Raw genomic sequence first — 72,089 nt, forward strand, 5'->3', positions numbered from 1 at the left:
GCCTTGGAGTCTGACTGAGCACTTTCTGTTAGGGGTTGCGCTATTTTGGTGTCAACTTCCATCCCTAGTTCGGTTGTGTCAGTTAGGTCGACTGGGCAAATATGATGACTTCCCGGAGTAAACTCTGCGACGAAGTCTGCCAAAGATTGGGCCTTTACTGCGGTTCTGGGTTGGAATCTGATGTCGAATTGTCCCAACTCTACTGCTCACTTCAAGATTCGCCCAGAAAAGTTCGCCCTCTCAAACAAAGCTTTTAGTGGGAAAGCTGTGAGGACGACTATGGTGTGGGCGTAAAAGTAATGTGCCAATTTCCTACAGGCCATCATTAAGGCCAATGCTAATTTTTCCAGTGGCAAGTACCTTGTTTCGGCTCCCAGCAATGTCTTGCTGACATAAAACATGGGTAGGTGTTGGATTCCATCTACACGAACCAATACTGCACTAATTGAGTGCTGAGAGACTGCCAGGTACAAGAAAAGTTGTTCTCCAGGTACTGGGGTAACAAGCAGTGGTGGGGAAGACATATACTCCTTCAAGCTTTCCAGAGCTTGGTCGCATTCTTCGTCCCACTCGAACGTGACTTTTAAAGCTTGAAAGAATGGTCGTAGTCTGTCTGATGACCGGCTTATGAACCGATTGAGCGCGGCTGCCATGCCGGTGAGATGCTGTACTTCTTTTACTGAGTTTGGTCTCTCCAAATCCTGGATTGCTTTGATCTGGGAGGGGTCTGCTTCTATACCCCGGTTGGTCACAAGGAAGCCCAGGAATTTGCCAGACCCTACCCCGAATGCACATTTGGATGCATTGAGGCGCAACTTGTGCTTCTTCAGGATCTCAAACATCTCGCCTAGGTCCTTGAGATGGTCATTCTCATCCTTGCTCTTGACCACCATGTCGTCGATGTAAGCCTCCATTGTTCTGCCAAACAATGGTTCAAACATCTTGGTGACCATCCGTTGGAATGTTGCCCCAGCGTTCTTTAGGCCAAAAGGCATGACCTTGTAACAGTATAGTCCTCTTGGAGTTGTAAAGGATGTAACCTCCTGGTCTGGTTCATGCATGACGATTTGGTGGTAGCCTCTGTATGCATCCAGAAAGCTAAGTCGGTTGTGCCCCGCCGTTAGGTCTACCAGTTGATCTATCCGTGGTAGAGGAAAGCTGTCTTTTGGGCACGCCTTGTTGACTGTTTTATAGTCGACGCAGACACGCCACTTGCCATTCTTCTTTGGCACTATGACTGTGTTGGAGATCCATCTTGGGTAGTGCACTTTTCTAATTGCTCCTGCTTCCAGCAGGTTACCTACTTCTTCTGCCACTATCTCGGCATGGTGGAGTGCCGAGCTGTGTGTGCGTTGGATGATTGGTCTGGCGGATGGGTGGACATTGAGTTGGTGACAGATGAAGTTTGGATCAATGCCTGGCATGTCGTAGGGCGTCTAGGCGAACACTTCGATGTTAGAGGTTAAGAATTCCAAGACCTCTAATCTCTCAGTGCTGGACAACGATGAATCGAGCAAAAAGAACTTATCTGGGTTCTTTTCATCTATTCTTACCTCTACCAAGTCCTCCACTGCTTTCTGATCAGCCGCTTTGTCGACATTTGCGAATAGCTCATTGCTCTCAGGTTCTTCCACCGAATGAACGTATCCTTTGGCAGCGCGGCTGCCATTCACCGTGACGAAGCATTGTTTTGACATGATCTGGTCGCCATAGACTTCTTCAATTACCCCGGTATCGTTGGGGAATCGCATTACTTGGTGATAGGATGACGCCACTGCTCGCATGGCATGCAGCCATGTTCTGCCCAAGATGATGTTGTAAGTGGAGGGGACTTTCAATACCCAGAACTCCACTTGTTTCGCCACGCTTCCTGCTCTAACTGGAAGAATTATTTTGCCGACGGGCCATTCTGGCATGGAGTTGAACCCAATTAGGGGAGATACGGCAGGCGCCAAGTCTTTGTCTTGCAGCTTCAATTGTTTAAATGTTTCGTAGTACATGATTTCACATGAACTACCCTGGTCAATCAGAATCTGCTTGACGTCAAAATCCTTGACTCGGAGAGTGACGACCAGGGCATCATTGTGAGGGCAATATATCCGTTCCAAGTCTTTATTCGAAAAAGACATAACGTTTGTGGCCTTTGTCTTCCCCTTCTTGAAGGCAGGTTGGGCACTTAGCACCCCTCTTAATTGTTCAGCCTTTTTGATTGATCCCCTGAGCTCGCATACACGCTCAGGTTCAAAGACTCCATGTATCACATTGATAACGCCTTGAGGTGGGGCGTCGATTGGCATTCCGTTGGGGTTGTTATGGTCCTGGGGGGCTGGTTGCGTCCCTCCTTCAATGTACTTATCCAAGTGTCCTGCTGCCACCAACTCCTCCAGATGCTGTCTCAATGGCATGCAATTCTCAATGCGGTGCCCCTTTTCTTTATGGAAGGTGCACCGTGATCTTTCGTCATAGTCCTTCTGCACTTCCCCTAGTTTGGTTGGCCATCTGAACGAAAGGCTCATCTCTTATTTCACTTAGAATTCGGTAGATCGGTTTCTTGAATACCGTGGTTATGGCCGTGCGGACCCTCAACCATATTTTATCTGGGTCCTCTCCGTTGTCTCGCCTGCCACGTCCGTTTCTGTTCTATCGATCTACTGCATTGACCTTCGCTGTGGTCTTTTTCTCTGGTACTGTGGTCGTGCCAGATTTTGTTTTGGCACGTGCGCTATCCTCTTCTACCCTAATGTGCTGATGCACTCTTTCCATCAAGGCTTCCATGGTTAGAGGTGGTGTCATGGTGATTGAGTCCCTTAGTCTATTCTCGACTGGAAGGCCTCTTTTGTACTGCGCAATGGCGAGATTGGTGGGGCAGTCGCCAATTTGGTTGAATGTCTCCCAGTAGCGACTATTGTAGGACCTTAGCGTCTCTTTTTCACCCATGTTGATGGAGAGTAACTGGTCAATCTCTACCGGGGTTTTAGTGTTTGTTCTGAACCTTGTGACAAACGCCTCTGCCAATTGCGCCCAAGAGTCTATGCTGCCTTCTGAAAGTTTTTCAAACCAAGTCAAGCCTAGATCGCCAAGGCTTGACGAGAAGAGGATGCACATTAGAGCCTCGTTTCACCGATATACCGCCATAACCTGGCGGAAGTGGCTTAGGTGAATGTAGGGGTCCGCCTTCCCCTCGTACGTAGTGAATTTGGGCTGAAGGAAGCCTGTAGGTAGGGGCGCGTTTTCGATTGCCGGAACGAACGGCGAGGTCTGCAGCCTTGCTAATGCCTTGTCCGTTGGTTCGTAGGCAGGGTGTGGTAATGGCATTCCAACCTCGACGCTTCCATGCGATCGAGGAGCCAATCGTTAAAGGGCAGAAACTCTGCGAGGGTCGCGCGCCCTGGTGTCCTCCTTCCATCGTGCCTTTTCTTCCAGCATGATCTGCAAATCGGATGATTTGGGCAACTCCGTCTATTTGGATGATGTTTGGTGCGAGTGTGAGGGTCGGTAGGTACTTCCTTCTGTGTAAGACCTCAATGATCTCGTTCTCTCAGACCTGGAGTAATGAGTTCTGGAGGTTCCAGACTGAGTATCGCCTGTCCTGAGGCTTCTACTTTCTGTTTGTGATGGCGTTGAATGCCTTCTATGGTCTTCTGAGCGGCGAAGGGGCGTCTTGTTTTTGCGCCCCTCTCCTGTCGCCACTCTTTTTTCCTTCATCTGGCGCTTCAAGGCTTCCATGTCGGCCACCATCTTCCTTATTAATTCATCTTGCTCCTTCACGCGGTCCTCCAGAACTTGAGGATCAATCCTCCGCCTTTGCCTGTCAGGACTTTGTGAATGGGAGTGACGGGGGCTGTGAGTCCGCCTCCCCCTAGTATCTCTCCTGGCGTTGTGTCGTTGGGGCTCCAAGTTTGCCATGGAAGGGATAGAAGGTAATCCTTCACGCCTTGCCCCCCCATCTGGTGTTTGCCCGTCGATGGCGGACTATGGTAATTCTTCAATGTGTGCCATTGTTCCTAAAGAGGTGAAGCTTGATCAAGAGGTTTTGTCCTGTCTGTTTTTCCCACAGACGGCGCCAATTGTACGGGAAAGAAATAAACCTTCTCGTATAATCCTGTTGATCAAGTTTGCACTCCTCCAAACGTCGTCGCTTTATTCCCTGAAAACACAAACGTGAGCTAGCCGGCGGGTGTGTACCGGAAACCCCTCCGATGCCTAAGTCAGAAAAATGAACAAAGACAAAAGCTGTGTATTCAAGAATCAAAGTTGTGTGTTACTTCTCCAAAGGTGATGTTTGTGAGCTTTTATAGGTTTCGTGTGGCACAATCCTTATAGGACTCCTACTCCTCCATGCAGAGTCCTCCTAGGGTTCATACTCCTGAAAGATAATGCTTATCCTTCAACACCCCCCTCACTGCTTAAACCAAGTGAGATGGTTTTTACCATGGCCGAACTCCAACATGACCGAAGTAATCATGGCTATGCTGAGCCGCAGAGTAGGCCGAACTATCCTCAGTTCGGTGCTTCCTTTCATTACACCTTATCTCGATTCTCTCATGCACAAACCATGGTGTGATCAGACCGAGCTTCCGAATAGTAAGGTTCTGACCGTTCTAACCACAATACGCCATGACCGGGCTAACTCTGAGACCGGACTAACTTCAAAGTGTCTTTAGACCGGACTAACTTCAAGTCTCCTCCAGGCCGGACTAGCTTCGGGGCTCTTAGACCGGACTAACTTTAAAGCCTTTTTACTCAGCCCTTTGTATTGCGGCCCATGACGGCCCATTACCTAGCTCGGCCTAATTTTTATACAAATTACCCTCTCAATGTGTAGTGCAAATTTTTTTAGACTATGCAACTGCCCCGATAATATATTACATTATATATATATATATATCAACTATAAAGCCACATCGAGCCAAGCTATTACCGAACCCAATTATCTTTTCCATACATGTTTTTGTTCCTCTCAACACTAGAAGTTTAAACAAAATTGACAAACCACAAAGTTAAATTGACAATCTGTCATCCAAAAGATCACTGCTGCCAAGTATAGCACACACAATTGTTTTGAAAGGTTTCTATCCCACAAGAGGTGGCACTTAAATTGTCCTCAGTTTCGGATACGTTCATAATAACATCTTCTGTTGGTTGTACAATTTAACGAAAATCAAGTAATCAACAACATTATGACAATAAATATTCCCCGAAAGGTTAATTTGAAGTGGAAATGACCTGGTTTTGCTTGCTTATAAAAGCAAGGCAGGATAGTGAACTTGGGAAAGGCTAGTAGGTCTCCAAGGCACTCTCCCTTCAATAGTTCCTCACTATTCAAGCCATGTTATCTCTTTCAGTTACCTACTATGTTCCCTTCATCTCTTTGAAAGAATTCAAGTATACTGGAGGAGGAAGACTTCAAGCTTTAAGAACAATTTGTCTAACTATTTCATTCTTGCTTGAAGGATTTTTAAGGTAGGGGACTTAAATACTTAGTAGAGTGTGCTCATGATATATGGGTAGAATTTAAGGTTTTCAAAAGTTATAAAAGTGTTTTCCAAAGTTTACCTTGTATAACTCTTGTTATCATTTTCAAAGCATGATGATATTTTCATGAACTTACTTCAAGATTTGAAGTGTGATTTGCTTCTTTGAAACCCTCAACAAGCATGTTTTAAATGTTACTTCATTTTTTTCATATATTGTACGCTCTCTTGAAAGTATGATAAAAATGTGATTTATGAATGAGGAAATGGGGTTAAAACTTGGGAATCCTTAAAAAAATGCCAAACCCTCACACTAGCCCCAAAAAGGCCTTGCTCTTGGAGGATTGACAAAAACTTATAAAACTCACAAGGGTGACCAATGTGTAAGAGGCACCAAGTTTCTCCCTACTATCATAAGGTAAAATAATACACAATCACGCTTGTGCAAAGAAATCCAAACCCACTCACCACCTCCAAAACCACATGTATTGACTTAGTTCTTGATACATCACAAGAAGTAAGAATTTCAACCTTATTGAAAGATGAGTATGAAGACATGTGATAGAGGATATAAAAATACCATTGTTGAAGAAATCCATGAAATTACAATCACTTTGTTTGGTTGTTATTTTTCAAACTTAGCTTTTTAAAAATTTTACAATACTTGTTTGATTATTCAGAAAACTAAACACACTTTTCAAAAATACATTATTGCAAATTGAAATTTTTCTCCAATTTAAGGAGAAAGACAATTTTGAAAAAAAAAAATTGTCACATCAAAAAATACTGTCATCTTAGTTTTATATATATATATATATATATATGTACATGCTATATATGTATGAAAATATAATTTAGTATGTAACCATTTATAGGTACATATCCTACCATTAAATGTGTGATTTTATCATAAAATTTGCACTCATTTCAACCACAAAAAATGTAATTTTTTTTACAAATTAGCATTAAAAAAAAAATCGTAACTAACTTACAAACTTTTGCAACATGAAATACAAAAAATTTGGACATTTTGTTATGCCAATTTTAGACAATGTTACACATGTTTGTGTTAATGTTACAATATTGTGTGATAAAATAAATTTTCTACATAACATTTATGAAAATTTAATTCTACGTATATTTAATATATGAAATATTTTTAGTTTTAAATTTTTTAATATAATAGATTAGTTTAATAATGATATCAAAGTTGTCCCAATGTTTGACTTTTGAAAACATATAAACTAATTTAACAAAAATAAATATCAAAAAAAATATTTTAAAAAATTATTTCTACCCTCCCAAAATATGAAATTATTTTTGACTTTTGAAAAAATATAAACTAATTTCACAAAAAAAAATATCAAAAAAAATTATTTTAAAAAATAATTTATATCCTCCCAAAAGATAAAATTACATAAAAATAATGTGTTTTTAATTATTTTTTTTCACCAATTTAATTATTAATTTCTTAAATTTTTTTTTTGAAAATAGATTCTAAAAACAAAATCAAGCATAACTTTATAATCAATAAAATTTCAATATTATTCATTTAAAAAAAAAGACCATTATATCTATATATTATATAAGGAAACTGGTCTTTTTAACCCACAAATCTTGTGGGAGCTCCAATATTCCAATCTTAATTTCTTAATTTTCTAATTTAAAAAAAAGAACTCTCCCACCCAGGCTACCTATAACCCTAAACCCTATTACCCATTACTACCTACTAACCTAAAGCCTACCACAACAGCCTTTCTATCACAGTAACCTAAAGAAAAAAATTGGGAGAGAGAGAGAGAGTTCACATAAAGTAAGACAGAATCTTGGAGCCTTTCTATTACAGCGACAACAGCTTTGGGACAGAGTTTTGGAAGAAAAACATTTCAAAATTTGTGAGTGAATCATTTATTTTTTAATATAGTGATTATATATTTAAATTGATTAAGAATTATTGTATTTATTAGGTAACATAAAATATTAATTATTGATGATGATTGGATTGTATTTTGTGATTGTAGTTAAAACTTTGTTAATTATTGATGATGATTGTATTGTATTTTGTGATTGTGATTGGACTAAGTTTATTTTTCAATATTTTATTTTTAATCTATGTTTTTTGACAAAAAAAGAAAAATAGATTGTATTCATTAGGTTCACATAAAGTACGCACTATTGATGATGATGATTAAATTATATTTTGTAATTGAGTTTTTTATCTCAATGTATTTTTAAATAAAAAAAAAAGGTTGTGCTTTTTAACTATTAATTAACTTAATTTGTGATTGGGTTTTTAACTCACTATGCTTTTGAAAAAAAACATAATTGTAATTTTTAATTATCAATTAACTTCATTACTTTTTTTAATGAGGAAAAATGTGATTGTGTTTTTTTACACTCCATTTTGATCACATGGTGATTTTTTTTTAAATGATTGTTTTTTTTACACTCTATTTAATCTGTGTTTTTTGAAAAAAAATAGATTGTATTCATATTTTTTGAATACAATCACACGATGATTGTATTTTTAATCTATATTTTTTGAAAAAAAAAATTAGATTGTATCTATTAGGTCACAGAAAGTACTCACTATATATATATATATATATATATTTTTAAAGGTGTGCTTTTTAACTATCAATTAACTTAATTTGTATTTTTTAAAAAAATTATTTTTTAATTACCAATTGGCTTCATTGTTTTTTTTTTTTTATCAGCAAAACACGATTGTGTTTTTTTACAGCCTGTTTGATTGATGATGATTGGATTGTATTTTGAGATTGTCATTGGACTTAATTTATTTTTTAATACGATGATTGTATTTTTAATTTATGATTTTTGGGGGAAAAAAATTAGATTGTATTCATTAGGCTCACATAAACTACGCACTATTGATGATGATAATTAGATTATATTTTGTAATTAGGTTTTTTAACTCACTGTGTTTTTTTTAAAAAAAAACGGTTGTGTTTTTTAACTATTAATTAGCTTAATTTGTGATTGGATTTTTAACTCACTATATATCTTTTGAAAAAAAAAATAATTGTATTTTTTAATTATCAATTGACTTCATTGATTTTTATTTTTTTTGGACATTTACATACAAGTCCTGATTTGTGAACTTATACTCCATTAGTCCTAACTAAAACTTTTTAAACTTTCAAGTCCCATTCAATTTTTATCAAGCTTACTTGTATCCTTGTCATTTTTTTCTCCTTCGCTGCATTCATTCCCACCCTCTCTGCTAATGACGTTTTGCAAAACCAATCTGAAGAATCCAAGGCCGTAGAAGTCGCCAACGAATGGTACCGACACAAATAAATCACTGAACCAATCACCAATACTTGCGTAAAAATTGAAAAAATGAATTATTTTTTTGGCAAAATTGAAAATTTTATGTATATAAAAGAGCATGATGTTGGAACATTAATGTGAAAAATTAGAAGAAAAAAAAAACTTTAAAAAAAATTGATAATATTCTCAATTTTAAAACTGGAAAAAATTGATAATGTTCTCGATTTTTTTAGATAGATGAATCGAACCAATAAATAAAAAGGTAAAAACGTTTAATCTCATGCTCTGTTTTTTTATCAGTTAGTAAAACAATTATATGGAATATTATTATGTAAAATTGATAATATTCTTAATTTTGAAAATTGAAAAAAATGATAATAAATAGGATTTATTGGTTCAAAAACTCTTAAATAGGACCTAAGCTACTGCAACATTCCCAAATAGGAATATTATTATGCAAAATTGATAACGTTCTTAATTTTAAAAATTAAAAAAAAAACTGATAATATTCTTAGTTTTACTAAATAAAACTTATTGGTTCAAAAACTCTTCAATGGGACCTGAGCTACCATAACATTCCTAAATAGGACTTTTAGGTAATTAACTCTATTTTTTTTATGAGGAAAAATGTGATTGTGCTTTTTACACTCCATTTTGATCACATAGTGATTTTATATTTTTTTAATGATTGCGTTTTTCTATACTCCATTTAATCTGTGTTTTTTGATAGAGAAAAAAAAAGAAAGATTGTATTCATGTTTTTTTAATACAATCACACAGTGATTGTATTTTTAATTTATGTTTTTTGAAAAAAAAAACAGATTGTATTTATTAGGTTCACATAAAATACCCACTATTAATGATAATTAGATTGTATTTTGTGATTGTGATTTGACTTAATTTAATTTTTAATATGGTGACTTCATTGCTTCTTTTTTTTTATGAGAAAAAATGTAATTGTGTTTTTTTACATTCCATTTTGATCACACGGTGATTTTATTTTTTTTACTAATTGTGTTTTTTTGCACTCCATTTAATTTGTGTTTTTTGAAAAAAAATAGATTGTATTCATGTTTTTTGAATACAATCACACGGTGATTGTATTTTTAATTTGTGATTTTTGAAATAAAAAATTAAATTGTATTTATTTGGTTCACATAAAATACCCATTATTAATAATGATTAGATTGTATCTTGTGATTGTGATTGGACGTAATTTAATTTCTAATACGGTGATTGTATTTTTAAACTGTCTTTTTTGAAGGAAAAAAAATTGGATTGTATTCATTAGGTTCGCATAAACTACCCACTATTGATGATGATTAGATTGTATTTTGTAATTTGATTTTTTAACTCATTGTATTTTTTGAAAAACATTGTTGTGCTTTTTAGCTATCAATTAACTTAATTCGTGATTAGGTTTTTAACTCACTATGTTTTTTGAAAAAAAAAATAATTGTATTTTTTAATTACCAATTGACTTCGTTGCTTTGTTTGGGTTGTGACGATTTCTATGTTTTTTTGATGATTAGGTTATATGTTGTCTTGCAAAAAATTGTAATTGGGTCTTTAATTAACTATGTTTTTTTAACAAAAAAAATTATTGTATTTTTTAAATATCAATTGACTTAACTTGTGATTGAGTTTTTGGACACTCCGTTTTGATCACATGATGAGAAATTTTTTTTGTGTGAATTGTGACAATCTCTACGTTTTTAAAAAACTTATTTAGTCAAGTAATAGATGGGTACCAATACAAATATTTGTGAGTTTTTATTTTTCTGTTTTTATTTTTTACTTTATAATTTATTAAATATTCATTCCTGATTTGTTACAAAATCTTTTTTTTAGTTTTTGGCGTATACCTTTCTAATCCAGTATTCTCCTACGGTCAGTTATATATTATAGCGACCCCAGTCTTTTCCCATTTGATTATTGTATCCGGACTTAGGTTCCGTAGATTCTGTCATTGTATAATTGTTGTTGTTGTCCTTTATTTTCTCATTTGGAATTATAGGATGTGTTGGGCAGGTTTGTTTCAGGTTGGTTGGGTTTAGAAACCAAGTGTTGCTGTCCAGGTTTTTGGTTTTTCGCTCGAGCGAGGAGTTGGTCGCTCGAGCGAGATGTCGTTTTGGTTCTTCGCTCGAGCTGGGGTTTGGTCGCTCGAGCGAGAGATGGCGTCCAGTATGGACCTGTAGCTTTGCATTCTTGGCTCGAGCGAGCTTTTCTTCGCTCGAGCGAGTTAGTTCATCCTTCGCTCGAGCTATAGTTCCTTCGCTCGAGCGTGTGTCTGGTTTCAGACCTGAGGGTTTGAGTTCTTCGCTCGATCGAGTTTTCTTTCGCTCGAGCGAGCTTTTGGGTTGCTGGCTCGAGCAAGGCTTCCTTGGCTCGAGCGTAGCTTCTTGTGTCTGGTCGCTCGAGCGACCAAATCTTCGCTCGAGCGAGCCTGTCCAGTTTATATACACAGCAGCGGGTTTTGATCAGTCTTTTTCATCTTCTTTTGATTCCAAACCCTAGGTCCGACTTTTCTCTCTCCCTACTCACCTTCTTTCTTAGATTTGATCTATTTAGAGGGTGTTTCTACCCTAGTTGCTTTATTAAAAATATAGAGGGAGTCGAGGGCTTTCATTTAATCTGAACATTTGGCGATTTGGAGCACATTGGTATTTGGGCACTCATCTCTGTCTTCACCATTTGGGTTGTTTTCTTTGAGGTAGGGATTTCCTACTCCATTTTATAGGTTTTGTTCTAAGTTTTGGTATTTTGATATGTTGGGGATACTTTGTAAATTTTGGGAAAAACCCTAGTTGTATTATTAAATTAATTTGTATAATTAATTCATGGAATTGGGGAAATCATTGATTAAATGGCGTAGTTGGATAATTTGAATCATTTGTCTATTGAATTGTTGACATGGTTATTTTCAGTTTAGAAATAACTGTTTTGGGCTATCGGTGGAGGATAGTCGTGATTGTTGTAGACATTGCATGTGGATTAGGAATAACTGAAACTAATCACATTGGTTAAGTCATTAATTTTGACTATTGCATTGATACAGAAAATACGTGTATTGATTGAGCATTGCATTTGCATACATTGTTTTTGTGTGTGGGAGGAGATAGGGGATGTACTCCACGGTTTAGGGGAAGATAGGGGATGGACCTCTAAACCGGATTTTGTTTGGGAGGAGATAGGGGATGGACTCCATTAGCATCACTTTTATGTGTGCTTATTTATATAGAAGTGTTTTATTGATACAGCACTAAAATGTGTATCAATCTGGAAGTATGAAGTGTTTTGAATTGAGCTTGAGCCTCATTTGTTTGTTGATATTGGGAGAATGTGAAGATGATATATATAATTCACTGTTGTAAGTTTGGCCAGGTTCTGAGCCATGTTGATAAAATTGGAAAGTAAAACGTGTCTTAGACAATAGTGTCATGAGACTGTTAAATGAAGTAATTAATTATCTTGGTTAACCATCTGTTGAATGCTATTGCTTTATTCATTGCTTATATGTGGTTTAGTATATTTCTACTGGGCTGTGGCTCACCCTATATGGGAACATCATTTTCAGGTTCAGGTGATAAGCTACCTCCAAGGACTTAGCTTGGAAGGGATTTGGATTTCGAAGACTATCTTTAGTTAATTGTCTTTATTTATTAGTACATGTAAACATCCAAGCCTAGGGCTTTTCTTGTATTGAGTTAGAACTCATCTTTTTGTATCCAAGTGTTGGCTTGGAAAGATGTAAGCCTGTAGGGCATTTTATTCGATGTTATATGTAATGCTTTTATTTAGTAATACTCTGATGAATGAATTAATGAATTGTTTTCTTTAAATAGTGCATGTCAATGACATATATATATTGGGTTTATTTTGAGGGCGTTACATATATTGCCTTATCGTATGTTTCTACACCATCAGTCTTGAAGATATTGATTGTTGATAAGGTTAACCAACCATCAAATTACACAAAAAATGTTGTGTATCGTGATGTCCTAGATGACATTTAAAGATTGATATAAAAAAAGTCTTTTAAAAACTTCAATAACTATTTTTTTTATTCACTTTGTTTAATTATACAATACTTACTATTCTAAATTCTAAATCTTATACAAAATATTGCATTTACTATACAAAAATTTGGATGATGATCTCTTTTTTCATTTTCATTTAATAAAGATAATTAAAAACTTACCCTTACAAAATATGTTTGTATAATATTTGTTGTACAATAATTGCTTACTTATTTTTTCTATTGTACCATAATGTAAACTTAAAATTTTTCTATTTTTCTATTAAAAATTCTTAGGGTAAATCACAAATACATTCCTTGAGGTTTGCTTAAAATACAGATTGTCCTCTATGATTTGAAAAATTACAAATACCCCCTTGTTAGAAATTTTTATTTAACATAATTAACTAAAAAAATAAAATTCATAATTATTTTTCTATATAATAATAAAATTACTTAAATTATTAATTGAAACATATTTCTAACATCATTAAAAACTGTTAATTGATTTGATAATTTATTAATAAAAAAGGTGATTTGTTATGAAATTAGAAATCTCAGGGAGTGTAATGTAATTTTTAAAACCACAAGGAGCGATTCATATTTTAATCAAACCTCAAGGGGTGTATTTGTAATTTACCCAAATTCTTAATATTTTCATTTTCAAATTTATTGAGCTCTATAGATATGTCGTATAAAAATTATAAATTCATATTTTTCTCATATGCATCTGCATTGTTAGTAGGTGATAGAATTATCAGATATCCCTATTTTGCTAATTTACATCCATATGCAAGTAATTGGAACGTTAAAGCTCAGTTAGTCAGGTTGTTATCTGTGACTAATTGTCTTGGCAGAAACATGACATTCAAAATAATTTTTATTGATAGATAAGTATTTACAACTCTTATCATGAGATAATAGTTAAATATTTTATTTTATATTATGTTAAAAATTTGTACTTATTACCTTTTTTTAAATGGTGATGCCATAGAAGGAACTATATGCTCTGAGGAATATGATTACTTTAAAGAACATTTTAATTGAAAGAAAAATATATTATTTTAGAGGAGTTCATATTACATTGGCTGATGAGAAATTCAAGTTGGTACCACATCATTATAAGATGTCTTTTACTGATGATACGATAATTGTGCACATACTTGATCATGATGATAATATACCATTTCAGTGTTATTTTATCAAAAAATTATCAGACATTGGCCAATTTCTTCATCAATATGTTCAATTAATAGGTACGTTATTTTTACTAAATAATACTTATCTAGATTACATACTTACATAGTTTATTACTAATAGAAAAAATTTAAATTATCAAAATAATAAATATGTCAATGCTAAATTATGTAGATATGATTTGCTTGGTTGTTAGTGTAACTGAATGTCAAGGTATTGCAAATCGTGATAATTACAAAAGAGAGATTTTACTACTTGATACAAGGTATGATACTATAACATATTTATGTGTTTTTACTAACTTGGAAATACTCCACGAATGATATTGTGCGTGTTTGGTTTGAGTTTTTTGGATTAAGTTTTTTGAAAATTGAGTTTTTTGTTTCGTGATTTTTTGTTTTTAGTAAATATTTTTAAAATTTTAATCATTTTTTTTTACTTTTTTAGATGCACCTTACTTAGATGTATCTAAAAAGTAAAAAAATTGTGAAAAAAATATTTTAAAAAATTAATAAATACACAAAAATATGAAAAATATACTAAATTATCATATATATATATATATATATATACTAGCGTATGCCCGTGCCTAAAGGCACGGTGTAAATAATATTAAGATTAAAATGCAGTTATAAAAATATATTTAACAGACTGTACTCTACAATTCCAAACAAATCAAATATAAAAAAAATTAAAATATTAAATAATGCACACCAGCCAGTGCTCTGCAATTTAAAAGAAATTAAAACTTAAATGCACACCAGTTAGTGCTACTGCTGGTAATAAAATTATAACTACATAAGAACCAAGTTTGACTGACAAAAAATAAAAATAAATAAATAAAATAAAATCTCAATCAACAAATCCAATTGTATAATTGCATTGTGTCATGATTTAGAACCAAGTTTGACTCAAAGGCAACACCGCACCTCATTACCAAACTCTGAATACTAATCTTAAAATGCAAGCTCCCATAGAGAGAGAGAGAGAGAATATTTTACAAACATCAGGGGCATATTTATAATTGACCCTTTTTTAAGATTTTGTGAAAATTTGATAATGGTGATTTAGAGAGCTGCAATCCATCACATTCTTATAGTATATTGGCATAGTTTTTAAATTTATTTTGTCTGAAACTGACCAATAACAATAGACGAAAAGATAATCAAGTGGTTTACTATTAAATCTAGGATTACATTTCTTTTTAACACAGGTCCCTAGGTAATCAATGAATTTCAATCAAAGAAAATAGAGAAACAATTGTTGGATATGAGTATCCTAACAATTGTTAAATGCAAAGCAAAGCACTAACCAACAAACTCAACTTCAGAGAAAGTTTCGGATGTGTAATGACTTCACATCAACCATCTTCTCATCCTTAAATTCCTCCCTGAAATATATTGAAAGCATTCCATCAATTAACCATAAAATAATAATAATAATAATAAAAATAAATAAATAAAAACTGTATACAATAAATGTTAATGGTGTAGACAAATGCATAGTAATTGAAGGGGAACACTAACACACTGTGTATAAATAATATTGGTACACATATTTTAAAAAAATCAATTAACATAAATTATTAATATTGGTATCACATCCTTTACAAAAAAATCAATTCAAAATGATAATAATTTCACTGTTATAGAAATCAATTATAATAAATCAGTTTAAATTTAATCCCAACACGGATTAAATTTAAATTTAATCCCAACACTATTTAAATTTAAATTTAACCCCAACACTATTTAAATTTAATCCCAACACTATTTTAATTTATTATAAATTTAACCCCAACACGGATTAAATTTAAATTTAATCCCAACACTATTTAACTTTTATTTTTTAATTTGATAAAATTAAATTTAATCCCAACACTATTTAATCCCAATACTATTTAAATTTAATATGAATTTAATCCCAACACTATTTAAATTTATTATAAATTTAATCCCAACACTATTTAAATTTAAATTTAAATTTAACCCCAACACTATTTAAATTTAAATTTAATCCCAACACTATTTAAAGCAGTTAGTGCTTTTTAAGATGCATTTTAGAGGCTCTCTTGAAAAGTCTAATTTTTTCATAATTTTTTTTTCTTTTAAAGCTTTTAGAACATATTTACTATAAGTCTCAAGTTTAACTGTCATTAAGTGTTATTATTTTTTTGGAGCCATGCCCATAGACTTTGCTCGAGATGTGTTCGATCTATGTGGAGTGGACACTTTACCTGGGTCTCAGGATTAGTCGAAGTATGCATAAACTAACTTAGACATCCGATCATTCAAAAAAAAAAAAAAAAAAAAAGTTACTGTTAGAAAAATGGAGAGAAAGTGCTCACACTTTGAAAATGAGTGTGGAAGGGAAATTCAAATGAAAATTAGAGAACCAAACTACTATTTTATCAAATGCAAATTAATCACATTCTCTTTTCCTATATTTTTCTCCTGCCCATCCAAAATAGTACCAAACTAATAATTAATCACATTTTCTTTTCCTATATTTTTCTCCCTCCCATCCAAAACAGTACCAAACTAATATTTTACATAACAAAAGCAAGCCACTGGTCAAATAAAGGCAATAAACGCCACACACACACAGACACATGTATCCATATATATAATATATTCACACAAATCGAATCTACCTCAGATGTCTGCGTCAATGAGTAATGTTTGCAACGGAGAACACACAGTTTTTACTTACAACGACTTTGATAAAATGCTCAGACTCAAGAATCAGAGTTTCTCTGTATATATCCTACCTCTGATATTCTTGCTTAGTACATATATATTGCAGTGCCATCAAAATCTCCTCCATTCAATTCTACTTCGACATCATCACTCAGGTATGTCATTCAGCATCAGACCTTAGAAGATTTAGACTATAATTGGGTCTCCACTAAAAAACAGGGAAGAAAAATTATAATTCCAACACTATTTTATTAATTTTTTCATTTGTGTTTATTTTTTTATGACTACTTTAATCACAAAAAATAATCAACCCAACCCAACCCAATTATCAAAAAATCAACCCACCAAAACTGCCACCTCCTCTCTCTCTCTCTCTCACTACCACCATCCTCTCCATCCTCTGATATATTGTTTCAACATATGTACTGATATATATACATATTTGGATTGTTGTAGATCAAGGGGAAAAAAATGATTCAAGAGCTATTAAGAGGTGGTGCTGGACTAATAGGAGGAGTGAGAAAAATCTCCATTACCGGTGTTCTAGAGGGTTCCTCCCCTTCTCCATCTCCTTCCTTCTTCACCGCCACTACTCCGGCGAGCTCTTCAGCCTCTGCGGAGAACCAAAACCTTCAGTGTCTGCATGATGGAGATGAACAGTTAATTTCTAAACCCATTTCAAGAGATGAATAGTGTCTGTAAACAATATATTCATGAGAAATCAAAACCCATTTCATATGTTAGAAACAATTTATTCAATAGAGATAGAAACCCATTTGAAGAGTGAAATAGAAACCCATTTGTTGGAGGTTGTACAACAAAAACTATCTAGAACCGAAACCAGAGAGCTGGACAGAGATGGAGAAGGTTTGTATGACTATGTAAGGAAGAGAGTTTAAAATCAAGGATGAGGAGAGAGAGAGAGGGGGAGTGGGTAGCCTTTAAAAGACGTGGGAGAGTGGGGGTGAGACGTGGAGGAGCGTCAGTTGTGATAGAGAGGGTAGGTTTTTTGCTTCTGTTGAAGAACAAAGAGTGAGAGAGCAAAAGAAAGAGATAGAGAGGAAAGGTGTTGTAGACACCCCATTTTTGACCGACCTTAAGACTCAGACGTCACTAATTGAGCGCTTGGTGATGTTGCATAATGTGCTCGTTCGGAAATTTCAGAGTCTTGGCTGCGAGCCGTGCCTCCGGACTTCCGAACCCTCTTCTGTGCCTTGCCTCGGTTTGCGAACCAGACTCGGTTTTCTCTGTTTCTTTTCCTGAGGGGAGGGAGAGGTCCAGTAGACCATCTCTCAGTGGCCGCAGGCCATTTTGCCCATTTCGGAGTCCGGTTTTCGGTTTTTCGGGACCGTTGGCCGTGTGCCTCGGTTCGGGACCGCCTAACCATCTCCGTTTGCTCTAATTTTTGGCATACATCTTATTTACTCCCTTTTGAGGGACACTGGGGTCTGAGAAACCCACTTCGTGGCTGAATGCCACTTTCGGTGCTTAACAGCCCATTTTCGGGACCCCGAACTGCGCGTTTTGGCCCCCGAACATTCGTTTTGCAACGGTTCTCGTTCATTTTTGGCAGGTACCTCTGTTTTATCACTGGGAAGGCCGTAGAAGGGTGGGAGGCCAGTAATTGTTGCAGCAACCAGTTATATATCCCCTGACGCCCTCCGATGCCCGTTTTTCACACTTCCGGGCTAATGTTGAACACCTTGGGGCCACTTTCTTGAACTTTGAACCACATATTTGTGATGTACACACATGGGAGGACCCTAAAAGTTGGTGGCCGGCCACTAATGTTACTTGACCCTTTTGAACCCCTCCTTCCGGGCTAATGTTGAACACCTTGGGGCCACTTTCTTGAACTTTGAACCACATATTTGTGATGTACACACATGGGAGGACCCTAAAAGTTGGTGGCCGGCCACTAATGTTGCTGGACCCTTTTGAACCCCTCCTTCCGAGCTAATGTTGAACACCTTGGGGCCACTTTCTTGGACTTTTAACCACAGGGTTGTGTTGAGGGCACATGGGAGGACACCATTATGTGGTGGTCGGCCACTAAACCAACTTGACCCTTTTGACCCCTAGCCGGCCGGCTAGGGGATGTGGCCGGCCGGCCACCTGAAACAAAAATACCTGGCCGGCCATGATCCTCACACTGTTCACTTTACAGCTGTATAGCTTTATCCCCCAGAAAATATCCCAATCCAGGGGATATTTTGTGGGGGAAAACTTGCCTATTTTTCCCCACCTTTTGCCCCTCCTTTACTCCCCCTTTTTTGTCCATATAATCAGCTGGCAACATTGCATACAAGGGTTAGAAAATTTACTCCTCAAGCTTGAATACAAAACTCCCTCTCCATCTCCCTCATTTCCTTGAAAACCTTCAAGTTCTACACTACCATTTCTTCTACACCACCAAGCTCTACCACCACCACTCCAATCCAGAAGCAAGGGGAGGAATTTCAGAAGCTAAGAGGCAACAAATTTGGTCCAAGAAGCAACAAAAGAATTGGTCTTCAAGGGTGAGTTGCAATTTCCCCTTTTTTGGCCCATTTCTTGTATCTTTTGCAAGCCATACATGCTTATTGTTTTGAGCTCCGACCAAAACTGAAAAGGTCATTTTTTTGAGCTCATTTTCATGTCTCATTAAGGGCTCAACCCTGTTTGAGCCCTCCATCTTGCACTTGCTTCAATACCCTCTTTGAATGTCAATATTTTGCATGCTTTTTCTAACCTACGTGTGATCTGTTTTGGAGTTTCTCATGAACTGTAAGTAGGCTTATTTTGAGCCTCTCTTCAATATTGAAGAAGGGCTCATCTTTGTTTGGGACCTCCATATACCACTTGTCTTTGTATCCATCTTTGGTCCCCTATTCTTGTATGACTTGGCAGCCTATCTTGGTTCCATTTTTGGTCATTTTACAGAGCTAGAAAAGTTCTTATTTTGGCCCATTATTCATGTTTCATTAAGGGCCTTTCATGGTTTGAGGCATATTTTATACACTTCATGTTATATCCCTCTTTTAATCCCCATTTTTGCATGATTTTTTAGCCTATCTTGCTTCGGTTTTTGGCCTTTTTACAGTACTAAAAATAGTCTTATTTTAGCCCATTCTTCATGTTTAATCAAGGGTCTCTGGCTGTTTGATGAATATTTTGCATACTTTGTGTTATAGCCACTTTTGAGCCTCATTTTGCATTGCATTTCTAGCATGTTTGTATACTGTTTTGGAGTTTTTACAGTTCTGTAAATAGTCATATTTTTTGTCCCTCTTCAATGTTGTAGAAGGGAATTTTTCAGTTTGGGCTTTGCATATACCACTTGCCTCTTTGGCCACCTTTTGGCCCTTTTTCTTGCATGGGAGTGCAGCCATACCTGTGTTTGTTTTTGGGGTTTTTACAGTTCTGGAAAACATCATATTTTGGGCCCCTCTTCAACTTTGTTGAAGGGCCCTAACCTATTTGAGGACAGCAGCTGTGAGTTGCTTCTTAATCCCATGTTTAGGGCCATTTTTGCATGCCATTGTTGCCCTATCTTTGCTTGCTGTTTGGCCATGTTTTGAAGTGGAAAAGTGCTTATTTAGGGGCTGCCTTGCTTCTTTCTATTCATTACATGTGCCAATTTTGTATGTTTGGTATAGCTATAGGCCATTTCGGGTGCCAAAATTCATGTTTCGGGACCATTCCGTGCATCGGGTGTATTTTCGCCTCGTTTCGGGGCTGTTTTCCCCCACATTTCAGTGCTGAAATCTCATTAGCATGTTTATATGCCATTTCCATGTCATTTGCATTGCGTATGCCATTGCCTCGGTTTGCGTGCCCGTGTGCACGCGTTTCGAGACACTTCATTTTCATCCACCGGCCTCTTATGTGAGTGTGGCTGAGGCTCTCTCATGTTAGTATAAGTCCATGTTGCATTCTATATGCCATTTTCATGCCATTGCATTGCATATACCATTGCCTCGGTTTGCGTGCCCGTGTGCACGCATTTCGAGGCACTTCATTTTCATCCATCGACCTCTTATGTGAGTGCGGCTGAGGCTCTCTCATGTTAGTATAAGTCCATGTTGCATTCTATATGCCATTTTAGCCCTATTGCATTGCGTATGCCATTGCCTTGGTTTGCGTGCCCGTGTGCACGCATTTCGAGGCATCTCATTTTTACAGCATAGTGCATACTAGGTTGTATCTTAGATCGCATTCTGTCATTTTCTCGGTTTACGTGCCCGTGTGCACACATTTCGAGGCATGTCATTCCATAGCATTGTGTATATTAGGATTGTATCTTAGTTGCATTTCATGCATGTCATGCATATTGCATCGTGTTCGGAATAGGAGTTAGCCCGGGCACGGGAAACGAGGTGCGTTTCGTACTCCGAGTGACGGAATGTGTCTCAATTCCCCAGTCACCGACACTCCGGATCATCCATGATGGAGTTAGGTCTTGTTGTGTTGTCATGTGCATTCATTCTATATTGAGTTGCGCAATTCGACTCCTCGGCCATCATGCCTCGGTATGCGTGATTGGTGGTACGAGGATCGAGGCATGCATATATTTGTGAAATACATTGCTATGCCCCTTTCCTGCTCTCTGATGCAGCAAATGAAGAATCAGCAAACTTCCTGAGTTTGGCGCGCTTCCCAAGAAAAATCACAAAACAGAGGCTAATTGGGGCATCCCAGTGGATTTCCGCGCAAGGCAGCCCAAACATACAGCATTCATCAGAAGCAAGGCAGTCCCTGGCTTGCATGCCAGTTTTATTTATTTTCTTAGTTGATTTGTTAATTAATTAGGAATTTGTATATTATTTGGACTGTAACATTTGGACTGTAATATTCTTTTATTCGGGACTGTATTATTTATTCGGACCCTCTGCACGAGGGCACAACTGTAATAAGTGTGGGTGAGTGTGATGTATGTCTTCCAACCCCACGTCTTTCTCCCTTTTATTTATCCGCTTATGATGGTTAGATTAGGGCATGTTTCAATTAGCATACAGTATGATAGCATGATTGCATTCATTCATCTGTTTTGCATGCACCGGGCTCGGCGCATCATACTAACTGCATTATATTTTCAATTCCAAATTGAATACATGTTAGCTGTAGCATTTCATATGCCATGTTTAGAATAGCCGAGCCTACTATAATTACATTTTGCATGTGTTGCATTAGGCATTTCTGTATACTTAGGATCATGCATGATTTCTAATGTAAATTCTGTTTTGGCTTGGAGTACCCGGTGAGTTTTATGCTTTAGCATCCTTGCATGCGTGTGAGTGACTGCTATGATAGCATGCTTACCATGAGGCTATTTGCTTATGTGATATAACTGCCTGAATGCCTGTGGGTGAAGGTTGGGTTATTTGGATTGGAATAAATCATCAACTATTTGTTTTAAGCCCACTAGATAGTGGCAAAACCATCTTTTCTAAGCCCACCCGAGGGTGGCAAAATCTGCATTTTAAGCCTACTTGCGAGTAGCAAACCATCTTTCAAAAAAACAAACATGAAATGTTTTGTTCCAATTCAGGCGACCTAGTCTATACTTGTATGCTGTGCGCATCACATAGTAACCTAGGCTAATAACTGGAATAAGAACACACAATGTTTTCAAAAATAGATATCATGGTTAGTAGAGGCCGATCTTTGATCGGGCGAGCGGGGGTGCTCACGAAGTGACCTTCCCCAATCGTACCCAAGTTCCCGAGCCGAGGCAACTTTGGTGATGACGGACACGTGGCCTTTTGGCACCGAGTCAGGGTTTCCTAAATTTCCCAAAATAAAATATTTAGGTGGCGACTCTGTATCTGGCAAAGCAGTCCATGTTTGGCACTTCTTTCAAAAATCTGTTTTCTCAAAACGATTTGCCGGATTTGGACTCTTTGGTTCAGACTTAGAACCGTGACTACAAATCGAGTCGGAGCTGTAGCGAGGTCCCCCCGCGGGCTTGTTACAGGTGTGGGTGTGGGTGTGGGGATGGGTCAGACGTGGGTAGATAGGTATATAGGCGGCAATCATCACTCATTTGAACTAATTTGAACCATGGATGTATAATTCAGATTCATCTCAGCCGTTAATGTTAAATGTATCTCTGATACATTTTGGTATATTTTCAAAAACAGTCTTGTCTTATTATATAGATATATATATATATATATATTTTTTATATTTTTGGTACTTAGTGAATTTTTAAAAGATTGTTTTCACAAAAATTATACTTTTTATGTGTATTTATGTTAGGTGTGCCTAAACATTAAAAGCATTTGCTTAAAATACTAAAAAAAATTCAGTAAAAAAAAAAAAAAAAAAACCGAAAAACAAGAAAGTAAAATTTTCTAAAAGTGTTTTTGGAAAACCAAAAACAAGCTTCCTAATCTTAACCCTTTTTTTTTTTTAATTGTAAAAACAATTTCACATTAGTAAGACTAACTCTATGGGACGTGTTTTCAACAACTAATGGCATGCAACTATATCATGCTTTAGAAAATGATAATATTTTATTTGCCACTGGATTAACAGTTAAAAATTATTATGTTAAGATTATTTTTCATTGACTTTTATATTATATAGATGCATATACAAATATTGATATTGATAAATTATCTTTTCTCAACTTCTTGATCCATGTCTAAGCTACATGCAAATACAGCAAGTCATATACTATTCATTCATTCCGTTATAAAAATCATATTTGAGTGTAGTATGTTATGATTGTATAATATTAACCAAGTATATATGACAATATAATTTTCACAATTATATATGTGATGATCGGGTACGTAAGCCATCCCATTCTTCTTTGTTTTGTATTGAAATCACCCTTGTTAGAGTGTCGGGTTTGACTTGAGGCCTTGCCAACCGTTTGGGTTTGTCGTTTTTGAAAACTTTCCTCACAATTCTCATTCTTAATTTATTTCGGTGTTGAATTTCACATGCTTCTGGGGTGCATGAGGTTGGATCTGGGAATTTTAGTTCAATTGGCAAAATTTTATGTCTGGAAGCCAGGGCCGCATGTATGGAATAGGGGCTGCACGTGCGGGAGATGAGGCCGCACGTGCGGAAAACAGGGGAGGTTTGGGTGCTATACTGAAATAAAAGCCTGTGAAGCAGCAGGTGCAGGGAGAGGAGGGCCACACGTGTAGAGGTGGAGGCCGCACATGTAGTGAAGGCATGCCGCACGTGTGGGACGACGCTGAGTCCGAAATCTGCCTTTTTCTTTCTTCTTGGGCTGAGTGTACATCACTTTTGCACACCTCTCTCTCACTCTAAAAACTATCTTTTGCTCCTCCTTCTCTCTAAAAACCCCCACCAAACACCATAAACTCTTGATTTCTTCCAATCCATTGGAGTTTTGACCCAACATCATTCATTAATTTTGGAGAGCTAATCGAGAGCTTCGTTTTGTGCGGTGGAGATTGGATTTTCAATACCGTCAAATTTGGGGATTTCTCATCTTTTCTTCTCCAAAACTTGAGGTAGGGATTTTTTTAAGAGTTGTATATATATTTTTGCAAGAATGTGTTGGTTTGGAAAGTATAGGAACTTGATTTTGGTTCGTATGTAGTGATGATTTTGAAAGTGGGTTTACACCTTGTTTTTTCTTAAATATCTTGAGAGTTTGACTACATTGTAACAAAGGATGCTTTGGAGAGATTTTCTTTTTGTAAGATGAAGAAATGCCTAGCTTTGGCAAAAACCTAGAAACTTGAGATTTTTTGTGAGAGATGTTGAGAATTTATGGGTGTTTACCTATTATCATGCTAAAATGAATGAATGATTGAAAAATCTCTTATTTTATATAACAAATGGCAAATTTCATGGAATATGAGAATTGTTGATTTTGGGAAGTTGTTGCTCAAAATGTTGATGTGGTTATGGAATGATTAAATCGTTAAGAATGCATGAAAGTTGAGATTGTTGATTATTCATTAAAGGATTTAAATGAGCATATGGCTATCATGAGGAATGTCATTGAAAAGACAAATGAGTGTTGTGATTACTATGGGAACATTGCATGGAATAATTGCAAATGGAAAGGGTGTTTCATGGCATTGATAATTGTTGCATTGGCATTTCAATACTTTTGCTTGTTACAAATATTGACTTGGGATTTGAAACTTTGCATTGAGAAGGAAATATTGTGAAACAAGATCTCATTGAAATGTTTGGGGTAAATACGTTGGTAAATCCAGATAGGGGTGTAGATGAAATTGATTAAGTTGGCCTGAGTGTCTAGGGTGAAAGATTGAAAACACGCGCGGATGAGGTACCATGTGCCTTCCGGCTAGCTATCGGTAAAGTAGGGATTCGGCAGTGTTAGTTATGTCTATTTGCAGACACCAACCTAGGGATTACCTGAGTCGTATTTACCGCCCCGTGAATTTGGTTTAAAATCATTGAATCTGGTGAAATTTCAAGTTTTTATTGTGCATGTTGGTTTTCAAATGATAAAAAGAAATGATACCTTGCATGGCATGGCATGTATATTTCATTTCATGGGACTTGTATAAAATGTATATACTTTGTTAAGAATTTTCTATTGGGCTTTATGCTCACCCTATGGGATCTTGGTGTAGGAAAATGTGTGGCGATTCCACCGAACTAAGGGTGTAGATGTGCATGTTGAAAGCACAAGGCTCTTGTTTGGTTATGATTATATTTTGTAAGCCAAGGGCTATATCTATATGGGTTCGAGTAACCATTTTTGTATAACCAAGCTTAAGCCTTGGAATTTGTAGCCCTTGAGGGCATTTATTTATTTTGACTGAATGTTCTACATGCTATAGATTCACGTGTTAGAAGTCATTGAATGTATATCCGCATGTGGAACTATTTTGTAAAAAGAAAACCTTATGATCATGTATTCAAATGTTGAAGAATTACTTATGTTTTCATGAAGACTAGAGATCAATGCACTATTATTGTATATTTTTCTTGGGGCATTACAATATATATATTGATGTCTATCTAGACTTGCTATGAATCCTATATCACAAAAGTTGATATATTGGAATCGAAAAAATTGATTCTCAATTTCACAGTCATTGGTAATATTAAATGTCAAAATAATTCGAATACGTGATTTTACACCTATGCCAAAGGTAAGAATTGTTATCATCCCAACTAATGAAAGTTAAACGATATGTATATATATTCGTTTATGGAAAGAGATTAATTTATGTTTTTCTAAAGATTTTGTAGGTTTCATATTTTCGAATATTTGGGTACATCGAACAAATTGATTGTGACAACCTTTGGATTGATTTGTACAAAAGTTGCGATCAAAAAGTTGAATATCATTATGGTCACATTGTTTGTTGTCACTATATGCATGATGATATTGATATTATAACGAGGTAATTTTCTTTAGGTAAATAATTACTCTGTACAATAATAATTCAAACTTAACAAGTGTTTTAATTTTTTATTAAATACAATATTTTCTTTTAACAAGTTTTTTTTTTTTTTTTTTGATTAGATACAATGTTATAGCATTATGGTCAAAGACAATACTGGTTCAATAAATCTCATTGTTCCAGATAAATGGGCAGAGTTTATCTTGCGATGCCAACCATCATATTTGAAGAATATGAGATCAAAGGTGTGAAACCATATAATTTATTATAAATAGCTTATTCCTACATTTTCAAACACAATGTTATAATTCTAAAATTTTACAGGATAATTGAGTTAGAATGATTAAAGATTATATTACGTCATGCCAAGATCGTTCCTATGTATTTATCATACATGTACCAACAATGTAAAGTCAACTAGATTGTGCACCGTGCATAACCTTTATTTTAAATATAGATTGGTCTGAACAATATCTATACCCTTTAAAAGATAAAAAAAATAATAATAATATGTGAGTATAACATTTTATAAATACATAATATATGTGTTGTTCATCAATTATAATACTAACTATCATGTTGACAATGCTAATGGAAAACCCATAACAATTTAGATTTTAGTTATACTTTGTTTTATTTATTCAATGAATTTTGAAAAAAATGTAATAAATTCTTATTTTTATTACTTTAATTATGTAATGTCAACATGTTCTTTTAAAATTACATATATTTTATGCTAACAATTTAAAAATATGTTTGACACAACCATAAATAGTTTTTTTAAATTCAATCCCATGCATAGCACAGGTGATATGCTAGTTTCAAATAACATACAAGTTACCAACACAAAATAAGTTGTATGATGATTGTCCTTGAAATGGACCATTTGCAAAAGAAACATCTTTGATTGTTCTTACTTTGAATAATATTTAAAATTGATGGTCAAATTTATCACAATTGAAATCCCAAATTATAAGAACCGTTAGTATAATTCATTCCCAAAAAAAAACATAAAAAAAATCAAACATAAAACACCAAATTAACACTTAGAATGTTTCCACATACAAAATAATTCAATTCAAGTTCTACTTTCTACCTAATATGATTCAAAGTAATAATAAATCTTAATTCATAACCTAGTACAAATTTAAGCAACTTATTTCTGGTATTTTGTTTAAAGAAACCTTCCAACAACATCATATTGTTTGATTTTATTTTGATAAATGTATTATTTATTACATGAATTTCCTTTGGGTTTATATTTGTTTGTCAAAAAATCCCAAGAAAGGAATTCACAAAATTATATTCGGATCTCAACAAATGAGTTTTTAAAAAACAGACATCTCTTCCTCACAATTTTTAATAAGACCAAGTTTCTCTCTTTAGTTTCTTTTGTAATCAAAATCGTTTTATTTGTTTTGAATTAATTATATCACTACTAAAAAAAGTAGTTTTTGCGACCGTTACAAGCCATCGCAAATAATAAAAACACAGTTGTAAAAGACCTTTTGCGACGGTCCATGCGACGGCAAATGGGAGTCACGAATGTGGGGGTGGCAAATATTTTTTGCGACGGCAAAGCAACGGTCGCAAATTATTTGCGACCGTCTAAACTACTTGTGGCGACCGCTATTTTGCCGTCGCAAAAAACAAAGAAAAATGCTAACATGTTTTTTGGCGACCACTTGTTACCGCCGCAAAAAAAACAAAAAATAAAGAAACATAAAAGTGTAACATTAAGCACTCTAGGAATAGCAATGAGAAGAATTTAGACAATATAGCATTATAGTTTAATCAAGCATTGCATTTGAGTCTAAAAAATGGAGCCATATGTGAAAGTTATTACAACTAAAAACTAGGAAAAAGTTCTTTTATGACAAAAACACAATCCAGATAAAATGCTAGTGAAGCCATAACTTCTCTAATAGAAGCAGTGCTTGTAGTCGTTGCCTGACCCACAACATGCAAGTTCCCAAAAAGCGCCTTTGTTTCTGGAATCTTTTTCATTTCTGATTGTTGTATATTGTTACATGTAACGCTTGCAGCAAAACAACCTGCAAATGGGAAAGAGAATCAATTTAATTAGTAAACCACTAACATTTCCGATTCAGTTCACTGTAAACAAAACTGTCATCTGGAACAAGAAAGTACTAGTATGAAATCACTAATTCTAGTTTTATTGAGCACCATCTAATAAAGCTTTAAACTTTATAATAAGAACTCATGATTAAATTTCCAGTCAATCAGAGTTTTTTTTTTTTTTTCTTTCATGTATCTCACTACAAACAAGAGAACGAACAACACAGATATCAATCATCAAGGATGATAACATGTCAAAAAAAGAAGAAAAGAAAAGAAGAGACCATCTTTAGATTTTCACCTACCATCTTCAGAAGAGACCATCGTCGATTTTGTTATATGCTTTCCTAGCATATTGCAAAATTTCACTTCAATCATCAAACTCCAATATCTCCTTTTCTTGAAAATATATGCATTTAAACACAAAACATACTGAATTTTGGAAAATGCATTGACACATTTCGCAAAGATACCGAATATATTACCTTTTTGTTAAGGGGGCAGGATTTAAAATTATGAATAAATTCACATCCCTCCCACTTTGGAGCATTGGCAAAATTTGGTCTGACAAAGAGAGAAGCAAAGAGATAAGCACATAACAAACAAGTAAAGTACTGTCATCTCATTTGAAACACAATGATAAACGGTAATTGAGCAATTTTCCCTAAGAATTGGGTTGATGCGTCATCTCTTATATAATTGGCTGTTATCTGAACTAATTTTCCTTGAGCTACTACAAGTGATCACTATAGCAAAATAACCATTTGAATAATTGTGATGACATGTCTTCCAATGTTTGAGAGGGAGAAGCAGTTTGCAAACCAAAACACAAAGAAGGGATCACACACAAAAATCACAAAGTAGAAAAAAGATTCTATAGAACAGAGAACAAAATATAGAATGCCAACAACAGCTGTCCGTATTAACACTACCTTTTAGCTACCCATCCCGTCCATGTGAGTAGTTAAACCTATAGTACAAAAATAATTTATCACATCTACAGAAGGCAAAAGACTATGAAGTACCACCAATAAACTGGAGAATTAAATTATCCATCCTCTTTCATAGAAAGGAGCACTGAAATAAATAAAATAAATTAAAGTCTGATGAGATAACCAGAACTACAAGACAAGGTGGCCATTTACATGATAAATTTTGAAGTGTTAGAAATCAAGCTCTTGTTTTCATATGCACACCATATGCCTGTGCATATTTTCTCCATATTTAGCATCCTAGTGACTTTCCTTAATTAGTGTAATATACAGCTTTTATTATATTTGATTTAGGAATTATGTAAGGAAGAAGATAATCATACCAGCTGTATGATTATTCCATTCCATCTAGGTAGTACTCTGTTTTGGAAGGGTCTCTCCTCTGTAATCTATTTATTTGGTCTTGCTTTCATTATTATGTGTGAATAATAGAATGAAGGAAGATTAGTATTCCCCAATATTTGCAGACTTCTTGTTCTTCATGGCATCAGAGCAGGTTTAATCCTGTCTCATCGTCTTTGTCTCTTCAATTAGTATTCGATTTTTATTTATTTTTTAATCTTCCTATTCGAATCTATCCTTCTATTTCATGCCTAAATACGGTCCAGCCTTTGGAATGACTATCAACTCATCCTCCTCTTCTACTGATATTATCATCTCATCTTCTTCATCCTCTCATCAAATAGAAACCTCTCATCTTTCGATCACCGCTCATAAACTAAATGGGCAAAATTATTTGCAATGGTCTCAATCCATATTAATGTTTATACGGGGAAAGCAGAAAGATGACTACATCACTGGAGCTTCAGCACCACCAGAAACCACAGCATCAACCTACAAAAGGTGGATAGCTGAAAATAATATGGTCATGTCGTGGCTCGTCAACTCTATGACCACTGACATTGGCGAAAATTTTCTGTCATTTGACACTGCCAAAGAGATCTAGGACATGGCAAAAGAAACATTCTCGGACAAGGAAAACACATTTGAAATCATCCAGCTTGAAAGCTCCCTTCACGATTTACGTCAAGACGATCTTACGGTAACTGAATATTTCAATACCCTTAATCGTCTATGGCGTCAACTTGATACGTTTGAGGTTCATAACTGGAATTGTGTTACTGATGGTTTATTGTATAAAAAGATTGTCGAAGGGAAGCGTGTGTTTAAATTCTTGCTAGGATTGAACAAAAATCTTGATGAAATCAGAGGAAGAATAATGGGAGTAAAACCTCTACCTAGCCTTAGATAGGCATTCTCTGAAGTCCGTCGCGAAGAAAGTCGGAAAAAACTCATGATGGGATACCCTCAACAACTGAATATGGCAGAGAGCTCGGCTCTGAAGACTCAATTCGCTCCTATTGACAATCGTCAGAAAAATAAAGGAGGTAGGCCTTGGTGTGATCATTGCAGAAAGCCAGGTCACTCGAGAGAAACTTGCTGGAAGATTCATGGAAAGCCAACAGATTAGAAGCCACGTACACCACTTGAGAAAGAAGGCTGAGGTAATCATGTGGGTACCAATGAACTATCACCACAACCTGAAGCAAGCCCTTTCAACAAGGAGCAAATGGAGATGCTTCAAAAACTACTGTCTCCTCTTCTACAGTTACAATCTGGTTCGTCTTCAACCACATCATTGGATCCGGAACCTTGGCTCACAAAGGTATTTTTTTGCACGCATTTACTGTTGGTCAGAAACATAAAAAACCTTGGATTGTGGACTCCGGAGCATCTGATCATATGACGGGAGATGCAACAATTTTTGATACATATAGCTCATTTCCAAATAACTTAACGGTCCGAATAGCAGATGGTTCACTATCAAAGGTTGTCAGTACAGGATCAGTGGTGCTGTCTAGAAATCTTATTCTCAACTCTGTCCTCCTTGTTCCTGACTTGAATTGTAATTTATTGTCAATTAGTAAGCTCACTAAGGAAAAGAGGTGTGTTACTAATTTTTTCTCTACTCATTGTGATTTTCAAGATTTGGATTCGGGGAAGACGATTGGCAATGCTGAGGAATGCTCTGGACTCTACATCCTTAAGGAGTGCCCCTATCCACAAGAACAACCTCAAACAGCAATTAGTTGTAGTTCTTTTTCGATTTCATGTCAAAATAACGATAGAGCAATTATGTTGTGGCACTATCGCTTAGGTCATCCTAATATTATGTATCTCAAGCATTTATTTCCTTCATTATTTAATAAAAATCCAAAATCTTTTGAGTGTGAGATCTGTCAATTTTCTAAGCATGTTAGGTCTCATTTTCCTATTCAATCCTATAAAGAGTCTCGTCCATTCTCACTCATTCATAGTGATATTTGGGGTCCAGCAAGAATAAAAAATGTCACTGGTACTAGGTGGTTTGTCTCATTCATAGATGATCATACTAGATTAACTTGGCTATTTCTCATGAAAGAAAAATCTAAAACAAGCCAAATCTTCAAAAATTTTAACATTATGATTCAGACCCAATTTCAGTCCAAAATACAAATACTCAAGTCTGATAATGCTAGGGACTATTTCAACTCCATTCTAGGAGATTTTTTAGCAAAAGAAGGAATCGTTCACTTCAGTTCATGTGTTGACACTCCACAACAAAACGGAGTCGCTGAAAGAAAAAATCGGCAGGTAGCTCGATCGCTGATGTTTTCCACAAATGTTTCACAATTTTTCTGGGGGGAAGCTGTCTTTACAGCAGCCTATCTTATCAATAGGATGCCATCTCGGGTTCTTCACTTCCAAACTCCTTGTCAACTTCTCCTCAAATCCTTTCCCACTACTCACCTCATCTTCACCATCCCACCCAAAATTTTTGGGTGCTCCGTCTTTGTTCATGTCCATCAACAGTTTCACAGTAAACTTGATCCCCGGTCACTCAAGTGCATTTTCATTGGGTATTCGTCCAATAAAAAAGGGTATAAGTGTTAGTCTCCGGTCACCTGACAATTCTACAATTCCATGGATGTCACCTTTTTTGAAACTCAGCCTTATTACCCCAAAATCGATATTCAGGGGGAGACTCCACCTCAGGAATATCAGTTTTGGAATCTTGAGTCACTTAGTGAGTCAGCCCTCACCACTACAAATCACACACATCCAGAGTCATGTAATCAACCTCTACCTGCCACAAATTCCGAGTTCATTGTTGACTTGCGGGATAAGGAGCACATCCAAGAGGAAACGGAGGAAGGAGCACTTTCTCAACAAACCCATGAGGCTGAGCCGGGTTCTAATCCAAGCAAAATTCCAGGTAACAATATTCCTACCTCAGATAGTACTGTTGATTCTGAGTTAGAAAATAGTATTCTTAATATGCCCATAGCTTGGAGAAAAGGAATTAGATCATGCACTCAGTATCCCATTGGGAACTTTATTTCTTATGATAAGCTATCACCTTCGTTTTGGGCCTTCACTTCTAGCATCACAGAGATACACATTCCTCGGAATATTCAGGAAGCTTTAAAGTATCTGAAGTGGAAGGCGGCAGTCGATGAGGAAGTTTGGGCTTTGGAAAAGAATGGTACTTGGGAAATTACTGATCTTCCAAGAGGTAAGAAACCAGTTGGGTGTAAGTGGATTTTCACAGTAAAATACAAGGCAGATGGTAATGTGGAACGGTATAAAGCTCGGTTGGTCGCCAAAGGATTCTCCCAACCCTATGGCATTGACTATCAAGAAACCTTTGCTCCCGTTGACAAACTCAACACTGTTTGTGTACTTTTATCGTTAGCAGCCAATCTTGATTGGTCACTTCACCAACTTGATGTGAAAAATGCCTTCCTCAATGGTGACTTAGAGGAAGAAGTTTACATGGACATTCCTGCTGGACTCGAGACGACATCCAATTTCAACAAAGTTTGCAGACTCCGAAAATCCTTGTATGGTCTCAAACAATCTCCCAGGGCCTGGTTTAAACGGTTCACTAAGGCAGTGAAAGGGTACAGATTTGTTCAATGTCAATCTGATCATACATTATTTGTGAAGCACTCCCTAGGAGGGAAATTGGCAATTATCATTGTTTATGTGGATGATATAATTCTAACAGGTGATCATGAAGAGGAAATTGACTTACTTAAAAAATTCCTAACAAAGGAATTTGAGATTAAGGATCTTGGCAACCTTAAGTACTTTTTTGGAATGGAGATTGCTAGGTCAAAGAAAGGTATAGCAGTCTCGCAACGCAAATACGTTCTAGACTTACTGAATGAAACAGGGATGTTAGGATGCAAGCCGGCAGAAACACCTATGGACACAACTGTCAAACTAGAAGAAAGTGACGGTAGTGCACCTAGTGATAAAGGGAGATATCAACGTCTTGTGGGAAAATTCATCTATCTTTCTCATACAAGACTAGACATCGGCTTCTCTGTTAGTGTGGTAAGTCAATTCATGAATAATTCAACTGAAAAACACATGACTGCTGTGACCAGAATATTGAGGTACCTAAAAATGACACCAGGAAAGGGACTCTTCTTCCAAAGAACAACAAAGAGAAAAATTGAGATTTTTTTAGATGCCGATTGGGCCGGTTCAGTGACTGATCGAAGATAAACTTCTGGTTATTGTTCATTTGTTTGGGGGAACGTGGTTACATGGCGAAGCAAGAAACAGTCAGTGGTAGCCCGTAGTAGTGCTGAGGCAGAATTTCGTGCTATGGCAGAAGGTATCTGCGAGGGAATATGGTTGAACAGGCTGTTAGAAGAATTACAAGTTCCATTTGAGCATTCCATGGTGTTATATTGCGACAACCAAGCCGCCATCAGTATCGCTAAGAATCCGGTTTATCATGATCGAACTAAACATGTGGAGATAGATCGTCATTTTATCAAGGAAAAGATTGAAGAAGGAGTTTTCCAAGTCAGCTACACTCCAACAAACTGTCAAAAAGCTGACATTCTTACGAAAGCTCTTCCTCGAGTTAACTTCGAAGATTTGACAGAAAAACTGGGAATGATTAACATTTACAACGCAGCTTGAGGGGGAGTGTTAGAAATCAAGCTCTTGTTTTCAAATGCACACCATATGGCTGTGCATATTTTCTCCATATTTAGCATCCTAGTGACTTTCCTTAATTAGTGTAATATACAGCTTTTATTATATTTGATTTAGGAATTATGTAGGGAAGAAGATAATCATACCAGCTGTATGATTATTCCATTCCATCTAGGTAGTACTCTGTTTTGGAAGGGTCTCTCCTCTGTAATCTATTTATTTGGTCTTGCTTTCATTATTATGTGTGAATAATAGAATGAAGGAAGATTAGTATTCCCCAATATTTTCAGACTTCTTGTTCTTCAGTAGTAATAAAGATAATAGTATTACCTTCTGGATTCTCCATTTGCATTTTCTGCAATTGCATTAGTACTAGGTTTGTGCAACAATTGGAACCAATAGAACACAATTGTAGAACAGTTACACAAGGAATTCTTTCGAACTGGGTTGTATCCTTCTTAGGCACAAGAGTCGCAATCAAGGACACAATATATAAATTGTGTTAGAGTATACTTAAGTATCCATTAAATTCAATCACAATATATATATATATATTTTTGATAATTTCAATCACAAACCTTATCATTATCATTGCAAGAAACCGAGGATGATGAAACTGCAGATGTATGTTGCATAGCCCTCTGCAGCGTCTTCAAGTGAAATTCCTGAGAAGGAACATGATGAAGGAATATTTAAGCCACACAAAGTGGCAAGAGATTTTATTTGCACCAGATATGGCCCAAACTTAGACTCAAAACAATGATATTTGTATATGCACAGATACACAAGCAGTACACGAGTTTGAGCATGCACTTGAAACTTTGGCAATCGAGGAGTGCTTCTTTTTGGGAGTAACGATGGCGGAGCCTCAAGAATCTGTAAGTTATAAGCATAACATCTTAGTGAAATACAAACAGCATAGTGAACCTTTGATAAATATGTAATTTTCATTAACCATATCAACGAACCTTTCTGTTCAATGGAAGTGCTTTGAATTTACGAATGGTTGATGTTGCACGTTCAGGTTCGGTAATAGATTTTGGCCTGAAATTAACATCAAATGTGCATTTATCAGCCTGTTGGATAAAACTATGTCCACTACAACAAGGCATGATTAGAACAGCAACAGTAGTTTGCATAAACCTAACCTCATCCTTTGTGCCCTGTGTGCCGTTTCAAGGTCAGGCTATTTAGGTATAGTAAGCCTCAGTTTGAGACCAAATCGAACTATAGCAGTAAATTTTACCTAGCATAAGAAATTAATCCAAATCAAAAGTTGGCCTACTTAGTGTAGAGTAAGGACAGAGAAAAGTGTGCAAAGCCCTCACGAATATATCAACTGAGATAAGAAAGTACAAGCCAATATTGATCCAGTTAAAAAAATGATGAACAAATTAAATTTTTTTAAAAGATGTGTATTTCCTATGCATACTAATATTCAATACTCTATGCATTTAGCTATATGAATCGAATTCAAATTCAAAAACAAGAGCGAAAGATATCAGTAACAAGTATTCATTGTTTAATTCAAGATCTAAATTACTTCTGAGCATCATTAAACTAAATTGAAATTGAAAACTATTATATGCTTTCAGCATTGTCATCTTTCATCAATTTCTTCTTTTTACTTCATCTCTGCATAATTTTTGGTAATAAATTGATTTTATGTTGACAGCTTTGAAATTCTTCTGCTATATTTTTTTGCCTTGTCCAAGAGTATTTTATAATTGTATGTTCCATTCAATAATAGGACACCGGCAGTACCGGAAAGCTCTTACCTCCATATTCATAAGATTGGCTACTAGTTTAGGTTGGCTACTTCTACTTTTGGGACTGTCAAAGTGATAGATATCAAACTAAGTATGACACAGGCAACAAGCTATGGGAAAAAATAGTTCATTGAGCATTTGGTGTGTTTGGATGTTATAAACAAACAAAAAATAGTGGAGCAAGTTCATGTTCTGAATGGTTTTATAGAAAACAGTGAAATTAAGGCTCATAATGGGTCAATTTGTAAAGTACAACAATTTTCACTTGTTTTTATTCATATATGATATTATAATAAAGAAGTATAATGAATTATAATCATAATAATGCTGATCATAATTTGTAACTAGAACAATTAAGGAGAAAAGGAATAAATGATGAAAAAGAATTAACCAAACTTCTCTTTGTTCATCATCAATATACATGTATATATCTTTTTCTTTTGGTAATATTATGTGTATATATAGATATAGGTATATCATTCTGAGTGGAAAAAAAGAAAAGAAAAGAAACCATAAAACATCACATAATCGCTCAGTAATCACTTAATTGAGCACCATTAAACAATGAGATAATCTAGAAGACTCAAAAATGTAAGAAATCATCAAAGCCTATGTGTAGTCATCTATACTCTGATTTTTAGCAAACAATCTGTTTTGAAATCAGAGTTCAGCAAACAATCTAGAGATTCAGATCAAGTAGCCAAAGCAAATCGAGATTTAATAATTTAAAAAAATAAAAAAATAAAATGAATCTCCGAATAAAAAACATGTTTCGAAATCAAAGTTTCCGTAGCCTTGATAAAAATAAATTGAATTAGAAAAATTTCATGTTGATCTTCGAAATCCACTTCCTCTAAATTGATGTTGATCTTCGCGATAAGCCAAAGAGAATTTGGGAGCAGAGAGAACGATATAGGGACTACAGAGACTGAGAGTTGGATTCATACATAGAAATTAGGCTTACCAATTATGAATCAATCGAAATCTTCATCAACTGCAAGTCGAAATCTTGAAATCTTCATCAACAATCGATCAAAATCTTCAAATCTTCATCAACAGTTGATTGAAATGTTCAAATGAATAATAAAATTGAGAGTGGTGAGTCAATAGAGAGAGTTGAGCGAGCGAGAGTGAAAAGTGAGATTTTGAGAGAGTGAGAGTGAGAGAGAGAGAGGAAGAGTTTTCATACCGTAGGAGACAGATTTGAGAAATAAGAGTGAAAGGGGATAAGTTTTACACAATTTGGTTTTTTTTTTTTTTTGGTTCAAGTCAAGAACACAATTGGGGTTTAATTAAAACGAGATTTTGGTGTAAAAATTGATTTTTTGCAACGGCCAAATTATCATTCACAAAAAAATAGTCGCAAAAAGTCATATTTCTAGTATATTTTCTTAAATAGTTTGATTTTCTTATGATAAATTATTATTTATTACATGAATTTCTTTTGGATTTTTGATTGCCAAGAAATTTCCAGAGAAGAGTATTCACAACATCACATTCGGATCTCAATACTTGAGGTTATAAAAAAAATAGATATCTTTAATAAATATAATCAGGAGGGAGAAGCAAAATTATAACATAGTAGATGATTAGATTGGAGAAAATTCGATAAAAATTTACATTAGATCGAATGATCGGTTAGATTTGATAAAACAATTAGAATGATGATATCAAATCAAATTTTTATTTAAATTTGAGTAAACTTTTGGATTAATAAAAAAATTTAAAAAAAATTTAAATAATAATTTTGGTGGACCAAATTCAAAATGTTGCCCGTTACAAAAAGAGGGCCACATAAACTTGAATTTGTGCCTACTCCCAAGACAAAACCACAAAACTAGGGTTTCGAGCTTAACCGTTAACCAAACCAAAGCCACTTCAGAATTCAAATTCCATCTCAATTTCAACCAATTCGATCTGCCAACACTTTCAAAACCACCAATCATGAACACCCACATCGCCGTCGAATCGATCAGCGCCCCAAAACCACCTGAAAACGACTACCAACTCATGCTGAGAGAATCAATCGATCACTTCTTAGCGGAATACAAAAAGGGTTGTACAAATTTCTCTGGGTTCGTCTCGATTTTCTCTCGATTGGTTCAGAAGATGAACGATCCTCCACTCGAGATCACCTGGTTCTACTCGGCAGTGACATTTCACAGCTCTGTCAAGCCAATTCTCGAAAACCCTTCGAAGAAAGTAGTGATAGCTGTGAAGGACTTGTTTCAATTGTTGGTCTCGTGTTCGAGTCCGTGTAACAATGGGTTAAAAAGGGTTGCTTTACTCGCCCCGGTCGTGTACGAGTTGTATTGTATTGTGTTTGGCTGTTTTGATGGGGATTTGTGCTTGAAGAGAGAGATTGAGGGCGTAGTAGAAGAGATTGTTTGCTACATTATCATATGCTGCTCAAAGTATTCGGAGGAATGGGAAAATGGGTTGGATAATTTGACCGATGGTTTTGTGGATTTGGTTCGGGTTTGGACTGTTGATAGAGTTAGGGAGGACTGTGAATTTGGGGATGATTTGAGGGTGTTCCTTCCACTTGTTAGCGGTGAGGTTTGTAGTGGGGTTAATGTACGGTGTAGAGCTGGCTACTTGGCTGGGGTTGTTATGGTTGAGGTTTTTTTGCTGAGGTTGTGTTTGAAGTTCGGTTCTAGTGTTTTAAGAGAAGAGTTGCAGAAGGATATGCAAAATTGGGCTGTTCAAACTATAACAGGGTTTCAGAATTGCTGCTTTTTTGGTGAGAATAGTTCACTTATTACATAATTGAACAATTTACTTCCTTGTTGTCAAGCTGTCAATCGAGTGTGTTGCTCTTTAGTTAGTATGAAAACTTAAAACTCTTGTCATTTTTCTTGAAGCACAGCTGTTGCATACATATTAACAGTCCACAAATTAAATGGGGTTTCAGTATATGATATGTTATTTGCACAATTTGACTATGTACTCAAAGAGTATATTCTGTTAGAAATGGTTAAGAAAATTCTGCACTGAAACATAATTTTTAGTCAAATTTGGACTACAATATAAATAGGACCCAAGTACCGGTTATGGCAGGTATTGGTGGTAGCGCGTTCTATGTCGCGTTGTAGTTCACGTAGTATATTTGGTTGTTCGAAACTATTTTCGGGTGAATGAGAAATTGATGCCAAAGTAAGCTCCATGAAAATAGTGTTTTGGTGGGTTTTCCAAATTGAAGGAAGGAAAGCTTGTCTCATATTGCTTGGCTAGGCTAGGCTAACATTGTATGGGTTTATAAGTTTTGAGTTTGGACCTTAGGGTAGGCCCTAAGGGGCATTCAAGTTTTGTAGAGGGGGAGGTTATGGGCAAAGTGGGTTAGACCCATTAGGCCCAAAACAAACACACGTGCCGTCGTCTGGTCGGTCGGGCGGGCGGGCGGGCTGGTCTTAGTGTGAGGTTGGGTTGGGCTTGTCCGGTCCAATACTAATTCTGTTTGGTCCAAAAACATTTGAATTTATTTATTTATGTTTGGAAAATAAATTCTGACCGGTTTGAATTCAAATTTTGGCTATTAGGCCTTTGCACCTCTTTAGTCTTTTCTGTACAGGTCCCATATCTGTAGTTCAAACCCGAACAGGTTCATACCTGTTGACTATTCACCCGAACAGCCACCTTCTACTTCTATAAATAGTCAGTCCCTCATTTGGATTTTGCAATCTGATTTCGTTCTTCATTTACCAAAAAAGCTCCTGCATATTTCTGCATTTCTTTTCCTTCAGAGAGAATATATACACAGAGTGTGTTCGTTGCACGAATAGTTTGTAGCGCTGTTACCGTTCGTTGTAGATCATTTCATCCTGGAAGATAAATGTCCATAATCTATGAGCACCCTAAATAAGACGAATCTATCTTAAGGAGACAGTGTTGAACACAAGGTTGTTAAAATCGGGATCCTACATTGGAGCGTTGGAGGTGTTTATAGGACCGGATCGTAGAATCGGATCGAGGATCGTAAGATCCTACCGAAAAAGACAAATTACATAATAATTTAATTTAAATAAATATTTCTTAAAAAGTATACACAAAATGAGCCTACATTCTATTAAAAAGAAATGAAGAAATTGTGAAAAATATAATACTCCATGTAAAATGTACATATAATATTATACAATAGAAAACTCGATAGTAAAAGTTTTGTATTTCATCAAAAAAGAAGATGAAGAAGAAGAATTCTATAACAAAATACTTTACAATCTACAATAATGCATAAAAAGTGAAGAAAAAAATATTTAACAAAGTTGGATATGAAAATAGATTAAGAACTCAAAAGAGCAGCTTAACCAAATGATAAGGTTTGTCGTTAGCATCCTTGGTGGAGGGGATTCGAACCACAAAAATAATCTCTCAAAAAATTGGGATAAAGTTGCAATCATCTTACCCTCCTTAGACTCTACTAAAGCTAAATTTGTTTTTCCTATTAGTTAATTTTCTTAAATTACCGCAATATTTGAATGTTTGTTTCCTAATTGTTTTTCTTAGTCTATTTGATTCAATACTACTTAATTTTTATTATTTATTTTGATCACATAAATTGGTATCTAGACAACAAACAAAAAAATTATAATAAAATATGTCATACAATACAAAAGAAGACTTGTAAATTAGATCAGATAGGATCGGATTTGGATCGGGATTCCACGATCCTATAAGATCCCATTACCAGGATTGAAAGATCCTATCTATAAGGAATTTTTTACACGATCTGGATCGATTGTACTCAAAGGGATCGTAAGATCCAGATCGGGATTCTGATAACCATGGTTGAACACTGGACTTGATCATTCTCAGAAAATATTTTCTGTAAGTATTTTTTTATTCTTATTTTGTTTCCTTCCTCCTAATTTATTTCCGATTTCTATTTGTTTCTATAATTAAACAGATTTTGGAAAACTTTTTTTATTTTATTTTATGTGTTTTGTTTTGTTGTGAAAGTACACAAACAGGGAAGATTGCTAGCTTCTTGTGTGAATTCAATGTGTATGGTAGGTGGCAGTGAAAGACAATGCAAGTTTCATGATTGGAGTGGCAGTATGGGATTGGAGTTTCATTTGTTAGCTATGCTTTTATTTTTTAGTATCACTAGTGTCTTGGTCATTACTATCATTTTGTTTTCATATTCACTGCAAATTGAAACTTATACTATTACTATTTTTTTTAATGTATATATATGTTGAGTTTGACATACTGGTGGACCTAGAAATACAACCTTTATTGATAACACTCTGGTACGCAAAAACACTTGTACACAATCACACACTAATATACTTCACTTATCCACTCACACATACATTCAAGCACTCACACATTGTGTCTTCCTCACACAAGACCTTGAGGCACCTCACACTAGATAGTGCTTGACCACTCATTTTGGATTCACTCTTCTTTCACTCAATTGTCCAATTGTCCAATCACTTAGTATATGCACCCATCTCATATTTATACTAGTTAAAGAACTTTTTAGAATACACCTATACTTTCCCTACACTCTAGAACAATCTAGATTACTCTAGTACATATTAGAGTTTTCTATTCTTCTCTAAAATATTCTAAAACCTTTCGGAACTTTCTAGATTTCTTTAGTTTTCTCCAAACTTCTTTAATGTTCCGGAACCTTCTAGGATATTCTAGAATCTTTTGGATTTCTCTAAGTCTTTCCAGAATCTTCTAGATCTTTCCGGAGTATTCTAGATTCATGTGGGAACTTTTAGAATATTTCTAAAGAGAAGATTCTAGAGAGCGAGGAGTTTTAGTGATGACTCTCAACACTCCCCCTTAGCACTAACTCTCATTTCTAGATTATGTAACCATGCCATGTTGTTTCATAAACTCTTCGTGAGTATATTTGCACCCTGGTCCTCTGCCACGATAAACTTTGTCTTTATCTCTTCCAATGTTGACGTCTCTCTTTTGAAATGATTTATTCTTCCATGGAACACCACGTCCTTGGCCAGCTGTAGGATTCTCATCCTCCAATTTAGATAGCGAGTATAACGTTTGAATATGTGTTGATGCATCAATATCTTCTTTTGTTGTCTTCCTTCAATTGTTAAATTTTGTTGTTTCCTGAAATGTTATTAGCTCCTTTATATCATCCATCTTAGCAAAGGTTGCAACAACATATCTTGGATTATGTTGACATTGCCTTGCAGATATTGATTGTTGTAGCTTTGTCACTTCCTCAACTTCTTCTTCTATTTGCTCCCCCAACTTCTCTGGTAGGTGAGCTTCTAGATCTTTGATGTTAAAGACTGAGACTCAATTGCAAGAATTAACTTATCTGTGATAGAGTGTGCATCCATTTCCTTGGTAACTGCATTGTACTGCTCATGTACGCCTTCATCGAAGTCTATCTCCTCTTCTGAATCTGCTTTAGTAACCACAAACATTGTAGAAGATGTTTCAAAATCCCGTTCTTCTTCAAATTCTGGCTCTTCTTCTAAGTAACCTGGTTCCACGATCTCGAACATTGCACATGAAGTTTGGAAATGCCATTCTTCTTCACTCTCATCTTGGTAACCATTAGATGTTACCATATTACCTTCAATTGGTCTTCTTCTTGACTGATAATCTTTTGCATAGTGACCAATCTTGCCACATTTGAAGCACTCTATGTTGCATCGTCCAAATCTAGTAGCTCTTCGATCATTTTCATCATGTTGAACTCCCCCTCGTTAATAACTTCGATCATTTTGTGATTGTTCATCTTCTTCTTTCTTTGATTTTTCATATTCTTGACATTTCGTTCCAGCTCTTTTCTTGCTACTGAATAACATCTCTTCTTCACTTTCATTCTTCAATGTGACTCCAGCCATTTGCTTTGCTAGAGTTTCTTGATTCGCCAATAGACTTTCTAGCTCGACCAGTGATGCTTGAGTGGACCATCCTCTAACAGCGGCCATAAGCCCACTATACTCGGATGTTAAACCTCGAGTAATAATGTGCTTCATTCTCAACTCGCTAATTTTTTACTCAGGATCAAGTTGTGAAATTTCATTGCAAAGAGTCTTTACCTTGAGAAAATATTGGCTGCTAGTCATTGATCCTTGTATCACCGTTGCAAGCTCATTCTCTAGATACTGAAGTTGTGCATCGTTTGTCTTTGAAAATAACGCCACAAATGTGTCCCAGACTACTTTTGGAGTAGTAGCCTCTCGAACATACTCCAATAACTCTTTCTGAACAGTTGTCCTTAACACAAACATCTCTTTTCCAGTCTTAATCCACCACTTTTGCAAGGCCTCTGCATTTTCTTCTCTAGGTGATGCAGTTTCCTTGCCGTGAACAATCTCCCATAGATCTTGTCCTTGAAGATATGCCTTGATGCATATTCGCCAATAATCATAATTATAATAATATAATTTCTCCATACCACCAATGAAGTTTCCAAAATCCGCCATAACAACTATGCTCGTTGACCTCAACAATCTCTTGTATCAATCTCAATCGCTCTTCGTGTTGGTCCTCGAACGACTAAGCTCTGATACCAAATTGTTGAGTTTGACACACTGGTGGACTCAGAAATACAACATTTATTGATAATATTCTAGTACACAAAAACACTTGTACACAATCACATACTAATATACTTCACTTATCCATCCACTCACACATACACTCAAGCACTCACATTTTGTGTCTTCCTCACATAAGACCTTGAAGACACCTCATACTAGATAGTGTTTGACCACTCACTTTGGACTCACTGGTGGACCCAGATATACTCATGAAGAGTTTTTGAAACAATGTGGCATGGTTACATAATCTAGAAATTAGAGTTAGTGCTGAGGGGGAGTGTTGAGAGTCATCACTAACTCTCCTCACTCTCTAGAATCTTCTCTCTAGAAATATTCTAAAAGTTTCCACATGAATCTAGAATACTTCGGAAAGATCTAGAAGATTCTGGAAAGACCTAGAGAAATCCGGAAGATTCTAGAATATCCTAGAAGGTTCCGGAACATTAAAGAAGTTTGGAGAAAACTAGAGAAATCTAAAAAGTTCCGGAAGGTTCTAGAATATTTTAGAGAAGAATAGAAAACTCTAATATGTACTAAAGTAATCTAGATTGTTCTAGAGTGTAGGGAAAATATGAGAGTATTCTAGAAAGTTCTTTAACTAATATAAATATGAGATAGATGCATGTACTAAGTGATTGGACAATTGAGTGAAAGAAGAGTGAATCCAAAGTGAGTCGTCAAGCACTATCTAGTATGAGGTGTCTCAAAGTCTTGTGTGGGGAAGACACAAAGTGTGAGTGCTTGAATGTATGTGTGAGTGGATAAGTGAAGTATATTAGTGTGTGATTATGTACAAGTGTTTTTGTGTACTAAAGTGTTATCAATAAATGTTGTATTTCTGGGTCCACCAGTGTGTACAATTATGTATCAATTGGGGACTAAAATGGGTGTAGTGTGTTTTTTACATGTATCTGTTGTTTCCTCTGAACATTATGTTGCTCAGTTAATTAATTGGTTAAAACTTTATGGTTCTTGTGCTGGACATTGTTTCTCATGATTTTTTTTTTTTTTACATCTTGCTTCCCTCATTAAGGGAGAAATTAGTTTCTTTTAGGTGCTCTACATAAAGGATTTTATGTTATTGTCTATACATCCATCTTGATATGCATACTTTCTGATTTCTTGGTGCTTCCTGTTAGATATTCTTCTCAGAATGCTTTTGGAGCCAAGTTTGCCTGTCACCACCTTATTGGTCAGTACTATGTCTATGCCTTTTGCTTAAATTATTATTATTTTTACCCTTTTTCCCTGGCTTCATTTGATCCAATTAAGTCTGTCCATTCTCTACAATCCCAATTCCAACCCCATTTCCTTAGTTGCATTTCATTAGTTGGTCACACTTGGTTGTTAACCATCATGAACAGTCAAAATTCCAATTTAAATGTGTTGGTATTATTTCACCGATCCCTTCCCTTCATGTGGTGTGTGTGTGCATGTTCATGTGTCGTGGGCACATCATGTGTATGGAGAACAAATTGCCCTTGCCATTGGAAAGAAACATGCTACTGATGTTGGTGTTTATTTTCATCCCTGATAGATTTTTTTTTGTTTTGTTACTGCAGAGTATTGAGGATGAAGTTCTTCTTCGAGAAGTGTTGTACGATGTTGTGATATTGGTAGAGTATTCATTTCTGAAATCTCAAATGTGGACTCAGTTACCTGGTGACTACTTTACAAAATTTGCTGTGACATGGTTGTTAGTTGCAGACAATGCTGTACAGTTTGCTAGGTATGGGAATCTGAAGCTGATAGCAGCGGAGTTGAAAACATTGCATTGAAAAAACTCTACCTGATTTAAATCCTGATTTTTGTTTGCCTCAGGGGAATTTGTGACCATACCAGAGCCATTTCGTACATAGACGCCTTCTCCAATTCTTGCTTACCGAATCAATTAATTAAGTGGTTCACTAATCAGACCAGACTGGTGGAAAAAATTAGTAGTCCAAATGTTTCCACTCCCAAAGCTCTTATCAGTGAGTTGTTTCATATCTCCACATTGCAATTCCATTATTAGGAGTTTCAGTTCATCGCGTTGCAAATCTTTATATGAGCTCATCAAGTTCGGAATTTACTTTCTGGGTGTGTTACAACCCATTTAAGAGATATAAATATATATTTTTTGAGAGAAATGGTGACGTAATTTTTTGCACTTCAATAATTAATGAGAGAAGCTGCCAATTATTTCGTTCCCCTTTTATACTGCGTGTGTGTGTGTGTCTTAACTAAGTTGGCTTTGTTTACAGGGTGGTTACTAGGCCTTGAAGATCAAGGGGTTAGAGTCTTTGATCATGACATTTTGAGACAACATGCTAAAGCAATAGTTTGCAAATCAAAAATAGCCCATGAGATGTCAGAATCCAAACCCGACTGCGGAAACCTAACTGGTAGCATCTTCTTTTGCATTGAAGATAATCGGAGAGGACAAAATAAAGCTGATGAGGATCAAGAGATGGTTGATTGGTTGGACGATACATTTGTTCCCACTGATTACATGGGACATTCACCGGCATCTGAGAGGAGAAGAAAACGCAAAGATGGAAGACCAGATGAAGGGGAAACACGGTTTAAGCTTGCCAAGTTTAATTATGATGAAAACTTTGTCGGAGAGATGTGTTTGCCTCGTTGTGATGATAATTTGAATGGTGGGAATGAGGTTGAAATCCAGTCTATGGTTTGAGTAGTGGGAATGAAGCAGAAAATTTTGGTAACGAGGATATGGAAGCTATGAAGACACGGTAACAATGGTTGATTGCAGTTTTGGATCCACACCATTTTGCACTGGTTGATAGTGATGATATGTTGTGATTGCAGGCTGTTTCTGGTTTTGAGGGTTGTGTATTTTCCCTCTGGTTGAGGACTAGGAAAATGTGAATTTGAAGTAACTCGTTTTGTTCATGGTAGGAATATGTTTGGAGAGAAGCATATGAACTAGAAAATGTATACTTGAAGTTGATGATCTATTTCTATTTCTATTACAACTACCTATTTGTCTATCCTTATTGGATTGAGATTATCTGTCTTTCTTTCTCTGCAATGATATTGTGGTGATTTTTGTCATATAGCAAGACACATGAAAGACATAAACCAATAACTCAAGTTTAAAAATAACACAAAATAATTTTAAAATAGTTTCTTTTTATTTTAAATTACACATTTTAAAATTAAGGGTTCGTTTTGTTTAGTTTTAGAATTATGATTTAAGTGTGGAGTTGTATTTTGAGTTTTGAGTTTTAAAAATAATTTTAGAATAATTTTTTTATTTTTTTTGGTTGATTGATGTATAAAATATGAGAGGATGTGAGAGGAGAGATGAGAGAGAAAAAGTGATTGATTGATTGAATAATAATAATAAACAAATAAATAAAAAAAGAGAAGAGAGAGTTTTGAAAGTAATTTTAAATTATATTTTAAAAATATGTTTGGTTAGCATATTTTATCTAAATTATAATTTAAAAATAAAGTTGAGTTTTGAAAAGTAAATTAAAAGCTATCTAATTGTTTTGTTTTAAACTTAAACATCGACGGTTAGATTTGTACAGAGGGAGATTTATGAGGCTTGCCCACTTTTCTCCTTTTTTGTTTTTTTTTTTTAGGTAAAAGCCTTGCCCAAGCTTGCTCCTATACCATGGTCACAAAACAAATTTGGGGATGGTCCAAGTCTCTTACCCAACTCAGCCTCCGTTTGGGAAGTGGGTTGGCTTTTTGGCTTTTTGGCTTTTTTGGCTATTTTAGCCTGGGCTAAAAAGCTTGGTTTGGGAAGGGCTTTTTGGCTTTTTGGCTTTTTTAACTTTTTTTGTGAGAGAAGAATGTAATGATTATAGGTTGGATGTGATGTTTTGTTTGTTATGGCTAAAATAGCCTATTTTGTTTTTTGTGGCTAAAATAACCAAAAAAACCTGAAAAAGCCCTTGCCAAACACAGGCTCAATGGTGCGTTAGGAGGCCCAAATGATTATGAGGCCTTGCACAGATGGGTTACTAGTTTGGACTCTTAACCCCTTTCCCAATCTTATGTTTGGCTTGCTGGAATAGAGTGATCATTTGGATTTGGGCAAATTTCCCTTTATTTCCTATAATTTAGGTCATGTGCGATTTATCATCTTAATGTTTAGAAAATAATCATATAATTCTCACGTGATTTGTGAACTGAAATACACCGTTAAACATTCCGTCCAACTTAATAGTAAGTGTGAAAAAAGTTGTAGACATAATGAGATTATATGTTCATTTTCAAATTTCAAAGAGGTAAATTACACATGAAATAAAACACAGGGAGTTAAAGTGCACTTTGACTTCAAAACAAATGACAAAAATATCTGAAATCCACACACTTGAAGTTAATTATATATAGAGATATTTTAATTATTTTCATTAAATTGTTAACAGGCCTAATGATACACTTCAGTCCACAAACCATATGGGAGTTATATGATCATTTTTAAATATTAGGGGGTAAACTGCAAATGATCCAAACTACAAGAGATAAAGTGAAGTTTGCCTTTTTGGAATTTTTATTAGAGATGGACTTCTCTCCAATTTACACAGTAGACTAGACCGTACTGTTGAGCTCGTGAGACTCACCACGGGTTCCGTTGCAATAATTCAAATAGTTTAATGGGTAGAACTCGTTGAGAACTTCATCTCTATAAAAAATCGTATTGGTCGGATATCGATATCCCCTTAATTGGAACACACTTTTGTCAATAATAAATATGATTTAAAAAATAAATTGTTAACAAAAATATGTTCCGATCGAGAGACTATAGGCATCCGATCAACATGAATTTTTGTAGAGATAAAGTATTAAACGAGTTCTACACATTCAACGGTTCGGATCATCGAAACGGAATCCGTGGTGAACCTTATAAAACTAACAATACGATCTATTCTACTTTGTAAGCTGGAGAGAAGCTCATCTCCTTTCATTATAGTGAATCAAAAACCACCTAAGCCAGAGCTCAAGTCTTTTTTCTTATTGTATGTCTATTTTATGAAATTGTTAAATTTTTTAGATTAGGTTTTTATTTATATTTTGGAGAAGAATTTGTGAAGTTAAAGAAAAGAGAAGATGCATATCTAAAAACTTAACTTATATTTTATTTATAATTAATTTTTATCCAAATTTAAAATCTAAATACAAGGTTAATTGTAGGGATATTTATCAATAAATCTCATCTCACAAATAAATATTCTAATTAATGCTATATTTTTTCTATTGATCTATTAAGTCTTATTAGTGTAGAGTTTCTTTCCGTGTAATCCTATTTTTTATTTTGGTAGTATTTTGGTAAATAATTATACCCTTTTATTAATGTGGCAGGTATGATGTGATACTCCAATATGACAAGTATAATGTGATACTCCAACAATGTAACACTCTAAAAAAAACTAAAAATTCCTTAGTGTACTTTTTCCAAGTGTGACAACGTGTCGGGTATGATGTGACACTATAAAAAAATAAAAACTCCTTAGTGTACTTTTCATGAATGTGACAACGTGGTGGGTATGATGTAACATTCTAAAAAAAATAAAAATTCCTTTGTGTACTTTTTTCAAACATAACAACGTGACGGGTATGATGTGACATTTAAAAAATAAATAAAAACTCTTAGTGTATTTTTTTTCTAAATGTGACATGTTACACTCCAACGTGGCGAATATAATGTGATACTTTAAAAAAATTAAAAACTGTTTAGTGTATTTTTTTTAAATGTGACACTCCAACGTAGTCAGTATGATGTTATACTAAAAAATTTCTTAGTGTACTTTTTTCAAAAGCGACGTTTCAATATAGCTAGTAAATGAATCATTATATATCTAAAAAATAAATTACAAGAAAAAATATAAAATTATATAAATTACAAACTCAAAATATAAAATTTATTGATCAATCTTGCTTACTGGTATTCATGTGGATGCGCATATATAGTTCAGAAATTGAGAATCTATTAATAGCATTATTATTAAGATGTGTATTTATAGCATTATTATTAAGATGTCTTTGTCGCTAATATGTAGATTCTCGAATGAATCAAATTTTTATCTTTAGTTAAGCCTGCCAATGAGCTAATCATAGCTGTCTATTTTTCTCTAATGGGCCAACTCGACTGGTTAGCCTTATCCTTAGACCCATGCCTTGTCCAACGTAGTCATCAACAGGGTTCACATATCGGGTTCAAACCTGTACTTTTTATTTTAATTATATTAATATTTTTATTAAACTCGCCAGCCGAGCTGACGAGCCAACAGGTGGGACAGGAGCCATTACAATAATGATGGGAGCTTTACTTCGTCTTCATATGGATGGTAAGTTAATTAGTCACATGTAATATATGTTGTTTGTTTTACCTGTGATGACAGAGAGAGATGGTCCACCATGTTTGTTTCCCAACTAGAAAAAAAATATAAATAAATAAATAATATGCATTAAACACATCTCATGTAGAGTCTTTTATTCTTTCTTACTGATTATTAAAAAAAAGAGAATATGAAGATTATATTCAACTACAAAACAAAGGTATGAAGTTGATTTATGTTAGTATCTATAAACTCTATAAAAAATTATTATTTAAACCTTGGATCAGTACATTAATAGTAGTTTTGGTGTATCATATATTAGAAAATTATGACAAGTAAAATTATTGAGAAATTTTATGATATGCACCTTGTCAGGTAAACTCCACCATTTTTTTTTTTTTTTTTTATGTATAACACTACTACAAAATATATGTAATTTTATTTTAAAATCATAAATTATCATAATTTTATAAAAAAGTGCGTAATATTTAACACAAAAATTCATAATATATACTACAAAAATGCACAACAGAGGTGCATATATCATAGCATTATTTAGATCAATCTACTTTAGCACATTTTTTTTTATCTTATTTGAATTACATTACCTCTCTGTCACTTTACACATCTTTTTATAAAAAGTTAAAAAGTTTACTTTTTTAAATCATTCCAAATAATCCCTTATATGATAAGTAATTTCAATAATCATTCGCTTTGCCTCCTATCTATAATTAAATAAAAAGAAATATTTTTTTTGAGCAAGTCATCTCATTTTTTACATCTACCTCCTATATATAATAAAATAAAAAGAAATAATTTTTTTGAGCAAGCCATCTCATTTTTTACATCTAATTTTATTTATCATCAATGAAACATTTGGATTTTTTCCCCTCTAATTTGGATTTAGTGACATTTTTGGTATATATAGTGCACCATAGAAAGGAAAAACCAATGTTTATAGTGAGTTGATTTTTTACTATTTTAATTTTGGGTTAAAAAGTTTAATTTGGGAAGGATTTTTGATTTTTTTGAATTTTTTGTGAGAGAGAATATAATGATTATGGATTAGATGTGATATTTTGTTTTATTAAGCTAAATAGCCTATTTTATTTTTTGTGACTAAAATAACTAAAAAAGTCCCAACCAAGACTTCTCAAACGAAGCTGAATGAGCATAGAGTGATGTTATTTGTACTAATTAATATATTAGCTAATATATCAATAAATAATTATAATATTATTATTAATTTTATTAATTAAATAAAATTACAAATATTAAAAATATCTTAAATTATATTACATCATTGAATCAATGGATAGATGCAACATTAGTCTTTTGAGTTATGTTAGAAAGAAGCATGGGGCCTTGCATCATTAAAACCTCCATTAAAACAAGCAAAAGTTGACGAATACGTAGATCCATAGATCGCATGACACGTGGGATGTTGCTCGTGATGGGTCTCGTAACTTTTGACGTGTGGAACAAGAGAACACTTTATCGACCGTGAGACCTCACCAACCGTCTCTGATCTGTATACGTACGTGTCTCCGGACGGGGAAATTATTCCCTGCGATAAGTGGTATTTTGCACATGACATCATCACCACTATCTGTTTTGGAATTTGACTAAAAACTAGTTTTTTAATTTTTTAATTTATTTGGATCATATTATTTCTATATTTTTTTTATACATTTTTTAAAAAAAATTAAAAAAAATTAAAAAATCAATTTTTAACTTATTTCTCAAAACAAGTCATAAAAGTATGTAGTAGCAATAAAATTTAAAATTGTTTTGACAATTTTTTTTATTTGTTAGAGTATCTCTAATTTTTTTTAATATTAAATTTGTGTAAAGAATTTATTTGGTGCGTCATAATAACCTGGTTTAACAATTTTTTTAATGAGAAAATCATTTATAATCCTTACTCTTTTAAAAATTTCATCAACTTTAAGCAAAAATACAATTGTTGAAAATTTGATAAATGATTTAGTTCAATTTTGATTTTGTAAAAATTTCGTCACTCTTGATTTGATACGAGTTTGATGAAATGATTGGAGCTCAATTTTAGCTCTTTATTCATTAGTTTTGAATTTGATGAAAGAATTAGTAAATGATTAAAGATGCTCTCACACAGTAATTTTTATTTTTTAATTATATCACTAAAAAATTTCCATTTTAATTTTCATATTAATTTTTTATCGTTAAATTAATTGCTCAAAAAATTTTAGTTAATATTATTGTTCTTTGGTGATGTGACAAATTTGACACATTATTAGAGCAGTTTTTTGGTGAAGGCATAGCTAAATAAAAGTTTGGTTTAAGGATTTTGGCATACTATTTGTCGAGATATATTTTCTGAGTACTAACACGTGGCAAGGTGACGCCGACGTGTCAGCCGAGGTGCCACGTGTCCTGGTCGTAACGCTGAGGTGATCTCGATAAAGCCAAGGTTATCTCCGAAGATATCGGAATCCGAGATAAAGCGAATAAAGGACAAGAGTCCTAAGACGAAGAGGGGACTTAATCAAGATAAGGATAAAGCTCTTAGGGAATTTATCTTTATCTTTTAAAGAGTCCAAAGTAAGCACTAAATTGGAGGATACTTCTAGTAGGACTTGGATTGAGTATATTATAAAAGAGAGGCACCCCGTGGGTCGAAGGTATGCAATTTATGTTTTGAGTATTAAGTTTTGCACTTGATTATCTTTGAGAGATATACTGACTTGATCGTTGGAGTGCCCCCGGGTGGAAGAACCACCGCCGGAGCCTTTTCTTTCTGTTTCAGGTTGCTGAAGCCATCTATTTTGCCTGTGCTCTCCAGTTGATCACTAAGCAGGCAGTGCGGTCAGATTTTCACCCACACACTATTAAAGTCAATAGTTTATACATATATCACAATTCTAATATATTTTTAAAATATTTAGAATAGTATGCGGAAAAGATATTTATGGATTACAATCATGTCATTCACATTCTACCAACTTTATTCTATACTTTCAAATAATTTTCAAGATGAAAATTCATCGTATACAAATATATGAATAATATAAAGTTTTATGAAGAGAATATTTTTTCTTTATTTTTCTCATGCACAACAAATGGGTCATAATTCCACATCCTATAAACAAATCCACATCCACCGACACACTTTATTTATTTGTTAATATAGACACTTTGCCCTCTACAAGGCAATTTGAAATAAGTTTATTATTAAATTGTAGCAATGTACCCCTTAAACAAATGTAATTATTGCTTGAGTCACCATATGGCATGTAACGACCATGCCTAAGTTAAAAATAATATTAGGAATGATGAAAAAAATATTATAAAATATTTTATAAAAAAATTTTATCATTTGATTAATGTGTGGTATTTTATTATATTTGTAATCTAATAGTAAAGAATCTTTCATGATCATTTTCATGATATTTTTTTTATAATCTCTAACATTACTCCTAAGTTAATAAGCATTTCAATCTCTGCCAACCTTTCTCTCTATTATTGAAATTAAAAAAAAATAAAAAATTAACTTACTAGAATGTCATACATTGTAAGCTTAAACACACAATCGACCTTTTAGTGTAATTTATAATGTGTAGTTAACTTTTGTTTATAATTTATAAAATAAAAATAATTTAACAAGTTAAAACGAATTGATTATCTGAAAACAAGAGGAATAATACTCTTAACTTCTATTATTAAAACTTAAAAAAAAATACACCAAATAAACTCAATTTATATCTTTGTCTTAAAAAAAAAAAAAAAAAAAAAACAATGATACATATCATTAAAAGTGGTGCTCTAAAGCACCATTAGTGAGTTGGCACACACTTATAAATAATAATAATAATAATAATAAAAAGAAATAATAACACTGACGGGATCCATTATCACATTATTAATACTACCAGTAATTAGTGGTCTTAACTATTTTTTTTTTAAAAAAAATACGGTGATTAGAAATAAAAAGCCTAACTAACTTGACTAGAACAATTAATTTTTTTAATTTTCTCAAAAAACTCATCATGTCATGTTGATAGGAAGGATGGGATAGTTCTCAACCAAAAAAAAGTTTTGAAAAGGATCCTTCATACTCTACATGACTAATTCCACTTTAAAAAATAAAAAATAAATTATTTTTTGGGTCAAATGGCATACATCTAGAACAAATCATAAGATGCCATCTTAGATCACCAGACATAAATCTAAAGGGGTTAGGTGGTGATTAAGGCAACAATTTGAACTCGGTTTGATGGGGACTCAATCTCTTGACTTCGATTGGAATGAATTTTTTTTAAAAATTATTCTCATGAGACTCGGGATGGTATTGAAAATTGATTCCTGACGATTTTCAGGCCGGGGACGGGGATTGGTTCCCTCGCCCTCGCCCCCGCCCCCGCTCCCGCTCCGTCCCCGAATACTCCCCAAATATTCTCCATATATATATATATATGTGTGTGTGTGTGTGTGTTTGAGTTGAGTTAGTCTACCTCTCTCACACATTTACATTCATTTCTCTCAAGTCTACCTCTGTCTCTCACTCTCACTCTCACTCTCACTCTCCCTCTCCCTCTCCCTCTCCCTCTCTCTCTCTCTGCGTAGCACGATCTTCTACCTCTCATCATCGCCGATCTCCCTCCTCCCATCACAGCCGATCGTCGTCGTCCCTCCATCGCCGTTATCCCTCCTTCCCATCGCCGTCGTCCCTCCATCACGGCGATCAACGCAGCTGCTCTATCACTGCTGTCCCTCCTCCCATCATCATCAGATTTCTGTCCCTCCGCCGTCGTCTCTCTCTCTTTGAATGTGTTAGAGTTTTCATTTTTTATTTTTTACATTTTGAGCTCAGATCTATTCGTCTCTCTCTCTCTCTGAATGGATGTGTTGTTGTTGATAATGATGATGAACAAATGATTGTTGTTGTTGATGAATGGGTGTGTTGTTGTTAATATGACGATGAACAGATGATTGTTGTTGATGAATACATATTGTTGTTGTTGATAATGAATATATGTACATTTGAGTTCAGATCTGTGTTTTTTTTTGTTTTTGTTTTTTTGGCCGGGAAATTCTCGAGGTAGGGGAAACCCGATCCCCATTAGGAGCCGGGGATGGGGGCGGTGATAGGCTCCCCGTCGGGGATGGGGAACGGGGGCGGGGAAATTTCTACCATCGGGGATCGAGGATGGGGAGTGTAGTCCCCGACCCCGCCCCGGCCCGTTGCCATTCCTATTTTAGGACTTGAAAATGGGAAATTATTCAATACTCCCGCAGCACCACATGTTCATACTTCAAATCAATCACCAATTAGTTAGCCCAATGTTATTCCTCCATCCTCAACATAAATCGTAGGCCCTTGTGTTTTTCCACCAATCAAAATCTTATGGAGTACCACGTGCCCATACTTCGGGAGTACTGAATAATTACCCCTTGGAAATATACTTCTTCCAAGATTTTAGGTGCAAATAATTTTTAGACCTAATTATACGGGCATCCAGCAGTTATACTTATACTTATAATATGCAAATTCTAAAATGATTTTTTTTATAAAAATCTAATTCAAAATTTACTGATTTTATGATTACACAAAATTACAACATAATTATACCATTATTCCTTGGGCAATGAATGAATTAAATTTTGGTTTTTTGTTTTTTTGATGGGAGTAATTAAATTTGGGGTTCCTGGCCTATTACGGGAAGAATCAACTTTTTAACTTATTTCCTTACTTTTTAATTTATTCATAAAATCATTTTAAGTCATAAACAACTAGTACAATTTTCGATACACAATAAATGTAGGTGAATAAAGACATCATTTGTAATCCGGTAGTACTATGTATACTAATTAATATATTATCTAGAATGTTAACACTAGTTATGACATTATTATTAACCCCACTCATTAATCACATTACAAATATCAAAAACCTCTTAAATTATATTATACCAACACTAGTTATGACATTATTATTGACCTCACTCATTAATCACATTACAAATATCAAAAACCTCTTAAATTATGCCACGTTATCAATTGGTATATTAGTTATGTGTGTCAATTTCTGACCACACTGTCAAACAGGTACTTAGCTGGAGAACACTAGCAGAAGCGATTAAGCTCGAACAACCTGTCAACAAAAATAAGAGATTCCGACGGTGGTTCGTCCACCCGGGGGCACTCCGACGATCAAGTCAGTTATCTCTCAAAGCTAGCAAAAGTGCTTAACTCACTATTCATAATACAAAAAGCGTACCTTAAACCCATGAGGGTGCCTCTATTTTATAGCCAACACTGACCTAATCCAAATAGAAGCCTAACTTCAATGGTCTCTGGATTACTGCTAATCTTGGACTCCTAGTAGGATTGGGATAAACTCTCTAAGAGTCTTATCTTTATCCAAACTGAAGTTCTCGCTTATTCTAGGACTCTTGTCCCTTATCCGCTTATCCCAAATTCAGGTATCTTTGCAGATAACCTCGTCCTATCCGGGATGATCTCGGCGTCATGACCAGGACACGTGGCACCTCAGTTGGCACTTTGGTGCCATATCGGCCACGTGTTGTCACTAAAAAATTATGTCCCCACAACTGCCCCTTAGGTTCTATTACCTCGGCATCCTGAGGTGATAGAACCTATATTGTTTCTTTCATTTAGCACGTCGGCTAAGCTTGCCTTGTCCTTCATTACCGAGGTCACCATTCATCAGCTCAATACGACCAAGATCGTCTGTAACTATTTTCTTGCAACCCATCTCCGTAGTAATTGCAGTTCGGCGTCGAAGTTTGCATTGAGATGGAGGGATCAAATATGGAGCTGAGGTTGATGGCTGCTCAGCTAGATCGGAAGTTGATCCCTGATCTGGCCGAGGTGATGAAGTTGCTGATGGAGTTGTGGCGGAAGGAGGAGACTTGCTCTTCTTCCTCAGGATGTCAGGAAGAACCGACTTGTAAGTCAGGATGTAGTTGAGTAACAAAGGAGCTCTCCGCCTCTGAACTGTCAGATCCAACAGCTTTTTCAAGTCCTTGCTGGGGAAGAAGGACTTACGGAAGTCTTTTGGTGGCTGTGGAAGAGCTGCAAGAAAAACAGACGTTAGAACATATAGAAAAAACAAAGTATTAAAGATTTTGAAAAAATGTAACGCTTAGCTCTTACCATTACCCTCTACGAATGTTGTTCGGCCAAAAGGGCAGAAGTGAAGGTCCTCTTCTGGAGCGAACTCTCAATTACCCGAGGCAATGAAATAATCGTCCCCGGCTCCCTTGTTGGAGTCTGGGAGGTCGGCAACAAGTTTGTATTCGGTGGACCTCGGTTTGAGGTAGTAGATGTAGCCTTTTTTCTAACTTGAGGCCACACATGGTGTAGCAGTACTGAATATCGGCAAGAGTAACCTTAGCGTTCTCTTTTTTGGCTAAAGCTATTATGCCATTGATAACTCGGTAAGAGTTGATGACGAACTGTATTGGGTTCAATTTGTAGTAATGAAGGACTTCTCGGAAAAAGGATGTCAAGTGGAAACTTGAGTCCACACTCTATGAAGGCTACGACAGGGAAGGGCATGAAGTTCTCATTAGGCATGATGGAGTCCTCCTCCCCTACTAACCTGAGATGAGCGTCGGCAGGGATGGAAAACTCTTGTCTGAAATATTTTAAGTTGGTTGGGGTGCCTACCCTATACCTCCACATACCCACGATGTCGACTTAAAGGGAAAGTAATGGATTTCAGAAGGAAGTGTTTTGTAGGGTTTTTGAGGGAGCTCGGCTAGAAACTGCAAGTGTGTTGGGGCAAATTTTTCTGAAAGATCTAAGGGAAATTCGTTTCAGTTTTTCTTAAAAATTCGTGAGTTCTACAACAAATCCCAAAACCTAAGTCTGTAAACAAGGACTGAATGCAAGAATCTGGAAAAAAAGACACAGAAAACAAAAACAAGAACAGTGATTCAAAATCAAGAATGGTGATGAACTATCAAGAACACAGTGGCAAAAATCAACGAATATGTAAGCAGTGTATGTATACTCAAGAATGGATTGGGCAAAAACGAAATCATGAAACAAACATGCTCAAAACATGGTGGAATTCAAGATACAAATTAACGATCAAAGACATGAGCAAGTACGCAAATGCAGCGAATACAGCAGTGGAGTTCTTTGGAGTAAAACAAAAAATTGAAATAAGAGGAGTAGTGGCTTACCAGGAAGAAAAAGGCCAGTGTGAAATACGCCGGTGTCAAACGGTGGCAGTGAGCAAAGAAGTGCAGCGAAAGCCTTGCCGGAGGGGAAGAGTGAAACTGGTTGCAAAAAGCTTTGCGAAAGCAGCAATGGAGGATTTGAAAAAGAAAGAGGCTGAGGAAAATATGGTCGAGGCCCAAAAAGAGCTTCAAGATGCCTTGGCCACAAAAGAGGCCAAGATCAAAGCGGCAGATAAGAAGGCATATGCCGAGGGGGCGGCCAACGTCAAAGAAGACTACAAGAAGCAAATAAAACAGGCATGCAACAAGGGTTTTACCTTTGGTTAGATGGCTGCTTTGAAAGAGCTGGCTGTCCCTGAGGACTCCCCTCTTAAAGACGAAAGCCGACTCGTCCCACCATTCCCCTCTACTCCAAGCTAATCTGAGGCTGAGGCTGAGTCTGAGGAGGAAGTTGAGGCCGAGAAGACAGAAGAGGCTACTGGGGCCAAGTCCCCAACTCTGAATGAGCAAGTTGACTTGACTCAGGATAAAAAAGATGAAGTCTCAAAGGGTGCCTCCTCCCAGAAGACAACTTCTGAGGTACCTATCGCCGAGAGGAGCATCGATCTAACTCTTCAAGAGATCGACGCCGAGCTCGAGGCTGAGAAGGCTGCTGAGAAGTCTTCTCAACTGTCTTCTGGGACCGAGACCCAGCCTGCCGAGTAGTCTTGTTATAATATTTTTCTTTGTTTCTTGTACCTTATACTTTTTTCTTACTTTTGAAAAAATGTTTTAGCTTTAATTTGGCCAACATGCCACCTTTGTAACTTGAACAAGTAGTCTCTTTATCAGGCCGAAGTGCCCTTTTCCTTTTTAATGCAAGTACAACTTCCTCTTGTTTTTACTAAGTGTTTGAATGCTTATCTATCTTGTATGCTTCCATACTTAGAATAATTTGCATATCTTTGAAGTACACCTTAACTGTGTAATCTTCTCAGTATGGAATACTTCGGTTATTCCTACTAACAGTTTATTTCGACAAGTACATAGGTACTTCTTTCAATACAACCTTAGCTTAACTTGTAAATTTTTTCTTAAAAATTTTAACGAGTGTTTAAACCAATCTTCCTTTAACATAACCTCGGATTCATTTTTCATAAAATTTCAACAAGTGTTAAACATGACCTAGGTTTAATTTCAACTTGTAAATTTTTCATAAATTTCAACAAGTGTTAAAACCAATTTTAGCTTGTAAATTCCACCTTCCAAGTACCATTCTCAAACTCTCTACCGCCTAATGTGAACTTAAGTTCCACTTGTGTTCTCATTAAACATGTGGCTTTGACCTCATTGCCGAGGTGATATTCAAATAAAGGCTGGCCGAGGTTACCAACCTTGGTCTCTTAATTTTAACTTAGTTCAACTCTATTATATGCAAGTAGAAACTCTGTCATATAATAAGTCTAAGTTATTCGTCATGTTCAATTAGAAACGTCGCCAACTTAGTTCAACTCTATTATATGCAAGTAGAAACTCTATCATATAATAAGTCTAAGTTATTCATCATGTTTCAATCAAAAACATCACCAACTTAGTTCAACTCTATTATATGCGAGTAGAAACTCTGTCATACAATAAGTCTAAGTTATTTGTCATGTTTCAATCAGAAACATCGCCAAGTTACTGATCAGTCATTCTACACAAGTTGAAAAAATCAAGCTAAGATTTTATTATTACTTCGGCTAATAACAAGAAACTTAAAAAACAAAAAATCTAATGATAGAAAAACTTCAGATTGTAAGTATTCCAGGGTCTTGGCAACTCTTTACCTTTGCTGTCTTCAAGCCTATATGCCTCATTGCCCAGGACCGAGATGATTCTATAAGGTCCCTCCTAGTTTGGGCCAAGCTTGCTCTCTCTGGGATCCTTCTTGTTGCCGACGACCTTTCTTAGGACGAGATCCCCAACTTGGAACTCTCATGGGTTAACCTTTCTGTTGCAAGCCTTGGCAAGTTGCTGCTGATATGCCCCCAGCTGAATTGCTGTTTTCTCTCTTATTTCTTCTAGTAGGTCCAAATCTCGAGCTAAGAATGTATCATTAGTCCCATTCTTCACTCCCTAGGTTCTGATCCCTGAGATGCCAACCTTTAATGGGATTACAACCTCTGTGCCAAAAGCCATGGCAAATGGGGATTCCCCAGTTGATCTTCTCGGCGTCGTCCGATATGCCCAGAGTACACTGGGCAACTCATCCACCCATTTTCCCTTTGCTGCTTCCAGCCTCTTCTTGATCCCATCCAAGATGACCTTATTGGATGCTTCTGCTTGACCATTACTTTGAGGAAAGCTTGGAGTAGAGTACTAATTCTTGATCTTGTACTTTGCACAGAAGCTCTTGATTAGCTTACTGTCAAATTGTGTACCATTGTCTGCAATTATTGCTCTTGGGATTCCAAATTTGGTGATGATGTTCTTCTATATAAGGTTCTTGCCATCAATGTCCCGAATTTTTGCAAGGGGTTCAGCTTCAATGTAACAACCCTCACACTGTTTACCGACTAAACACTGTTTACCGACTAATGACTGACTGATTACTGTTAAACTGAATTGATCATGACTGATAATTAAACTGATTAAAAGTACTGAACTGACTGACTGGAGTCTGGAATTAATTGACTGACTGTATCTGTTTAAATGCATAACCTATATGTTTGATTGTTTGATTATCTGTTCATGTTTTATGTTTAAACTGCTAATTGAAGGCCTTATCGGCGGCCGAACCGGGAATCGATTAATGTTTTATAATCCTCATAATTAATGTGAGTTTATGGTGTATTTACTTGAAAACTGATTAGGTATGACTAAATTAGATTAAAACAAGCTAATTAAAGAGTTAGGCTTAATTACCAAATTGCCATTGTTAGTGGGCCTCTTATTATAACATATTAGAGCCTTGTGCACACTTGAAACAAACATTTCCTCAGCCTTGTTTGATGCTCTAGCCGACCTTAGAGAGAGAGAGGAGCTAGAAGAGTTGAGTTCAACTTGTTTCATGGTGAATTGGCTAGAGTTGCTTAAAGAATCGAAGGTTGATTACTAATTTGAGCTCCCTCACTTCTAATTCTACACCTAAGTTAGATCATTCATCATCTTAATGGTGTCTTTGAGTTGTTCTTGCATGATTCATGCTTCATTGTAGAACTAAGTCATGAATTGGTTCATTGTTGTTGAATTAAAGCTTAATGGTTGCATGCATGTACATATATTGAAGTTTTGATGTTGTAGTTCATAATACCTCACATGCATGTCCATCTTTTGGTCATACTCCATGAGTTCATCTTGTTTTTGAAGGTTTGAGCTCTTTTGAAACAGCACTAAAGCTTTGAAGATGATTTAAGATCATGCATGTCACATTTGAGTTGTTGTTCTTGAAACTTGGTTTGAAATCATGTTTAATTGAACTACCTTTGGGCTTTGATTTCTCAAATTGATCTTTGAAACATGCTATACTATGAGTTTTGAAGTGTTTTCCAGAAAATTAGCCCAAAAGGATCGAATTTGATGCATTGGAACTTGATTTGAGCATTGGAGTTCAAATCTGGATTTTCCAGATTTTGGTCTCCCGCTCGAGCGGGGAAAGTGGCGCTCGAGCGGGGAATTCGAGCTCCCAGCATCTTGCACTGTTTTACAGTCCGCTCGAGCGGAGTAATGTACGCTCGAGCGGAGACCTTTGTTGCATGACCGCTCGAGCGGGGAAACTTGAGCTCGAGCGGGACTCTGTTTTTCTGAAAATGTTTTAAATGTGCATCTTTGCATCCTTATCCCATTCTAGGCGTTCTTAGGCCTAGTTTAAGACATCTTGTTGAGGATATAGATGTAGAACACGCCGAGACATTAGGGATTAAGTTGTTAATCTTTCCCAACTGTGTAGCTTAGTGTGTGTTCAATCTGTTAACTGTGTAGGGTTGGCGACTGGGGAGACACGCTCTAGCTTACTATAGCCCAGAACTCTGTGAGTAACATTTGTGTAAAGATATGTTCAAACTGATTATCTTCTGAACAATTTAACTGAACTGTTTCTGAACGGTATTGTTAATTGAATGAATGAATGTATGACCTATATTCTGAACTGTATTGTGGCATCCTTAGCAACTACTGTTATTGACAACTACTGTTACAGAGATCTCTGTCGGTTCCCATGTTGGAACCACTACTGTTTACTGATATGATGGCCATCATTCACTGTTTGGTCTATTAAGACCCGGTCTATTAAGACCTACTGTACTGTTTAGCTACTGGATGTACCACATATGACTGTTATAATCTGTGAAACTTGGAGCAAAGTGCTGCACGGAACTAAGTGCTACAAAGTGAGCCACCTCTAGAATCTGTGCGAGACACCTCTTGAATCCATAAGAACTGTACTGTTACTGTTACTGCTACTGTACTGCTACTGTACTGTTACTGTTACTGTTACTGTTACTGCTACTGTACTGCTACTGTTACTGCTACTGTACTGTTACTGTTACTGTTACTGTTACTGCTACTGTACTGCTACTGTTACTGCTACTGTACTGTTACTATACTGTTACCGTTACTGCTACTATACTGACACTGCTACTAGTACTGCTAACGGATGTGCCACGTACGATTACTATGATTTCTAAATGACTGTTACGGCATCAATATGAGCCACAAACTGACTGGCCGATATATTGAATCAATGAACTGTTTAAATATTGAAAAGACATTCATCCTAAACCTCTTTACGTATTATGTTATTCACTGGGCTTTAGCTCACTGCTCATATATATATGTAGGTGTTCAGGCACTGGACCGCTGCTAGGAGCGTCAGGCAAGTTTTTGTTTTGTCGGCCAACCACTGTGCCTCACTGTGAGGTTCTAAGCCGTTCAAGCTTCGGCTTTAGGGTGTTCTAATATTCCCTGTCCGTCCCTGTAACTGTTTTGTTTACTGTATAGACTATTACTGTACCGTTTAATAGGGATTAGATCCCTGTTCTGAATGATTGTGCATGTATGTGTAGACTGTCACAGCTCATTGGACATTGTTCATTTACTATATTGGCTTCCGCCAGGCCCTGTACTCTGTTTTACTGGTTTACTGTTAGGCAGGCCTTCGGTAATCTCGGATTACTGGCCGGTTACGGCGCTAAACCCATAGGGCCAGGTTTGGGTCGTGACATTCAACCCACTTGGTGAAGTAATCCGTTGCCACTAGCAGGTACTTCCTTTGTCCAGTTGCTTGAGGCAGTTATCCAACAAGATCCATGCCCCATTGGGCAAATGACCAAGGGCTGGACACTAGGTTCAGATCTGCTGCTGGTTGGTGTATCAAAGGTGCAAACCTCTGGCACTTCTCACATTTTCTGACATAGGCTTCAACATCTTTCTACATATAGGACCACTAGTACCCCTAAGTAATGGCCCTTTGAGCAAGTGACCTGCTCCCAGTGTGGCTTCCACATACTCTTTCATATATCTCATACAAGAAGTCTTCAACTTATGAATGATGTACACACCTCAAAAGGGGACCAGTAAAAGATCTTCTATAGAGATGCCCCTCTGCTGTCAGACTGAATATTGCCGACTTCAGTCTGATCTTGTGTGCTTCTTTATGATCATCTAGCAATTTTTCCTCTTTAAGGAATGTTATTATTGCGTCCATCCAGCTTGGTCTCATCTCCACATGCATTGCTTCATGCTTTGTGTTCAGTGGTTCTATGCTTGGACCTGACAAGTAGTCCATCATTATCATCCTTGCCTCTCCAGGTTTCATTACACTAGCCAGGTTAGCCAAAGCATCAGCATGGCTGTTGTCATCTCGGCTAACCTACTGTAGTCGGCAATTCTGGAATAAGGCTACCAGTCTGCCTACCTCCTTTACATAAGCCGACATCTTTTCATCTTGTGTTGCGTATTCGCCTGTTGCCTGGTTGACAATAAACTGGGAGTCATAGAAGACTATTACGTCGTCGGCTTCCATTGCTACTGCCAGCTTTAACCCTGCGATCAGTGCTTTACACTCTGTTTCATTGTTTGAGGCTCTAAACTCCAAACGAATGGATTGTTCCAGTACCTGTCCATCTGGCGATACTAGCACTACTCCTACCCCCGCTCCTTGTTGGTTTGAACTCTCATCAACAAATAACCGGAAGGAGTCGTCGATATAAAACTGCATGGCTTGAGTTTCTCTTCTTTCCTCTGTTTGGCTATCCTTAACTGGGTTTCTCCTTGTTCACCTCGGCTCAACGGAGCCCAATGTGTGATGGCGCCTGGTGTGAACTCGGCCACGAAGTCAGCCAAAACTTGGCCCTTGATTGTTATTCTGGGTCTGGATTCTAGGTCATATTGGCCCAACACCACTGCCCATTTGGCTATTCTACCTGTCAGATCTCTATGCTGCAGCAGAGACTTCAAGGATGCTCAATTAACACCACAATTTTGTGGGCTTGAAAGTAATGATTCAGCTTCTTGGAAGCCATTACTAAAGCCAGTGTTAACTTCTCCATGGGTAGATATCTGGTCTCTGTATCTGCTAGGGTCTTACTCACATAGTAAACTACCCTTTGCTCTTCATTTTCTTCTCTGATCACTACTGCACTCACTGCATGTTCTAAAACTGCCAAGTACAAGAATAGCTCCTCTCCAGGTACTGGATTTGAGAGAACCAGAGCTATGGTCAAATACTTCTTCAAGTCGGCCAAGGCGACTTCGCACTCTTCTGTCCATAAGAAGTCTGTGGCTTTCTTCACTAAGCTGAAGAAATGTTTACATTTGTCAGAACTTCTGCTTATGAATCTATTCAAGGCTGCAGCCCTTCCAGTCAATATTTGCACTTGTTTTGCCAATGTCGGGCTCTCTAACTCCAAAATGGCCTTGATTTGATCGGGTTTAGCCTCAATGCCCCTTCTGGTAACTAAATATCTTAAGACCTTGCCAGACCCAACTCCAAATGCGCACTTCGACGCATTGAGTCGGAGCCAATATGTTTTAAGGATGTCAAAAACTGCCTTTAAGTCTTCCAGATGATCCTCAGGTTACTTGGTCTTCACGACTATGTCATCTATGTATACCTCCACTGTTCTACCTATTAAATGCATAAATATCTTGGTCAACAATCTCTGGTAAGTCGCTCCTGCATTTTTCAACCCAAAAGGCATCACTCTGTAGCATTATAGCCCTTTTGGGATGATGAATGCAGTCTTCTCCTCATCTGGGGGGTACATAGCTATCTGATGGTACCCCTTGTATATATCTAGGAAGCTCATCCTTCCATGCCCTGAAGTGGCATCCACCAATTGGTCAATCTTGAGTAGTGGGAAGCTGTCTTTGGGACATGCCTTGTTTAGGCTGGTGAAGTCCACACAGACCCTTCACTTCCCATTCTTTTTCTTCACGACGACCGTGTTTGATAGCCATGTTGGGTAGTTTACCTCTCGAATGACCCTAGCTTCTAGAAGTTTATCCACTTCCTCTTCTACTGCCTCAACATGCATCAACGCCAGCCTTCTTGCTCACTGGATCCAACTGGTTCCACAAAACCCTAGCTGTTAGTCTGTAAACCAACGACCAGCCGTTGATATAGGTGCGGGAGGCAGAAGAGAGAGAGTGAATGGTAGAGATGATTTCCAGTTCTAGATCGCGATGGAAAGAGAGAGGAAGAGAGAGAGCTCTGGTTCGTGTGTGTGTGTGTGTGTGTGTGTGTAAGAGAGAGAGAGAGACAGAGACAGAGAAAGAGAGAGAGTTGAGAACAGTGTTGAGAGCTAGAAATCGCCCTCGCTGGAAATCGCCCATCGCTGGAAATCGCCATTGCCGGAAATCCCCTATGTCTCTCTCTCTTGAGTGAACAATGCTTGAGAACAAAGCTTATATAAGTGGGTTTTTAGTAATAGTTGAAATATCTGAGGGGCATTTAAGTCATTACAAATGAGGCCAAACAGCTTTGCGCATAATCCATTTTGAAAAGCACCTAGGAACCAACTTAAGAGATTATTGCTGAAATAACTTAAATTAAGTTATAATTCATCCCTCATAATTTTTACCAAACATTCTAACATGACTTATTTTAAGCTGTAAATAAGTTTTACCAAACGGGGCTAATGCAATTTCCATAATTTCCTTCATAATGCATGTAAATTCAATTATGTTCTCTCTTATTTAGGGTTTTGTGATCTATGATAGAAGAAAATTGACTTTTTAAGTTTGTGTGATATATGTTGGAAATTTTTTATTTAAATGAACTAGCAAAATGAATCAAGTTAACCCTTTATTTATTTTGGGCAAAAAATATTTTCTTGCATTTAATTACAATTCCAAAACAAATAACGTTGATAAAACTTTTATGTGTCTGGTTAGGTTCAGAAAACAATTTATCTGTAATAGGTAGAGTAGAGAACACTTTATTTCTAAATCAACTTATTTTCTATTATTTTTTTTTATTGATTTTTACTTTTCGTTACTAAGTGCTAAAATACTTTTAAAAAAAAGACAAAACAACAACAACAACAACAATAACAAAAAAAACCAAACGTAAGGGAACAAAGGTGTGTCATTTCAAGCTAGACAATGAAATATTGTGTACTGTAAACGATAATAACTTTCAAAATCATAAAAACACTCAAATTCAATAGCAACTGTCATCACAAATTAATGATTACGAAGTTTTTAGTTTCTTCTTGTTGGAAACAATGTTGGAAATAAACATGGTGTGTGATGCATATAGAATGATCTAATTTTAAAAGTTATATGATACACATGATTTATTTATATATGGCCAAATTATGGCGGATATATACTCTTGGACATGCGATACACATGGCATGGCTTAACCACATGGTACACATGATTTGTCATTTATGTCTATATAAGGGCTTATGCTCAATATTGGATATACACACCAAAAATAATAAGGGTGTGTTTGGTAACGTTTACGTTTTTAATTTATATTTACAAAAATTTTATAAACTGGTTTTTGTTTTTTGTTTATTTTTAGAAAAACATAAACTACAAACGCGTTTGGTAATTGACAAAATGTTTAAAAAAATTTAAAAATATAAAAAAGAGTGAGAAATGACAAGTGGCAGCAAGTGATGGCAGAAGACGGTGGTGGAAGGTGGTGACGGTGGGTGGTGGGTAGCTGGTGGTGGTGGCGGGTGGGTGGTGGTGGTTGGTGGGTGGGTGACGGTGGCGGATGGTGGGTGGTAGTGAGTGGGAGGTGGTGGTGGCGGGTGGCGGGTGGTGGGTGGTAAGTGGCCGATGGTGGGTGGCAGGTAGGTGGCGGGTGGTGGTGGTGGGTGGGTGGGTGGGTGACGGTGGCGGGTGGTGGGTGGTAGCGAGTGGGTGGTGGTGGTGGTGGTGGCGGGTGGGTGGCAGATGGCGGGTGGTAGTGGGTAGTGGCGGGTGGGTGGTGATGGTAGGTGGGTGGGTGGTGGTGGTGGTGGTGGTGGTGGCGGCAAGTGGTGGGTGGCGGATGACGGGTGGTGGTGGGTGGTGAGTGGCCGATGGCATGTGGTGGTGGATAGCGAGAAGGTGGCGGGTGGTGGTGGTGGGTGGGTGGGTGACGGTGGCGGGTGGTGGGTGGTAGCGAGTGGATGGCGGTGGCGGGTGGGTGGCGGATGGCCGGTGATAGTGGGTGGTGATGGTGGGTGGGTGGGTGACGGTGGCGAGTGATGGGTGGTAGCGAGTGGGTGGTGGTGGCGGCGGGTGGTGGTAGCAAGTGGGTGGCGGATGGCGGGTAGGTGACGGGTGGTGGTGGTGGTGGTGGGCAGGTGGGTAACGGTGGCAGGTGGTAGGTGGTAACGAGTGGGTGGTGGTGGTGGTGGTAGGTGGTAGGTGGTGGTCATAGGTGGGTAGCGGGTGGTAAGTGGTAGCAAGTGGGTGGTGGGTGGTGGTGGCAGATGGGTGGCGGGTGGGTAGTGGGTGATGATGGTGGTGGTGGTAGTGGTGGCAGGTGGCTGGCGGTGGCAGGTGGTGAATGGTGGTGGCAGGTGAGTAGTGAGTGGTGGTGGCAAGTAAGTGACGGGTGGTGGTGGCGGGCGGTGAATGGTAGTGGCAGGTGGTGGGTGGTGGCGGGTGGATGACAGGTGGGTGGTGGTGGCGAGGGGTGGTTGGTGGTGGCGAGTGAGTGGCAGGTGGGTGGCGGTGGCGGGTGGTGGCTGGTGGTAGTAAGTGGGTGGTGAGTGGTGGTGGCAGGTGGTGGTGGAGGGTGGGTGGTGGATGGTGGTGGCGGAAGACGGTAGTGGAAAATGATAGCGGGTAGTGGCTGATGTTGTGTGATAAAAAAAAAAACTGAAAACTCAAAATGGAAACACATTTTTTGTGTTTTCATTTTTTGGCCTAATTTATAAACTGAGACCACTGATTTATAAATCAAAAATTTTACCAAACAGGTTTTTATTTGAGTTTTTTAAATTTTTGTAAATATAAACAGAAAACTGAAAACGTAAGTGTTACCAAACGGCACCTAAGTTTTCTCTCTATTCATCTATCTTGAGGCTACCATGTTGAAAGCTTAGGAATATGGAGTGTGAACAAATATTGAGAAATTCTAATAGCTTCTCAATTGATAAGGGATTTTTCATACGAGACTCGTAATTCAAGCATCCGATCCAAACTGTTTTCGCATCAGGTAATATGATTACCCGTATGTTTTTCCATCACTTGTTATAACATTAACCAACGCAAAAAGAATATAAAAACAGCCAATATTCTTATGGCTTAATTGTCACTGCTTTAATATTTTCGTATGGCTGTGTTTGATTTATATATTTGAAAAAAAAAATTTAAAAAGAAAAAGAAAAAAATATGTAAAATGTAGTTATATTTAGTTAACATTTTACTTATATTTTTCTCTTCTTTTTTTTTTTTGTCAAATTTTTTTTTAAATTTATGAACCAAATACAACTTAAAGGATTAAGAATTCAAACCGTAACAAGAGTGCAAGTGTTTGGTTGGATTAAGATGGGTGAGGTAGGGAGAGTATTTGAGAATTTCATCAATAGGAAATAAAATTAAATAAAAATAAAACAGAATGTTGGTAATAGCACTCATAATTTTTTAGACCCCATATTTTGATCCTAGCAATTTGATTGCAAAATTTACCCCACTCTCTCAAACCCTAACCAGTTGCCACCACCCCTAACTCGAGCCACCCTCCTCAACTCCTCCCCGACCCTCCCACCACCCCCATTCCCTTCCCACCCTTCAGCGTTAACTCTAACCCCCGGCCCCTCTTGCAACTTCCAGCCCCGCCACACCCCTTCCTATTATACATAACCACCTCTAGCACTGGGACCCCTTCTTCCCCACCTTCTCACTCTATATAGTTTTTGCTATATGTTTAAAGTGTAATTATGCATAACATTACTCGATTAAAATACTTAATTAAATATCCACTACGATTATATACAACACTAAACATGGATTGTATAAATTTCTTAGTTTCTAGAACAACATGGCTTTTAAAAGCGTGTTGCACTAAAAATGAACATTATTGAAGCTTATGATAATTAGAGACCATCGGATGAATCACTACAATAAAAACATACTTTAGTGGCACTATACTAGTGACATATTTTTAGAAAATGTTACAAAAAATGATATTTAGTGGCACGTTTTTGAAAAATGCCACAAAACGACAAACATAAAAGGCTCTAGTAACATTTCAATGAACAAGTGTCACAAAACTACAACAAAAACATACTTTAGTGGCACTACACTAGTGGCATATTTTTAGAAAATGCCACAAAAATGATATTTAGTGGCACGTTTTTGAAAAATGCCACAAAACGACAAACATAAAAGGCCCTAGTGACATTTCAATGAACAAGTGTCACAACACTACAACAAAAACATATTTTAGTGACACCATACTAGTGGCATGTTCTTAAAAAATGTCACAAAAAGTATATTTGGTGGCATTTTTTAGAAAAATGTCATAGAGCCATAAACATACAAGGCTCTAGTGGCATTTCAATTAAAAAAGTGTCACTTCACTACAACAAAAATGTCACTACAACAAATTTACACTTTAGTGACACTACACTAGTAGTATGTTTTTAGAAAATGCCACAAAAATAAAAATTGGCATTAAATGTTTCAGAAAAATACCACAGAACCACAAAACATATAAGGCTCTAGTGGCATTTCAATAAAGAAATGTCACATCAATTTTTTGACATTTTATAAAATAATGACACAAAAAATTATGTTCGTGACATTTACCAACAGATGCTACTAAATTTTAGTTGCAATGGCATTTTTTAAAAAATGTCAGGACATTAGGTAGGTGCAAATTACTTTTTATGGCACTTAGCTGAAAAGTGTCATAAACAAATATTTTATAGCATTTTGAGAAATGCCACTGAGCCAAAAACTTTCCAAGCTTAATGACATTTTTGAAAAAACAAAAAATGCCAATATATTTTCTAAATTTTTAAGATGTAGTAAATGATTAAAAATAAATGATTAAACTCAATATACACTACAGGAAAAAGCATATTCGGCGACTAAATTTCTTAACCAAAAAATTTGGTCGCTGAAAGTAAGCTTTTTGGCAACTAAACAATTTTAGTAGCCAAATGTCTACAATTGGCGACTAAAACTAAGTTTGGTCGCTGATTATATGGGTTTTAGTGACTAAAAAATTTTTAGTAGTCCAAAATAAAACTTTTTGGCGACTAAAAAAATTTAGTAGCCAAAAGTTTACAATTGGCGACTAAAAAATAAGTTTAGTCGCCAAAAGTGGTCATTTTTAGCGCGGGAGAACTAAAATCCTGAGGCGGGAATAAAATTTTTTGGTGACCAAAATTTTGGTAGCTGAAAGTGCATCTTCGGCAACCAAATCCGATTTTTGTCGACAAAAGTTAAGTTTTTTAGCAACTAAAAAACAATTAGTAGCCAAAAGTATAGAATTGCCAAAAGTGGTCTTTTTTTATTTTAGTAGTAAATAGTTTATTTTACATAAATTATGTTCAATAAAATAATTTTGTTTATACATATACTTTTATATTAATATGGATGTATGTACTATATAAATAATATATGTTGCATATATAATCATGTGGTGCTATAGAGGTGTAGTGGGAAGACTGTGGTGTATAAGGTTTATGGTGCGGAAGGTTGGCGGTTCGAGTCTCCGCAAGAGCGGATCAAATTGTTCTACAACGAATTATCTTCGTGAATGGCACTTGATAGCGTAATGAATAGTGCCTACCATGACATTAAAGTGTCACTAAAAGGTTTTAGTCTTGATGATGTAATGACACTTACAAGTGTCACTAACTCTTTTTTTAATGGCGCTTGATAGTGCCACAAATAATATCTACCATGACATTAAAATGTCATTGAAAGTTTTCAGCCCTGATGGTGCAGTGGCACTTGCAAGTATCTACCGTGGCACTCATATTTACCGTGGCACCGATAGAAGTGGCACTTGTTCAAAATGCCACAAGACCAAAAAATGACATTAGAAGAATAGTTTTGTGGCACTTTCAAATGTCACTAAACTAAGAAAATGTTGTAGTGAATGTACATTGTAATTGACAGATACCAACTTATAATGGCCCTGTTTGGTGTAGGTTTTCTTAAATTGAAAGGTGATAATCAAAAAGTAGAAACTAAAAACTCATTTCTCAACTTTTAAATAACCAACTTTTTAAAGCTTATATAAGTTATTTCTGCTTAATAAGTTATAAATATAAGTTATATCAAACAGTTTGGCATAGACTCCTAAATTAAAATAAACTATAATCACCTCCTAAAAACTGTACCAAGCAGTCGCAATATAAGGAAACAAAAATGTTTGGTCCCAAAATTTATGTAAAAATGAATACGTGTAACGAAGATTGAATTGATAAAATGAAGGTTCATATATAAAATAAATATGAATTATTAATATAAAATTTTGAATAATTTTTAAATTTTTATGTCTGAATCTATGACATTACTAGTGAGGAAGACCATGCATGGGCGTGTTACAGTACTACTATACAAGTACAAGTAATAGTAGTGTGGACCTGTCGAATCCCACCCATATATATGATGTTTCAACTAAGAGTTGCTGTGGCTGAAAACCATCCATGCATCTTAAAATTGTCCCCACGAATTTGTCATTTTGTTGGAATTTTTTTTTTTTTTTTTTTTTTTTTTTTTGGGTGTGTGCACTGGTTAATTAATTAACAATAAGGATAT

At 36.0% G+C, this 72,089-nt stretch overlaps 1 protein-coding gene and 1 long non-coding RNA gene across 2 annotated transcripts; one reads left to right on the forward strand and one right to left on the reverse strand.

Moving 5' to 3' along the window:
* Positions 1-15,139: 15,139 nt before the first annotated feature.
* Positions 15,140-17,746, reverse strand: LOC114317354 (uncharacterized). The gene is made up of 2 exons (XR_003648542.2): positions 17,219-17,746; positions 15,140-15,373 (listed from the first exon to the last, which is right to left on the reverse strand). It is a non-coding gene; the product is annotated as an uncharacterized LOC114317354 (long non-coding RNA).
* A 19,902-nt stretch (positions 17,747-37,648) lies between these two features.
* Positions 37,649-46,407, forward strand: LOC114317375 (SNF2 domain protein). Its single transcript, XM_028264076.2, has 5 exons — positions 37,649-38,619; positions 44,554-44,606; positions 44,977-45,143; positions 45,236-45,387; positions 45,658-46,407. The coding sequence occupies exons 1-5, from the start codon at positions 37,821-37,823 to the stop codon at positions 46,089-46,091; spliced, it is 1,605 nt and encodes a 534-aa protein (XP_028119877.1). The 5' UTR covers positions 37,649-37,820; the 3' UTR covers positions 46,092-46,407.
* Positions 46,408-72,089: the final 25,682 nt, after the last annotated feature.

Source organism: Camellia sinensis, chromosome 13 (assembly GCF_055761805.1).
Source record: "Camellia sinensis isolate YWXY chromosome 13, ASM5576180v1, whole genome shotgun sequence".
Classification (NCBI taxonomy): Eukaryota; Viridiplantae; Streptophyta; class Magnoliopsida; order Ericales; family Theaceae; genus Camellia; species Camellia sinensis.

Coding starts and splice junctions, on each gene's coding strand:
- LOC114317375 (XM_028264076.2), top strand. CDS start 37,821: ATGAACACCCACATCGCCGTCGAATCGATCAGCGCCCCAAAACCACCT. Junction 44,607..44,976: donor TGCCTGTCACCACCTTATTG/GTCAGTACTATG, acceptor TTGTTACTGCAG/AGTATTGAGGATGAAGTTCT. Junction 45,144..45,235: donor AATGCTGTACAGTTTGCTAG/GTATGGGAATCT, acceptor TGTTTGCCTCAG/GGGAATTTGTGACCATACCA.